The sequence below is a fragment of the Thamnophis elegans genome, chromosome Z, assembly GCF_009769535.1.
Source record: "Thamnophis elegans isolate rThaEle1 chromosome Z, rThaEle1.pri, whole genome shotgun sequence".
Taxonomy (NCBI): Eukaryota; Metazoa; Chordata; class Lepidosauria; order Squamata; family Colubridae; genus Thamnophis; species Thamnophis elegans.
Window position 1 is genome coordinate 128,170,610 of NC_045558.1, and position 72,089 is coordinate 128,242,698.

General features: G+C 38.6%; 3 protein-coding genes across 3 annotated transcripts in view; 1 reads left to right on the forward strand and 2 right to left on the reverse strand.

Moving 5' to 3' along the window:
* Positions 1 to 29,344: 29,344 nt before the first annotated feature.
* On the reverse strand, positions 29,345 to 38,875 carry LOC116521735 (vomeronasal type-2 receptor 26-like). Its single transcript, XM_032236395.1, has 6 exons — positions 38,652 to 38,875; positions 36,957 to 37,248; positions 33,295 to 33,603; positions 32,662 to 32,889; positions 31,635 to 31,767; positions 29,345 to 30,246 (listed from the first exon to the last, which is right to left on the reverse strand). Exons 1-6 carry the CDS (start codon positions 38,873 to 38,875, stop codon positions 29,345 to 29,347), a joined length of 2,088 nt encoding a protein of 695 aa, XP_032092286.1.
* Positions 38,876 to 43,775: 4,900 nt separating this feature from the next.
* Positions 43,776 to 56,685, reverse strand: LOC116521736 (vomeronasal type-2 receptor 26-like). Its single transcript, XM_032236396.1, has 6 exons — positions 56,462 to 56,685; positions 52,269 to 52,560; positions 49,893 to 50,201; positions 47,031 to 47,258; positions 46,146 to 46,272; positions 43,776 to 44,677 (listed from the first exon to the last, which is right to left on the reverse strand). The coding sequence occupies exons 1-6, from the start codon at positions 56,683 to 56,685 to the stop codon at positions 43,776 to 43,778; spliced, it is 2,082 nt and encodes a 693-aa protein (XP_032092287.1).
* A 14,124-nt stretch (positions 56,686 to 70,809) lies between these two features.
* Positions 70,810 to 72,089, forward strand: part of LOC116520679 (vomeronasal type-2 receptor 26-like) — a 6,980-nt gene continuing 5,700 nt past the window's right edge. Inside the window, exon 1 of the mRNA XM_032234974.1 lies at positions 70,810 to 71,604. Within this exon, the coding sequence (XP_032090865.1) occupies positions 70,810 to 71,604 (795 nt within the window). The remainder of the gene's footprint in view (positions 71,605 to 72,089) is intronic.

Consider the following 72,089-nt stretch of genomic DNA (forward strand, 5'->3'; position numbering starts at 1 on the left):
AATGACAACAGAGAATAAGGGAAGAACAGGGAGAAGGTAGTAGGGAGAAGGAAGAACAACAGAGAGAGGAGGAAGTGAGACCAAAAACAAGGAACCAAACAAGAAACTAAAGTTAATAAAAAAACAAAGACAGGTAGAGAATTAGGAGGATGGAAGAAGAAATTGAATTATTGTCAGTAAATATTAACAGTTTAAATTCGCCAACAAAAAGAAAGTGTATCTGGGCAAAATTAACAAAACAAAAGGCAGATATAATATGCTTACAGGAAACACACATTAAAAACAAGATATAAAATACCTGGAATGTCATAAATTAGGAAAATTATATGCAGCATCAGCAGAAGAAAAGAGAAAAGGGATAGTGATATATGTTAAAGATGGGATAAAGACAAATTTAATTTACGCAGACCCAAAGGGAAGAATATTAATGATAGAGATATGGATAAATCAAAAATCAATACTACTGGTAGCAATATACGCCCAAACGAAAATCAGAAGGACTTTTATAAAAAATTACATGAAAAAATTAGAGAAATTGGAATGAGGAATATCTGCATCATAGGAAAGTATAATGCCATAGTAGACAGTAAAAAAGATTACATAAGTGACAAAAAACTAAAAATAAAAAAAGTATCACCAACAACCTGTTTTGAGATGATGGAAGAGCTAAACTTGATAGATATTTGGAGAAAAACAGAACCAGAAAAAAAAAACAATTTACTTTTTATTCCAACCCACACCAATCTTGGTCACGGATTGATATGGCATGGATGAATGGGGAAATTGGGGCAGAAATACATACAATTGAAATATTACCAAATACTTGGGCAGATCACAACCCCATTAAAATAATCTGGAAAGGGGGAAAAAAGACTAGGCGAAGATGGATGTTAAATCTGCAAATATTAAAATAAAAAGAATTTATTCAAAAATATAGAAACGAATTGGAGTTATTCTTTAAGGAAAACACAAAAAAACAGACATCTATACAAAATTTATGGGACACTATGAAAGCTTATTCCCGTGGAATTATTATAGCATATTCAGCAAAAAGAAACAAAGAAAAATGGGCACAACAGAAGATAATAGAGGAGGAAATTAAAAATTTAGAAATAGAATTACAAAATGACAAAATAAAAAGGATTGGATGTTAGCAAAACATAAATTAAATATATTAGGCCAGGAAGAAATGGTAAAGGGCCTAAAACTAACAAAACAAAGCTTCTTTGAACAAGCAAATAAACCAGGGAGGTGGCTGTCATATAGATTGAGAAAAGAAAGAGAAAAAAGATTAATATATCAACTTCAAGCGGAAACTGGTGAACTACAACATACAATAGAAGGGAAGAAAAAGATTGCATACAAGTACTTTGAGAATCTGTATAAAGGGGAACAAGTAGATGGAAAACAAATAAAAGAATATCTAAATGGAGAAGAAACCCCATCAATAACAGAAGATATGAAAGAAATGTTGTCAAAAAAAATAACAAAACTAGAATTGAAACAGGTGATTCAGAAACAGAAAAATAATAAAATGCCAGGCCCAGATGGATTCCCAGCAGAATGATACAAAATAATAGATCAATTGAACGAATTGATAGAACCCTTGATGTTGGAGATGTATAATGAGGCACTGATGAAAGCAAAAATACCAGATTCATGGAGGGAAGCACATATTACATTAATATTTAAAGAAGGTGCAGATAAAAACAGATCAAAACTATAGGCCAATCTCGTTGTTAAATGCCGACTATAAAATATTCACAACAATAATAGCGGAGACATTGAAAAAACTATTAAATGACTATATATATCCTGACCAAAAGGGATTTCTCCTAACAAGACAAATCAGGAATAACACTAGAATAATAGCAAATATTTTAGAGTACTATGAGGCACATCCAGAGAAACAAGTGGCACTTGTCTTTCTGGATGTACAGAAGGCATTTGACAATTTAAATTGGGAATTCATGATACAACAAATTAAGAATATGAAATTAGAGGACCAATTTGAAAGATTAATAGAAATGATATACTCAACCCAAAGGGTAAATATATCATTAAATGGGGAAAGTACAGAGAAAATAACGAAAGGAATAAGGCAGGGTTGCCAACTATCACCTCTGCTCTTTATCCTGATGCTTGAAAGTCTTTTAATAAGAATTAGACAAAATTCGGAGATTAGAGGAACTAAAATTAAAAAAGAGGAATATAAAATTCAGGCCTTCGCAGATGATTTGGTATTCATTGTAGAAGTCCTGCTAGAAACAGGAAATAGCTTAATGCGAGAATTAGGAAAATATGGAGATGTAGCAGGGTTAAAGATTAATAGAGAAAAGACTAAAATGATAACTAAAAATTTGAAGGAAGAACAAAATAAAGAATTAGAAAGAACAATAGGACTGCAAGTGACAAAGAAAGTTAAATATCTTGGAATATGGCTAACTGCAAAGTGCTCAACTATAAAAGAAAATAATTATACCAAATTAGTGCAACAAATAAAAAAAGATCTAGAATTATGGGGGAAACTATAACTATCATTATTAGGGAAAATAGCAGCAATAAAAATGAATGTACTACCCAGACTATTATACTTATTTCAAACAATCCCCATAAAATTAGGATTTTTTTTTTGAATGACATTTAAAAATTTATATGCCAAGGAAAGAAAGCCAGGATAAAGTTGAAAGCTCCACAGGAGGACATAAGCAGAGGTGGTATGGGACTACCTGACTGGGAGCAGCAGCACTAACATGGATCAGGGATTGGATAAATTTTAAAAATAAAAGAATACTAACATTAGAGGGCCACAATTTGCAAACGGGATGGCATTTTTTCCTATGGGAATAGGGTAAAATAAACAAAAATACTTTCACATACACTATATTAGAGATGCACTGATACAGGTCTGGAATAAAATTAGAGAAAAACATTACATGAAAATACCGACATGGCTTTCCACTATGGAAGCCATGACATATCCCAATACACTAGATCTATCAAAAATGGTTAGCTATGGTGAAATTTTAGACAGCCAAGGGAATTTGAAAACAAATCCACAATTAAAGGAGCAAAATATAAATATAGATTGGTGGCCATATCTCCAACTACAATCGAGATATAAAAAAGATGTAAAAGAATATGGAATTTACACAGAATTACAACAAATAGATAAAATTTTAATTGCCCTGGAAAATAAATTCATAATGAAAATTTACAAATATTTATTAGAAGTAACATTAGAAGAAGAAAAAGTTAAAGGTTGCATGATAGCGTGGGCCAAAATCTTTGGTTACAACATAGATCTAGTGGATTGGGAAAGAATTTGGAACACAAATTATAAACTAACACAATCAGCAGCACTTAAAGAAAATATATACAAAATGTTTTATCGTTGGCATTTACCACCAACAAGATTAGCTTAAAATGTACCCAAAAATGAAGCCGACCTGCTGGAAGTGTAAAAAAGTACAAGGGACTTTTTATCACATATGGTGGACCTGCCCGGAAACAGAAAAATATTGGACAAAAATTTGGAAATGGGTGCAAGAAATTACAGGAGAACAGATAAAATACAAACCCAAAATCTTTCTGCTTGGAATAATCAAAGGAAAATATACAAAGAAAATTAAGTACATATTAACACATCTGCTAACTACAGCTAGAATAGCATTTGCCCAATGCTGGAAACAAAATAATACCCCCTCAGATGAATTAGTAATAAAAAAAACTTAGGATTGTGCAGAGATGGACAAATTAACACTGAAATTAAAAGATAAAGAAGAGTCAGAATATTATGAAATTTGGAACAATTGGTACAAATGGCTGCAAAACAAGAATAAAATTAATTAAGCCGAAAAACAATATATATAAATATGTATAGAACTGTGTATAAAGGTGCATAAATATAGAAGTGAAATATTATATACAGGTATGATGACATAACAATGTTGATATAATGACTGTAAGGTGTTGAAGAAGGAAAAAAATATTTTAAAAATATGCTAAAAAAAAAAAGCTACAGGACATGAAATTAATTTTGAAGGAACCAGGTTAATCTCCAAAACTGAACACTTCAACAAGAGAATAATTATGGAAGCTATTGAAACAGAGAAACACCCCCCCCCCACACACACACACAACATGAATAAACGTGATGATGCCTCCCACCTACTAGACATCTGCAAACCAGCCCTAATCAACAAACGAGCCCCACCCACCACCCAGGCCGTTACAACACGAAACAACAATGGACACACAGCCAGCACCAATCAGCACCAATCTACTAATCATGATACAACCACACAACCAACCATTCCACTTACTGAAACAAAGCCAGCACTTCACAGATCTCCACCAAGATTTATAGAAAGATGGCAACTCTGACCACGCTTTAAGCCCAAAACCCAGCCTGAAAATGGCGGGTGGGACCTTGCCAAAACTTTGCCAAGACAATCTCAATCTTACATGGGAAAAGACCCGAATACAGCAAGACCAGCATACCTACACCCATGAAAATCTACGAAAACACACACACACACAGAATAGAGAATAGATAGATGATTGATAATTGATTGATTGATATAGATAAAAGATAGATAGAGAATAGATTGATAGTGAACAGATAGAAAGATAGATAGACAGACAGACAGACAGCGAATAGATAGAGAGTAGATAGGTAGGTGGGTAGGTGGGTAGGTCGGTAAGTAGTCCTGGACTACAATGGGGGACATAATGCTATAGCTCCTTAAATTACTTAGCTGATTTTGTGGAAATAGGAGAGATGACTTCACAGAGGCTTCCTTGTGCTCTACAGGATTGTAAACATGATTTACCATTCACTTGGATGCTGATACTGGGGCTTTGGTTCGACTGAACCTCCCTGCCTGCTTCTTCCAGCCAATAAGCGCAGCTGTAATTTCCGGTGTTGTTTCTTTGTGCCCAAATATCCATCATGCCATCTCGGTAAGCATTCGGGTCCGTTTGATAGATCTGCTGCCCATCTTCTCGGAAGAATCGGTAACCTTGCACCATCACATTTTTCTTTACTGTCAAGTTGTGGAAAGTTGAGCAGCTCAGCCTGATTGTCTCCCCTTCATAATATTGCTGGTACTCAGGCGACACAGAAAGCACGGGCTGAATTAGAGGCACTGCAATCAAACACAAAGCAATTAAACACGTCAAAATGAGATTGGTTCCAGGCGGCAGATGGTTGGGTTAGCAAAAGGTGGAGACAACCTCAAAGTCAGCTTCAAAAGCCAGACTGAGATCCAATCCAACTAAACAATATATATTTTTACATTTATATAGTGTTGATTTTTTATTTATATGGTTGGAGGGGATGAGGGTTTACTATTTGCTTGTTTTATATGGTGTTCCCCATCTCAATGCTTGAATTGGGTGCCCTTATGAATCTTATAAGGGATGTGGTGGCTCAGTGACTAAGATGCTGAGCTTGTCGATCAGAAAGGTTGGCAGTTCAGTGGCTCAAATCCCTAGCGCCACATAACAGAGTGAACTCCTGCTACTTGTTCCAGTTTTTGCCAACCTAGCAGTTTGAACACATGTAAAAATGCAAGTAGAAAAGTAGGAACCACCTTTGGTGGGAAGTTAACATGCATTTCATGTGCCTTTGGCATATTTAGTCATGCTGGCCACAGGACCATGAAGACATCTTTGGACAGCACTGGCTCTTTGGCTTTGAAACAGAGGTGAGCACCACTCTCTAAAGTCGGGAACCACTAGCCCATATGTGTGAGGGGAACTTTTACCTTTATTTTATAAATCTTGTAAATTTGTAAAGCAAATGTGGGAAACTTCATGCATTATTCAGGAAAGTTGCATGGTAACCGATTAACAGAGTTGGAAGGGACCTTGTAGGTCTTCTAATCCACCCCAGCAGGAGACCCTACACCATGGGTGTCAAACTCGTGGTTCGCGGGCAAGATGTGTCATGTGCTGCCACATCCAACCCCATTTTAGTAAAAGGGGGAAAAGTCATGATACATCACATGACAACATTACACCACGAGTTTGACATCCCTGCCCTATACCATTTCTTACAAATGGAAGTCCAGTCTCTTCTTGAAAGCTTTCAATGATGAAGCTCCCACAACTTCTGAAGGCAACTTCTGTTCCATTGGTTGATTGTTCTCACTGTCAGAAAATTTCACCTCATTTCTAGGTTGAATTTTACCTTGATCAGTTTCCATCCATTAATACTTGTCTGGCCTTCAGGTGCCTTGGGAAATTGACCCCTCCTGTCTGTGGCAGCCCTTCAAATATTGGAACATTTGCTATCTCCCCTGGTCCTTCTCTTCACTAGCCATGCCCAGGTCCTGTAACTGTTTTTCATATGCTTTAGTCTCCAATCCCCTAATCATCCTGGTTGTTCTTCTCTGCACTTTTTCTAGAGTCTCAACATCTTTTTTATAGTGTGGTGACCAAAACTGGATGCAGTATTCTGGGTGTGGCCTTACTAAGGCTTCATAGAGTGGTGTTAGTAGTTTAGTGACTGCCTCATTTAGCAACAATTCTTACAGACTTTTGTAGGTCTGCAGAACAAAGGAAAGCTGAATTCAGATCATGAGCAACAGTCATAGTTTCACTTAGTCTCTGCTTCACTTGGCAACCAAGTTACCCGTCTCATTGTAGTCAGAAAATGAGTATAGACAAAACGTCTCCTTCCTGGACAAATGATCAAACTTGCACATCAGTTTAAATTTTTCTTTTAAAAAATCTTGAGGTATCTCAAGAGATAAAACTTAGCAAAAACAACAACAACAACAACAACAACAACAACAACCCAACTACTGGTTGTTAATAAACAAGAGCAAGCACCCAAGCAGGAAAGCTTAGACAATTAAAAAGCAGCCAGATTGGAAAACACTTGAATAAACTTTCGAACTCATCAGCAATCTTTATTTTGAGACGAGTCGGATGACGATCATTGCTAGTGGGGATTTTTTCTTCTCCTTTATTCTGTCAGAAATTCCTACTATTTGTAATTCACAGAAGACTGGGCAGGTCTCAAGAATGAGTCAGAAGAAGAGTTTCATATCTTGGCCGTTTACCGGGCCAATTCCTTTGATACTAATTTAAGCAGGGCCTCTATTTTCACTTTCTATATGAAGCTGGAGTGGGGAGAGATAAGGCTGCCTGAAAAGTTTCATGACTTTCGATAAATCCACTCCTTAAAGCAACTACCATTCTTTTCTAAGCTTTCAGAAGCCTATAAAAACATTAATAGCAGCAAAATGCTTGTGAAAGCCCTAAAGAATCTTGTAATGCCTTCGCAATTATGGATGAATCTTAGGTTTTACACTCCTCCAGGGCAGGTATAAGGGAACACCAATAGCAGAACGGGTATGTATATGTGGTAAAGGAGAAGTGGAAGATTTCTCACATGTTTTATTGTACTGTGAGTTATACAGCGTTTATAGGTCAGCATATATTCTGCCCTTACTAGAGAGATTGCCAAGGAGGGCAAACCATTTTTATGTAGGCTTTCTCCTCCAGGACTCAAACCGGTCTACCATGCATGCAGTAGCAAAATTCTGTGTTGTTGCAATGTCCACAAGAAAAAAAATTGGTTACAGAATTATAGCTGTCAACTTGTACCAATTTTTCATAGATATCTCTAACAATTTTTGGAACATTATATTTACTCACAAATTTATCGGCTTTTCACCCATGTAAACTAGGGAGTGACCATAACAGTTTGAGAACATGTTTTTTCTCTTAACTGGGATGTTATGATCCACTATTAATGTACTATTTTTTAAATATATTGTAAAAAGTGATGTCTATTGCTGGTCTATGACCGTAATAAAGATATATTCTATTCTATTCTATTCTATTCTATTCTATTCTATTCTATTCTAGGTTTTGCACCTATGGCCTAGCACCAGTGAAAGTTCAAAGTGACCAGGGTTCTGCTGATATAGTGGAATTATTGAGTCTTTCATTTGTACTTCTTTAACTGTTTGGTTTGGCACAACAACCCAATAGGGCAGGGACAGGTGGCTCCTTTTGGATAGCTCTTCACCCAAGTGCCAATCAAAGAAGCCTTGACAGCTATCCAAAACAAATATAACCCCCCACCCCCAAACACATCCTTGATCTGACCAACCACTGCCTATCTAACACATACTTTATTTATAATGGACAAAAATACAAACAGATAGAAGGAGCACCCATGGGATCACCCCTCTCACCTCTCATTGCCAACCTCTACATGGAAAACTTTGAAACCCAAGCTCTAAAAAAATCTGATCACAAACCCAAACTCTGGCTCAGATATGTAGATGACACTTTCATAATCTGGCCACATGGGAAACAACAACTGGACAACTTCCTTACGCACCTCAACAGCCTACACCCCAAAATACAGTTCACCATGGAAACAGAAGTAAACAACCAACTTCCCTTCCTGGATGTCTTAGTCTACAGGAAATCTAATGGCTCCCTAGGACACACCATCTACCAGAAGAAAACACACACTAACCACTATCTGCACGCACTCTCACACCAGATCAACTCCGTAGCCAAGACACTCATCTCCAAAACAAAACACTTAGCTGATGAACAACATCTAAAAACCGAACTACACACTCTCACTAACGTACTGACATCCAATGGATTCCAAAGAAATAAGATCACCAACCTAATCCAAAAAGAAACCCCCACTAAAATCCAGGACAGAGAACAAGAAAACGGAAAAGCCCTCCTCCCATACATAAAAGGCACCACAGACAGAATGAGCAAAATCCTCCACAAACACAACATCAAGACAGCATTCTCCACAAACGGAAAAATATCCACCATCCTAAGAAACCCCAAAGACAAAACTGAGTTAGAAAATCAAGGAGTATATGAAATCCCATGCACCACCTGCCCCACCACATACGAATGATGACGAATGAGACTTCGTCGAAATGTCGCCAAGACACTTCCAATTTTATGCGGGGGAAAACCCGAATAACCAAAGACCTACATATATGTATGTATGTATTAACATTTCACATAGATTAGTAAAATACAATAAAATATAAATATTAAAAAGTTCTCTGTTCAAATACCAAAACGTCTAGACCAGGAGTGTCCAATCTTAGCAAGTTTAAGACCTGTAAACTTCAACTCCTAGAATTCTGGGAGTTGAAGTTCACAAGTCTTAAAGTTGTCAAGATTGGACACCTCTGGTCTAGGTCATCTAACTGTTGAAACTCTGCGTTGTTTATATTTTAAAAAATCAGATACTGAACTGGTATATGCCCTCAGCTTACAGCTGTCACAATTCAGATTTGATTGAGTATGGTTGGTAAAAAGACATGGGACCTTTAAGGACTTGCCACCAAGGTCTCCATGAGTCCTTTCTTGCACATTTTGAAACATATGTTTTGCATGAATTTGAAGCTTGATTCCAAACAGACATTTTCAACATTTTTAGCTTGAGCTGAGTCGGCGTGAAGGGGTTGAAATATAAAGGAAATATTGTTAACATAATCAAGAAATGGCCAGATTCAAGTTGCACTTGTTACATACATTAAAATTCTGTTGTTAGCAAAGAGGAAAAAATTCTTTGTCACACATTGATGTATGTATGTATGTATGTATGTATGTATGTATGTATGTATGTATGTATGTATGTATGTTATATTTGTGCTGATAAATAAATAAAGGGAGACTAGTACAAATCTATTTCAAGCTATTTAGCTCTCATCAGCTAGCCATATCCTTACTGGGAATCGAGCCAGCTAGGGTATGGATAGCTGATGAGAGCTAAATAGCTTGAAATAGATCTATACTAGTCTCCCTTTATTTATTTATCAGCACAAATATAACAAATGTAACAAAAAGGCAACAGTAAAAAAAAAATTGGGTTCTGTCTGGATGGTCTCTTGTGACGAGCCGAAGGACAGAGAATGGAAGTAGGGATCTTCCTCCCATACACACACACACACACACACACACACACACACACACAAATCAATGTGTGACAAAGAATATATATAGTATGTGTGTGCATGTGTATGTTTATGTGTATATGTATATGTATATGTGTGTGTATATATATATATGTGTGTGTGTGTGTGTGTGTGTTGTATTTGTGCTGATAAATAAAGGGAGACTAGTATAGATCTATTTCAAACTATTTAGCTCTCATCAGCTAGCCATACCCTTACTGGGATTCGAACCTGGGCAGATGTGTTAACTACTAAGCTACAAGGTTCTCCTCCTTTATCAGCTGAGCCAGGGAAATAGGTATGTATTTAGTGTCACAACCCCTGGTATGCCCAAATATGGGAGGAAACCTACTGCTTCCTTTCTCTGTCTATCGGCTCGTCACAAGAGACCATCCAGACAAAAACCCAATATTTTTACTGTTGCCTCAAATGTAACAAAGGGAACAGTAAAAATATTGGGTTTCTGTCTGGATGGTCTCTTGTGACGAGCTGATAGACAGAGAAAGGAAACAGTAGGCTTCCTCCCATATTTGGGCATACCAGGGGTTGTGACACTAAATACATACATACATACATACATACATACATACATACATACATACATACATAATATGTGTGTGTGTGTGTTTGTATTTATATATCGGGAAGAACTAAATTTTCACCACTTTTAACTACAGCGATTGTGTGCTGCTGACCCTAGAACACGGGATATGATTTTCAGAAGATTATAAGATAACAAGTAGGGATAAAATGAGAGAGAGATCAAGAGCATATCTGCAGAAATTACCGGAATGGAAGATGGAAGGGGTAATAATAATGCAAAGCTGATCAAAAAGTAACTTGGAACTGGTTAAGATCAGGAGCATTGAAAAAAGAAACAGAAGGCTTTATTTTGACAGCCTTAGCCACAAACTGCATGAAGGCAAAAATCCAACATGTTACCACCAATAGCAAATGTCGCCTCTGTAATGAGAAAGATGAGACAGTCGACCACTTGATAAGCGGGTGCAGCAAAATTTCACAAACTGACTACCTACAACGCCATGACCATGTTGCTAAGATCATTCACTGGAAATTGTGCCAAAAGTTTGGATTTGAGTATAGGAAAAACCACTGGGACAATCAGGTTGAGAAGATTTTAGAGAATGAGAAAGTCAAGATCTTGTGGGATTTCAGAATTCAAACTGACAGGCACTTGACCCACAACACACCTGACATAACAATAGTTGGAAAGAAAAAAAGCATGGTTCATTGACATTGCAATACCTGCATTCATTCAATGCACAAATTGAAGATAAAGAGCAAGAAAAAAAATCACAAAATACCGGGACTTGCACATTGAGATTGACCAACTGGAAAAAGAAATCAAGTGTTGTTCCAATTGTAATTGGAGCCCTTGGAGCAATACTTAAAGGGCTACCTCACTATTTGAAAATTCTAAATTTGCCTGACTTGAACATTCTGATTCTACAAAAAGCCACCCTACTTGGAACAACTTATATCCTCCAATGTTACCTTAACAATTTCTAGGTCCTTGGTTAGGACTCGAGCTGTTGAGCTACCAACCAGCCCCAAAGGCTGTGAATCTCACCAAAGATTAACATAACAACAACAAAAAAAACCACAACAACAATATTTTGAACTATGGATACGAACTTGCAAAGAAAGGACTGAAAACTTCACACTTGGTGTACATGGATAATTTGAAGCTGTTTGGTAAAACAAAAGCTGAACTGAATTCAATAATTGAATGCACAAAAGAATTTAGCCAAGACATTGGTATGCACTTTGGAATTGACAAATGTGCAACAATGGCAACCAAAGCAGACAAGATCATAGAAGATGATGGAATAGAACTTGAGAATGAAGAAATGATAAAGGCAGTAAAACCGGAAGAAGGTTACAAGTACTTGGGGATTTTAGAGGCCTCTGACTTATTGTATAATAAAGTCAAGGAATTAACTTAAACCAAGTACATTAGATGAATTCGCAAGATATTGAAGTCCAAATTGAATGGAGGAAACATCATAAAAGCCATAAATACCTGGGCTATACCTGTTATTCGATATTCTGCAGGAATAATTGACTGGACCCAAATAGAGTTGGACAATTTGGACAGAAAAACAAGGAAGCTTATGACAATGAATCATGCTTTGCACCCTAAAAGTGATGTTGACCGATTATATCTACCAAGAGCAGAGGGTAGTCAAGGAATCCTACAAGTAAAATAGACTGCAGAGTAAGAAAAACACAGCTTGAATGATTACATCCAGAAAAGTGAAGAACCAATGATTAAGGAAGTAAATAAAGGAGGCCTTTTAAAGACAACTAAAAGCTGAATATAAGAAAGAAGTAATTGAGAAGTGAGCTGAAAATGGGAAAAACAAAGCTACACATAGCCAATACTTTAAAGGTATTGAAGGCAAAGCTGACCAAAAGCTAACTTGAAACTGGTTAAGATCAGGAGCACTGAAAAAAGAAACAGAAGGCCTTATTTTTGCAGCTCTAGAACAAGCCTTAGCCACAAACTGCAGGTAAAAATTCAACATGTTACCACCAATAGCAAATGTCACCTCTGTAATGAGAAAGATGAGACAGTTGACCACTTGATCAGTGGATGCAGCAAAATTTCACAAACTGACTACCTACAAGCCATGACCACGTTGCTAAGATCATTCACTCGAAATTGTGCCAAAAGTTTGGATTTGAGTACAGCAAAAACCACTCGGAACATCAGGTTCAGAAAGTTTTAAACCACTGGGTTGAGAAGGTTTTAGAAAATGTGAAAGTCAAGATCTTGTGGGACTTCAGAATCCAGACTGACAGGTACTTGGCCCACAACACACCTGACATAACAATAGTTGAAAAGAAAAAAGTATGGTTCATTGACATTGCAATACCTGGTGATGCACTAATTGAGCAAAAAAGAGCAAAAAAGAATAATAATCACAAAGGGAGTTGCAAATTGAAGTTGAGTGACTGTGGAAAAAGAAATCATGTGTTTTCCCGATTGTAATTGGAGCCCTTGGAGCAATACCTAAATAATACCTTGCTATTTGGAAATTTTAAATTTATCACACTTGAACATTCCGATTCTACAAACAACCACCCTACTTGGAACAGCTTATGTCCTTCGATGTTACCTTAACAGTTCCTATGTTCTTGGTTAGGACTCGAGCTGTTGAGCTACCAACCAGTCCCAAAGGCTGTGAATCTCACCAAAGATTAACCACATAAATATTTGTTGCACATGTCAAGATTCTTATCATTAACCCAAGAACATTTTGGTGAACAAATATTTCCTCTCTCTCTCTCTCCCCCTATCTCTAGCAGAAGGGAGCTGTTTGCAAAAAAGCTTTTGCAAGTGTGACTGAGTTAAAACAGAAAAGAAAAAGCCAACATTCCTTACTTCCACTGATGCCAAAAAAAAAAAAAAAAAAAAAAAGATAATCAGGCTTGGTTTCTGTTTCTTTATGCCGCAGAGAAAGATAGAGCAACCAGTGATTAATTTTCACTCTTGAACATCACGAGTTGGATGGTTTGGTTTTACAAACTATTGTGATCCATGAAACACAGACCAGTTGTTGCTGTTACTTGTCCACTCAAACTTTTGTTACATATTGGTAGGATACCTTGATGCCTTGGCAAGGAGGGGCAACAGGTGAGAAAAATCTTGAGGGCGTGCCTCCTTTCTATTTCTGGCCCCTCTCCTTCCTTCCCTTGCTCTGGCGGCACACCAGCAATAACAGCCAAGCAAGGGATGGAGACACATGATAAAGCAGCCCCCACCATCAAGGGTGAAGAGGAGTGCCCCTCCGGGTGTCCTCTTATCTCTGCTTAACCCCCTTGCCATCATTTCTTTGGCCCTTGTGACCTGGCAATGCAGGGGAGGAGCAGGAGGAAAAGCAGCAGGAGGCAGGTGGGTAGAGAGAGAGAGGGAAGAAAAACTCAACCACCCACACAGTCTTCACCCATGCATGGGGTGTGGGCACTGCTATGACATGCATCTTGCTGCGCCACCTTGACGAGCGAAGTAGGCATCGGCCACTAACCGCCTGCCCGTGTTCAAACCAGCCTGTCTGCTTTCTTCCTTCACAGGGTCTCTGGCGGGGCAGGGAAAGTCTTTCCCAAGACCAGCTTCTTTCCTGCCCTCCTGTTCATCAGTCTGTAGGGGAAGGGCACAGACCATTCAGTGGTGATGGGGAAAGTGTGACTTCTTTGCCAGCCTCCCAGTTGGCAAAACAGAAATTTTTGCCGGTTTGGTGGGCATGGGGGGGACATGTGACTGAATGAGTGTGGGTGTGAGTGATGTCAAGTTGGCCACGCCCATTCAGTCACATGCCCCTCCCACATAGCCACATCTATTGAACTGGTAATAAAAAAATTTTGAAACCCACCCATGGGGCATGAAGTATATAATATTTTTGGATCTTAACCGAGCAGAGGAATAGTGAGTTAATTTCTAGCTTTTGTCCAATCCCCTTTAATCGAGAGATGACTACAGAGATTCTCAGTCATCCGGGTCATGCTTGTCCCAAAAGTGCTTTTTCAAGAAGCAACTGAACTTTCTTTGCTTTTCCTTGAGGACATTTTTCTTCTCATCCAAGAAGCTTCTTCACTTCTGATTACTGGATGGTAGGGAATGGTCTGGTCTTTAGTACTCTTTTGGAGAGACATTCAGGATATTTGGAGGTTCATCTGTGTCCACAACATCACCTGAATCATGAAAAGGGGTATGGAACCTTTCTGGAACTGCTGAAAGTTCCAGGACAGTTACAACACAGTCCTTTCAGCAGTTTCAGAAAAGTTTGCATAATCATTTTCATGATTCAGGAGACCCTGAGGGCAAAGATAAATCTCCAAGTGCCCTGAATGACTCCCAAAAGGAATACTAATGACCAGATGACTGCAAGGAATATAAATCCTTCTATTTCCTCCCATTGAGTCAGAACTGAAGAATCTTCTTGGATTCATCCTTCACTTTTGATATATTCGATGGATGAATAGCATGAGGGAAGGAATGAGGGAAGGGAGGGAGGGAGGGAGGAAGAAAGAAAGGAAAACTGAAATGTTACCTGCAGATGAGGATACCTGGAGCACAATATGAAGCAAAGCTGCAAAAGAATAAGAAATATGTAAGAAATATTTTCATTAAAGATTACCAGAATTTCATAGCAATTCTTTATATGTCTACCTAGAAATAGGTTCTTAGTGATGTAATTGTTTATTTTTTTTAAAAAAATAATATTAATGTACTGCAACTTATTAAGAAAACTAGATATACATCCAAGGAATATATAGATTCACTTCAATTATAACAATTGCCACCATATGTTAAAAAGAGACAAGGAGGGAAGAAAACTAGGGGGTTTGTTAATTATCCTATAAATGGAACAACTTCAACAAAAACTTTTGGCTGGATTGCTCAAAAGCCCGTTGGTTAAAAAACAACCCAGCCTTCCCAATGATGATGATGGTGGACAATACATAATTCCAATGACGATAGAAAATGCATATCAACATTGCTGCAAAACCGTAGCTGAATTCAACACATCTTCTTTTCTGTCCAATGTGCCTAGAATTACAGCCTTCCTTTGAAGCTGCATTATATTTATTTAAAGATACACCATATAGAATGCCACATGTTACATATTTCACATTATGCCTGGTATGAAAGAGAAAATAATCTGCTTTCTGCTGTTAGCAAGATTGTAACATCAGGTGCCTTGAAATCCCAAAAGTTGATCAACATTTAATCTAAAGAAAATTCACCTTTGCAAGCTTCAAAGCTAAATCGCAGAGGGCTTTTAAATTTCTTTTGTCCATTAAAGGGCACCCAACAGAGATTGGGTTCAGCCAGTTTGGACCAATTCATCTTAATTGTAGTGGAAATCATGGGTGGGCCTGCCCACCCACCCCAGCCCTAAGCCGTCCTATTTAGCCACATTTTCAAGCCGTGCACATGTGTGCAAGTCACACGCACAATCAAAGTGCATGCATAGAAGGTCCCATTTGCACACACACATGGTCACATTTGCGAACCAGTAGGGAAAGTAAGTGAATACCACTCTGGTACCCAAGATGCATCATTCTCTGCAATTTTAAATGATTGGCAAAACAAAGTTTTCATTTTAATAACAATGGTGTGAGATAAGAAATTAATAATAATAATAATAATAATAATAATAATAATAATGCAAAGAAGAAGAGTTTTGAGGAAAGGCAACTCACTTAGCATAGGAACCGGGCCAAAGGCATCCATGTTGAGTGAGATCAATCTTTTTCCAAATTTTGATTTTGAAATTAAGATCTCTCAGGAATTACTGTTCTTCAAAACCTATACTTTAGTATCTTGACTTCTAAAATGAACCTTCTCCTTTGAAGTAGTTTGTCTAAATGCCTTCTATGGGAAGTACTGAGTGTTATCAAGGGAAGCTCACAGTTGCACAATCATTCTGCATAGAAATGCCAGACAGAAACTTAGTCACATATTCATAGGAAATTGTTTCAAGAAACAGAAAGCTCAAATCGGAGATCTCAGCTGGCATTTTGCATTGCTTATCTCATCAAAAATCCATTTTTATACTTATCATTATTAAATATCCTTATCCGTCCTAAATTAACAGGAAGAAGTTGCAAAAGAATTATATTTCTGTTTGATATAATAGATCAGTGGTTCCCAAAGTGGGCGGTACCTTTCTCTCTTGCCGCACAAGGAAGTGAAGCCAAATTTGTTTATTTAACCTCCTGCTCCAGCCTCCCCCACCCTATTACATTAAGATCCCTGCGCTTCCCATTTCTGCTGTAAGTACTCAGGCAATGTGAGTGAGCAGGTGCGTGAGGCCCCTTGATGATCTGAGGGAGGCCGGGAGGTGCCAAACTGCACCCAGTCAGCCTCACTCCCTCGCGGCTAAGGGTGGGAGCACCTGAGATGCCGCTGGGAGATTGTCCCCTTTGGGTTGCTGAGACAGCAAATTTCAAGGGAAAATGCAGCTGCTGGAATTGGTGCACCTGCAACTTAATGCTCTCCAAGAAGCTTGCATTACCGGGAGCAGCAGAACAGCAGCAGCAGGCGCCACTGCCACCCCCGGTGTCCAGCATCATCCTCAGGAGCCTCGAGTTGCGGCCATTTGCATGTCTCTCCCGAGCTTCTCTTGGGAGATGAAATGGCAGGCTCATCTTTGGGTGAAAGGCGAGTGAACGGTGCAGTGATGGGAGAGGCTGGGCATCCCCGAAGCCAGCTCTCGAGGAAGGAGGCAGAGATGAGGCCCGGGTCTCGCTTCCCTTCATCCTTCCTCCAAGAGCTGCAAGTGGCAGGGAAAATGAGGCTTGTTTGCCACCTTCCCAACTGGCAAAAGAGAATTTTTCACCAACTGGAAAGTATGTGTGTGTGTGAGAGAGAGTGGGGTAGAGAGAGAGTGGGGGGGGGAGAGAGAAAGAGTAAGAGAGAATAAAAGGAAGGAAAAGGGAGAGAGAGAGAGAAAAGAGAGACAAATAGAAAGAGAGAGAATGAAAGAAAGAAAGAAAAAGAAGGAAAGAGAAAGTAAGTGGGGGAGACAGAGACAAGAAAGAAAGAAGGAACAAAGGAAAGGAGGAGAAATGAAGAAAAGAAAGAAAGAATGGACAGAAGGAAGAAAAAGAAAGGAAAGAAATAAAGAAATAAAGAGTGATGAAAGAAAGAAAGAAAGAAAGAAAGAAAGAAAGAAAGAAAGAAAGAAAGAAAGAAAGAAAGAAGGAAGGAAGGAAGAAAAAGAAAGAGAACTTATGATCACAATTGACCAAAATTTTGGTTGCTAAGCAAGAGCATTGTTAAATGAGTTTCATCACATTTTACAAGTTGGCCACTCCCACTTGGTCACATGACCACCAAGCCATGCCCACAAAATAGGCCACATGTACAGAATAGGTTCTTAAATTTTTTTGAAACCCACCACTGGTATATGTGTATATTTGTCTGTGTGAGAGAAAATAATTAAGGTCATTGGTCTAAAGATGAAAAACTTTAGATAAAAGACAAAAGTGTTTACTATCCATTTTGGGTTTCTTACAAGAAGATCTTTTTGTGTAAGTTTGTGATATCTTAATGATATCTGTTGCAGTTTTGTGCTTTGTGATAATACCTTATTGAGATTACTTCTTTCAATATCTACACAGGAATTATCATCTACTAAGAACAGTGAAGTAGTTACTAAATTTTACTGAGTTTACTAAGTTATTAAGGTTCTTGATAAATGACTATCAGACTTTGAGAACCTGGTATCACTGATTTATGTTCAACAATTTTGTTGAATTAACATTAACTAAAAAGGTTTTTAAATTGGATTTTAAATAAATGTGCAATTAATTGTTACAGTTTTGAATTTTACTGTTACTATCTTCCTTCCATTGTGCAAACCGGCCAGTCACATGATTCCCCCAGCCACGCCCGTCAAGCCACGCCCATAGAACCGGTAATAAAAAAATTGAATTCCACCACTGGGTGGGAACCACTGTAATAGATTTTGCTTTAGAGCAGCTCAGAACAACAAATGTTAGACCAAGTTCCACCTGAAAGAGCACTGTGATGGGTAGTCGAGGTGGGCTGAAGAGTCCTGGACATTTACTTATTTACTTATCAAACTTGTACAAGAAAACAAGTATAGGTATGTGTTCTGACCCCCCTCGTCCTACACCAAAGCATGCCAAGACAAAGATACTTCAAGGATTTATTAACACACAGACAAGACCTTGGCAACAATCCAGCACAGTCCAGACGTTGGCAGCAATCCAGCACAGACTAACCTTGGCAGCAATCCAAACTGCCAAGCTAGCCACGAGAGTTCTCCAGCTCTAGTGAATACATTGACTCCTGCAACGGGCATGTGCCCAATCATTCCTTTTATAGTTTTGAGAGGAGCCTAATTACCACCAGTTGAGTGCAATTATCTCCTGTAACTGTGTAACTGTTCCTTACGCCTATTAGCTCTCTGTTGCCAGGCATCCAGGACCAACTCCCTTGTCTCCTCCCCACTGCTCCAATGCATGATGTCACGATCACACTCCCTTGTCTCCTCCCCACTGGTCCAAGACTCAGGCGCCTCCTGGTGGCCAACCAGCCTCTCTGTGCCCTGCTCGGAGTCAAAACCCTGTCCAGGGTCCTCCACATCCTCCAGAGCCAACTCATAGGGCCCCTCGCTGTCAGTCTGGTGGCAGCTCCAATGGCTCCTGCTGGGCCACAACAGGTATGAATATAAACATGAACAAAGGAAGTAAATACAGATAAATGGGGACAGGAAGACAGGGATGGTAGGCATACTGGTGCGCTTATGCACACCCCCTTTAAGAACCTTTTAGGAATGGGATGAGATCCACAGTAGACAGTTTAAGGTTGAAGCTGTGAGGGTTAGAGGCTGAAACATTGGAGTTGGGTAGAGCATTCCAGGCGTTGATCACTCTGTTGCTGAAATCTTATTTTCTGCAGTCGAGTTTGAAGTGGTTTACCTTCAGTTTGTATTGATTGTTTGCCCGTGTATTATTAGCTCCATGAACTACCCTGGAGACCATTTGCTGTAGGAATCATATCCCTTAGGTATTTTCATCAGCTGTTCTCAACAGACCTATCAGGAAAATTCAACAGAACAGTGGCTGTGAGTTTTTCACAAGTCACAAAGAGAAATAGGAAGTGTTGGAAAACTCATGTGCTACCAGCAAACAAGACTGCATGCGTTGACAAGCTTATTTTTTGGGGGGAGGTTAGGGTCTATAAGTGTGTTTGAGCCATTGTTCCTTTGTTCCTGTATATTTGATATTTTTTTTATTTGTATTGTTTTAAAGCAGTCCATTCCTACCACTGATTCTTTGGAAATCAGGTGATTGCAGCATTGGTCAAAAGGGCCCAGCAGAGACTATACTACCTGAGACTTCTCAGGAAACAACAACTGAATGAAAAACTGCTGGTGACCTTCTATCACTGCACCATAAAGAGTATTTTAACTTACTGCACCTGTGTATGGTTTACCAATTGCACAGTGGCAGATAGGAGAGAGCTCCAGAAGGTCAATGTCATTGCCCAGAGGATCATTGGTTGCCCTCTCCCTTCTTTGGAAGAGCTTTATAACTCCCGTTGCCTTAAGAAAGTTCAAAACGTTCTTAAAGATCCATCTCATCCTGGGCACCCTTTTTTTGAACTATTACCATCTGGCAGACGATACAGGATAATAAAAACAAGGACAAATAGGCTGAAAAACAGCTTCTATCACAGGGCAGTAACCATATTGAATTCTATAGTATAGTGCAATATCGAGTTTTCAATTTCAATTACCATATTTTTCAGAGTATAAGACAGACCTTTTTCCCTCAAAAAAGAGGCTGAAAATCTGGGTGCATCTTATAGACTGAATACAGCATTTTTTTTGCCTCATGAAACCCTGCTCCTTCACCAAAATGGTCATGTAGAGCTTGTAGAAGGCTTTCTCAGAGCTCCTGAGGGCTGGGGAGAGGAGAAATAAGCAAAAAATGGACCGTTTTCTGATCAATTTTGCCCCCCCCCCAGCCCTCAGGAGCACTCTATAAGCTTCCTAATGCCTTTTTTTTTTTTTGACAAAAACAGGCTCGTGTTCATGACAAATTGGCCATTTTTGCTGCCCCCACCCAAACACTCTACAAGTCTCCTAAGGGCTAATTATGTCCTTTTTTTGGGGGGAAGGGCCCATTTTCATTAAAAACGGATCATTTTGGGGAGGTTTGAGAGTGCAATTTTTTTTATTTGCTTCTTCAAAACTTTGGTGCATCTTATACTCCAGTGTGTCTTATACTCCGAACAATACAGTATGTAGAATGTAAAGGATGTGTTTTTATTTTAATAGTTACAATGTACACTGAAGAGGGCATTTAATTTCATTGTACCATGTGCAATGACAATGAAGTGAACTAACTAAGGTCAATGGTTCCTTAAATAAATAATTCTGGCGGCTGTAGAAAGTTAGCACCAACCCCTCTCCTAGAAGAATGAAATATTCTAGGAATTTTTTTTAAAAAAAAAGACATGGATGAGAAAAGGAGAAACATGTTTTTAAAGACAAAAAGCAGCTCCCTGCCCTCAGCAGATATTTGGTACTCAATGAGCAGGACTGGGCCAGCCAATCTACAAGGCAATTGGACTTTCAGCTCTAGTGTGATGGGATTAAGACATGGCCCTCTAGGACATTATAGGATTAGCTATCAGCAGAGCTCACTGCATTGCTAAATTACCTGGGGACATTGTATCACCCAGCAAGGTTCAACCAAACTTACCTCAAACAACCTGAGCTATGACTCCTGCATAGCCCCATGGGAGTCTAACAGCAGCCAATAGAATACATATTCATGCACAGGAAGCTCAAGTTCAAAGCCCAAGAGAGGGTATAAAAAACTCTCATTCTCCACTCCATGTGATCAGCTTCCCAGAACCTCAAACCCATGTGGTCCTGTCCATCATTAAGACACAATAGGAATTTCCCAACACGTTTTCAGAACTCAAGCTCCTTCATTGTACCATCCATCCCAGAGCAGTCCAAACTTCACCTGGGAGCTCAGATAAATAATAAGTCAGAGACTGACCAGATTAGCTCACACAAACATTTATGATTTACATTTCTTCTTTTGCCTATAGAGCCAGTTATGACCCCTACATAACCCCTATATGATCCCATACAAATCTGACAACAGCCAATAGAATACATGTTCTTGCATAGGAATAGGAAGCTCAAGTGCAAAGGCCAAACAAAAACCTTCCACACTCAACTCCATTTTGTCAGCTGCCAGGAACCACAAACTCATGTGGTTCTGCTTCATCAATAAACCATCTTTCCAATCAGCCTCCATGTTTCCACTATCTTTCTCCCAGCTTGGAACTGAACAAGATGGATATTTCTTCCAACAGGGCTAGCAAGGAGAGAAGACAAAAAGAAAATACGATAAAATATTTCTCCACAAGATGAGAAAAAACAAATGTGAAATAATTATGATGCGGTAACCAAGACACTGCATATCTCACGCACATATCTAACTCTAACTCGTATAATGCTGCTAAGATTAGATGCAATCTGTTAAAGCAATTTTCCATAGAATTGTTTAAAGCAGAAGTAAATTTGCAGATCAGAATATGTTCTCTGGGAATGCAACAATCTTGAGCTTCCAAAATAGATACAAAGAAGTGTTATACAAGTCTGGGCAGAGAACAAGAAACTGTAGCAGGTTAACATAAATATTAATATCTCAGAGATTTTAATTCTTTAACTTAAAGAATGAGAGACATTAAAATACATCATACAGTCTTGATTGAGAGTTATACCTGAACTTCTTGACCTATATTTATTGAATTCCCGGAGTTAGAAATATTGATTCAGCAATACCTTGACTTGCTTTCAGTTATTTTTAGAACTTCCAAGGTTATACTTTGATATTTAGGAGACATGATAAAGACGAGCTATTTTCAACTTCTGCTTCAGCACCTTTTTTGTGGCTCTTTCCTCCAAGTTCTCTTCTTTTTTTCTTCCAAACCATTTTTTTTAAAGTGGCCCGCTTTTTCCTGTAGAGTGGGAAGATTGAGATGATTCCATTTGATCTAATCTGAAAAAGTTTGGATTTATTACCTAAGGTAAAGGTAAAGGTTCCCCTCGCGCATATGTGCTAGTTGTTCCTGACTCTACAGGGCAGTGCTCATCTCTGTTTCAAAGCCGAAGAGCCAGCGCTGTCCGAAGACGTCTCTATGGTCATGTGGCTGGCATGACTAAATGCCAAAGGTGCATGGAACTCTGTTACCTTCCCACCAAAGGTGGTTCCCTTTTTTCTACTAGCAGTTTTACATGCTTTCAAACTGCTAGGTTGGAAGAAGCTGGGACAAGTAACAGGAGCTCACTCCATTACAGGAATCGAACCACCGAACTGCCGAACTTTCTGATCAACAAGCTCAGTGTCTTAGCCACTGAGCCATCGCATCCCTGCATTTATTTCCTAGCCTTCCCTTAAGTTCTTGCAATAACATGTTTCTTTAAACAAAGATAGTAGAATCATTAGAATTGGAAAATGCCTTGGAAGTCTGCGAGTCCCTCATACCATCTTAGATAAATGGTTGTCCAATGTTTGCTTTAAAAGTTCTAGTGATGGAATATCTTTGAGTTTTGGAGTGAAGCTGTTTCTTTACTTCATAGTTGCCAGAGTGAACTATGAACCCACATTATAAAAAAATATGTTGAGATTTTGAAAAGAATGGAAAGAAGAGCAACTAAGATGATTACGGGCCCGGAGACTAAAACATATGAAGAAGGGTTGCAGGAATTATGTATGGGTAATTTACGGAAAAGAAGGACGAGGGATGACACACTAGTATTGTTCCAATATTTAAGGGGCTGCCACAAAGAAGAGAGGGGTCTACTTATTTTCCAAAGCAAGACAAGAGAAAGGCAAGGCAAGAAACAATGGGTGGAAACTAATCAAGGAGAGAAGCAATGTAAAATTAAGGAGAAACTTCCTAACAGTGAGAACAATTAACCAGTGGAACAGCTGGCCTTCAGAAGTTGTGAGTGCTTCATCACTGGAATCTTTTCAGAAGAGACTGGAGAACTACTTGTCTGAAATGGTACAGGGTCTCCTACTTGAGGAGCGGGTTGGACTAGAAGACCTCCAAGGTCCCTTCCAGCTCTATTCTGTATTGAAGTATTGAGGCAATTCCTCCTTAGTTCAAGTTTCGATCTGTCACTGCAAAGTTTCCACTTATTGATGCTTGTCTTATTCCTGTATCGGAAGACTGCTATCATGTCTCCTCTTTGTCTTTTCTTTTTTAAGCTAAACCTACCAAGTTCTTTTAACTAACATTCATAGAATTTAGAGGCCAAATTCTTGGCTTTTTGCATTCTTTCCAATTCTTCAACATCCTTCACCTATTGTGAAGACTAGAAATGGATATGGTGTCTTAGGTATAATTTGACCCTACAGGAGAACTATTTCTTGGGATGTTGATTCCATGTTAGCAATCTTGACATGGCTGAATGAGGAGTTAGTGAATGGGTGGAGGAATGATTGACCATGCACTACAGAAATAGTGCATTTCTGTGTTATGATAAGTAATAATTGGACGTGTACATTGAATGGTACTCATGAAAGGAAGATTAGAAATCCTTCTGGATTATATACAGAGGCTAATAAAAAAGAATTAAATTAGATACAGTTAAGTTTTGATTATTAGGGGGAAAATGTTATGATACAGGATGTAGTTAAATAAAGGAAGAATAATGAAGACAACCTATATGTATGGGTACAATATAAAAAAAACTGGATGAAAACTGCAAACAGTGTTCCGGAAAGGAGGATTAGAAAAGTTTGTTATCAAATATTATGGATGTTTAGCTAGAATAGGACATAAGGATTTAGTGCTATTGGAAGATTTTAGAAATATCAAATGAAATGCCAGTATGTGGTTATGTATTAAATTTTGGTATAGTTTATGATGAAGGACGTTTAAATAATTATAGTCAAACATAAATGGAGGTATAAAAGTAACATGTGTAAATATTTGAGTTAAAATACTTGAGTTAATATGAATTACGTTTGATAACTGTGAAAGAGATGCACAAAAACCTTTTGTAACCCTGATACACTTTCTACAGTATGTATGGATGAGAATTTTTTTTTATGTTTCTTATGTTTAAAAATAAAAAAATGCAAAAAAAGAGAAAAGAAATAGTGTATCTCTGTGTACATTTCTAGTCCAATATTGACACTGTGTGGTATTACTAGCAAAGTTAGTGAATGGGCTGAGGAATGTTTTGACTATTCATTACTGAAATAGTGTATCTCTGTCTACATTTCTAGTCCAACCCTGACACCTTGTGGTACTAACTAGTATTTCATCACAACCTCTTGCAGAACTTCTAGCATTTCTAATCTACCTCCTAAGCCTATTTTACTAATTTACTAGTTTTGCTTCGATCTTTTTACTGATTCACATGATATCAAATGAAGCATGAAAATTTAGCCAGGATTGATGAATGCCACTCAGGTGTTATAATTAAAGTATTGCAAAGCTAGGCACTGCAGAATAAATGTGGACCTCAAAAAGTAGATCACAGACTTGCCTTAAAAAAAAAAAGAGCCTAGAACTAAGGATACATTTTCTGACAGTGAGAACAATTAATCAGTAAAATGACTTTCCTCCAGAAGTTGTGGGTGCTCAAACATTGGAGTTTTAAAGAACAGATTGGGCAACTATTTTCCTGAATTGTTATAGGGTTTCTGTTATGGCCCAGCAGGAGCCGTTGGAGCTGCAAACAGACTCCAATAGCGAGGGGCCCTATGAGTCAGCTCTGGAAGATGTGGAGGACCCTGGACAGGGTTCCGACTCTGAGCAGGGCTCAGAGAGGCTGGTTGACCACCAGGAGGCGCCTGAGGCATGGAGCAGCAGTGAAAGCCAAAGGGAGTGTGCTCCTGACGTCAGGCCTTGGAGCAGTGGGGAGGAGACAAGGGAGTTGGTCCTGTATGCCCAGCAATGGTGGGCAGATTGATATAGAGAACAACTATGCAGATACAGAAGAAAATTGGACCCAGGTGGTTGTAATTAGGTTCCTCTCAAGACAGTATATAAAGAGGGACTTTGTGAGGAGGCTGGTTGCAGGATACAACTTAATTATCAATGCTGGAGAAGCTGTTATCTGTATCTGTCAGAGTCTGGGATGTTGCCAAGGTTCTTTATCTGTTCGTTTGTGTTTGGGCTTTCACCCACCAAGATTTATGTTTCCTGTTAATAAAGTGTTGTGGCATTCCAGCTAAGCTTGTCTCGGCATTTGTTACTGGATGGAGGAGGGGGTCAGAACAGTTTCCTGCTTCAGCAGGGGTTGGACTAGACAACTGCTTTTCACAGATTGTACCACTTTTAGGATATGGGAATATTCAAGTACCACCAGTCACCTAGCAAGGTGTCCAAAACTTGATGACAAAAAAAAAGGAACAAAGTGATAAAATACAGATAGTCCTCAACTTACAACAGTTAATGACTGTTCAAGGTTATGATGACACTGGAAAAAAAAGGGACAGGATCATTTTTCACCCTTATGACAGTTTCAGCATCCCCAGCAGTGGTGGGATTTAAATAATTTAACAACCGGTTCTCCGCCCTAATGATTTCTTCCAACAACTAGTTCACCAAACTGCTCAGGAAGTTAACAATCAGTTCTCTCGAAGTGGTGCGAACTGGCTGAATTCCTACCACTGGTCCCCAGGGTCATGTGATTTACATTCAGAGGCTTGGCAACCGATTCACATTCATGACTGTCGTAAAAGAGAGAGAGCCAAGGTGGCGCAGTAGTTAGGGTGCAGTACTGCAGGCCACTTCAGCTGACTGTTATCTGCAGTTCAGCGGTTCTAATCTGACCGGCTCAAGGTTGACTCAGCCTTCCATCATTCCGAGGTGGGTAAAATGAGGACCCGGATTGTTGTTGGGGGCGATATGCTGACTCTGCAAACCGCTTAGAGAGAGCTGAAAGCCCTATGAAGTGGTATATAAGTCTAACTGCTATTGCTGTTGCGATTGCTAAAATTAGATTTCACCACTGGTGCAGCCTTGGAGAGAGGAGTCAGTGGAGCTGTGCCGAAGGGTAAAGGAGGAGAAGGGATGGGGGAAGAAAGGAGAGGATATAAAAGGAGGAGGTTTTTTGGGGGAAAGGGAAAGAAAAAAAAGGGGGAATGGGGAAAGAGAAGGGGACAGAGAAAGGACAGCTTTCTTTGAGACAAGCAGAGGGGGAGAAGGGGATAGAAAGTGGAAAGATTGTGGGCCTGTGGAGAGGTGAGGTGAGATAAACAGTAAGTAACTTTTAGTCAACTACAATAATAACAAAGAAATATTAATGGATAATATATAATGATACATACAGGTGTGTTATGTGGGGGGAAATGTTTAGATATCTTACTTAACTGAAGTTGTTTTAGAATATGTCATAAAGGTGTAATGTTATTTGGAGATCTATTGAAACTGCAAATGAATGCCAGTAGGTGGTTGTGTCTTTAAATATAAATGATTCTAGATAAAAACATGTTCAAATAATGGTAATTAAATGAGAATTATGGTACAGGGATAGTAAAATACACACACTTTCTTTCTTGACTTAAAATGTACAACTCGATTTGAATGAAGTATATGTAAGGATGGTGGAAGAAACGCACAGAATATATTTGCAACCAATCAATACGCTTTCTACAAGATGTAATGAAAGATTATTCTTTTTTGTGTGCTTTTGTTTAATTAAAACAATAAAAAAAATTCTCAAAAAAAAAAAGAAAGTGGAAAGATTAATGTCAGAAAAACAGGCACAAGTTTCCCATTAAAGGTGTGGTAAGTGGGTGTCTTCAACCTACAGCCACAATTTAGCTCAAAATTTATACTGCTAAGTAAGAAACTTGTTAATTTGAGTTTGTCCCATTTTTACGACTTTTCTTGGTATAGTTTTTAAGTGAATTCTTGCAGTTGTTAAATTAGTAATGCGGCTGTTAAGTGAATCTGGCTTCCCCATTGACTTTGCAGGTCAGAAGGTTGCAAAAGGGAACCACATGGCCACAGGACACTGCAACCGTCATAAATAGAATAGAATAGAATTCTTTATTGGCCAAGTGGGATTGGATACACAAGGAATCATAAGATACAACACTTAGCGATAGTCATAGGTTACTAATAGGTTACTAAATACAGAGGTGGTATTCAGCAGGTTCTGACCAGTTCTGGAGAACCGATAGCGAAAATTTTGATTAATTTGGAGAACCGGTAAATACCATCTCTGGCTGGCCCTGCCCACATCTATTTTCTGCTTCCTGAGTCCCAGCTGATCGGGAGGAAATGGGGATTTTGCAGTAACCTTCCCCTGCCACACCCACCAAGCCACACCACAACCACCAAGCCATGCCACCCCCCATTTAGCCATGCCCACCCAGCCACACCATGCCAACCTAGCCACGCCCAACAGGTAGTAAAAATGTTTGAATCCCGCCACTGACTAAATATGAATAAAAATTCAGCCAATTGCTTGAATTTTGATCCCTTGATTATGGAGACACTGCATTGGTCATAAGTGTGAAAAATGATCATAAAACACTTTTTTCAGTGCTGTCGTAACTTTGAATGGTCACTAAACAAACTGTCATAAATTGAAAACCATCTGTAATCACTGACTATGAGGTGGGCATTTCAGTAACACAGAAATTGGAGGTTCCTTCGGGATTGCAATTTTAAGCTCCATGATTTTTCAAAGGGGCAACTGGACTTTCTGGTTTTTCTTTGAAAACTTTTCACTTTCTCATCCAAGAAGGTTCTTCAGCTCTCAGTAATGACCTGGACGACTGAGAATCTCTACATGTTTATTGGGGAAAGTAAGAGTGGCATAAGGTGCAGAAAAGGTTAGGGTGAAGGAGACACCTCACCTACAATCTCTTAATTGATTTTGTCCTTTTTTCTTTACTCTCAGCCTTTCAACTTCCTACCCATAACTTTGTGTTTCAAAGGTGGAAGAGAAAATTGGTCAGTATTTTAACAAGACTAAATAGATTTATTCTTTACAAATGGACTCAGAAATAAATAGTGACAAGGAGGATATTAAAAGGCATATCTAAATGATATAGAAAGTGAAATATAACTAATAAATACAAGTAAGTAAGAAGAATTGCTATTGCTTTTGCATACAACATTCCCTGGTGCACACTTTTGTACTGAATGTAGGGTGACCCAAAATTACAATTCGATACAAATTTCATAACATTCCTTTAACTTACTGCAATCATATCCAAATATGATCCTTTGCATTCAGATTCTGGGTTACATATCTCTAGTAACAAATTTCCCAGGGTTTAGATTTTGGAAAACGAACATGAGGGAGAAACGACAGAAAAAGGTTATTTTGTGGGTCCACCCCAAGATGTTCAGTATCCCCTAAAGCAGGAGTGTCAAACCCAATTTCATTGAGGGCCACATCAGGGATGTCTTTGACCTGGGGAGGGCATGTGGGAGCATGGTCAGCTCAATGTCGATTGTGTCGTACGCCTGTGGTGGCCTATGCAATCTGCCAGTGAAAACAGGCTCCTGAGCTCTGTTTTTGGTTGCGACGGCCTCTTGCAACCCTTTGCCAGTGAAAAGCTTAGGAGTGTCACCCTCTGCCCTTGTATGCTCCATTTTTGCCTGCAATGGCCTCCTGCAACCTTCTGCCAGCAAAGATGGAGCTCAGGAGGGCTGCAAGCAGAGGAACTGTGGGCCAGTCCTTCACTGTTTCCAGGGCAGCCACGCAGGCCTGTTCTAAGCACTCTACATTTTATATCCGGCCTCGTGGCCTTGAGTTTGACACCTCTGAGCTAAAGGAAGAAATTCTAATTCTCTTATACCACACCATTTATTTCTTTTTCTTTATTAGTTGCTCCCTGCGATTTAGGTCAGGTCTTAGTAAAATGACATAGCATTTGGGGAAAAAGATACAACTTAGCAAGCCAGTGCTGGAGGCCAAGATAGAGAAGACCTCCACAATTACCATGTATTTTCCTTTGGTGCTCATGTAGGTTGGAACAAAGGACAGCCAGACACTGAAGAAGACCAACATGCTGAAGGTGATGAACTTCGCTTCATTAAAGCTATCGGGTAAATTTCTGGCCAAAAAGGCCACAAAGAAAGATACAATGGAAAGGAAGCCCATATATCCTAGAACACAATAAAACATTTCAGTTGAGCCTTCATTACATTCCAGAACTATCTCTTCCTCTAATGTGTGCATGTCAACATTTGGGAATGGTGGTGATGTTCCCAGCCAGGTGGCCAAAATGCCTGCTTGGACAAGAGAACAGAAGAGGACAATAAAAACTGGCAGTTTTCTCCCCACCCATTTATTCATCTTGGAATGCGGCTGGATGGCCAAAAAAGCCAGGATCACCATGATGGTTTTTGCTAGTATGCATGAAATTGCCACAGAAAAGATGATGCCAAAGGATGTTTGTCGAAGAAGACAAGTCATTTGTATGGGACGGTCAAAGAAGAAGAATGCACAAAGGAAGGAAAGGATGAGGGATACAAGCAGACTGTAGCTGAGACCCTGGTTGTTGGCTTTGACGATGGGCGTGTGCTGGTGCTTAATAAAAACTCCTAGCACAAAAGACGCAGTCAACGAGAGGGAGATAGTATATGAAGTCAAGGTGATCCCCAAAGGTTCTTTATAGGAGAGAAAATGTATAACTTTAGGAACGCACACATTTTCACCATTTTTTGCATAGTGATCTTCTGGGCAACTGATACAGTGGTCCATATCTGAAATAGAAAGAGGTGAAGAGTCTTAGTAGAGAATCTTTGTGGTCAAGAGCCTTGGTAGGTGGTTCTATCAGACCCTGGGAAAGAAGATGCTTTCTGCCTTAAAGAAAGAGTCAAAAGGGTGTGATGTAAAGAAGGTCTCTTCTGTCTGTCACATGATCAATGTCAAGACCAAGGAAATCAGGAAATTCAGGCAGTTCAAATGAATATAGCAATAGCACTTAGACTTATACAACACTTCACAGTGCTTTAAAGCCCTCTCTAAACTGTTTACAAAGTAGGCATATTGCCCCCAATAATCTGGGTCCTCTTCTTACTGACCTCGGAAGGATGGAAAGTTGTGTCAGACTTGAGCCTGGTGAGATTCAAACTGCAAATTGCAGGAATCTTGTAGTCAGTAGATGTAGCTTGCAATATGCCTTCTAACTACTATATATATAAAAGCCAAATACCACACTCTCATTGCAAAATCTCCAGAACTGTAAAGCCCACAAACTTGAAATTTGGCACATATGATCCTCTTGGCTTCCAGGTGCTCACTAAGAAAGGATTTTTCAAAATTGCCACCAGATCATTGGTAATCCTTACACGGTAATTAACACATTATGATGCTAAGGAGTTCTACTCCCCATCCCCACCTGAAAAGAACTCTGTTCCAACTGCCAGATGCCTCACATTCCGTTACCTCAGTTCACAGTGGCAGATGTTCCAATGCTTCACTTAGGAGTGGTCTGGGGCTGCTTACAGTACTAAATGTCTATGCCTTCCACCTATGGAACTGCTTCCAGATTCAAAGCGGTGGGACCAATGTTCCCTTATCTGTTTCAATCACCGACCACTACTGAGCCAAGCCAACAGATTTAACCGGAGTGACCCGGATGTCTCCTGCATTGCCCAATAACATATTTTTGTCACGAAGCATGGGTATCTAGATGAGTCTGTCAATCTGTCGGTCTGTCTGTCTGTCTCTCTGTGTGTGTGTGTTTATTGTTTATTATTACGATCTCTACAAGTATCTGAACTACTAACAGGCAAAGGAAATAGGTAGGCTATAAGAATCAATGGAATTCACTAATGATGGATTAGTCTCAGTTACCTTGTGTACATCACATCAAGCCTGGTCATCTTCTACAATCCAAGTTTTATATCCTTCCCCCTCAAGGCATCCCTTAAAGACTACTTATTTAATCATCTGTTTCTCCAATATTTTTATCTTTAATTCATTATCATGCTTCTTCTTTTCTTGATGATTCTAAATTGATTAATAAAAATTTGAAGGTGAGTGATTTTTCTGTTTCTTCATGAATGGAATGAGTAAGAGGAAGTCAAACAATGACTGAAGTAAAACTTTATTAGCTCTCATTTCTGGTATGCTTAAATTGGGGCAGACGTACCCATCAGATAGGAAATCTTCTCTTCCTCACATTGAAGACAATCATAGCAGCAGAAGGCCTCAGACTCCTTCTTGACCTTGTGAAAGCCAGGCTGGCACGGATCATTGCAAAGAGAAGTAGGGGGTACCTGTCCAAAAATATTAGGATGGAGATAATGCATTTTTAGGATGACATTTTTAGGATCATGATTTATCACTTGTTTCTTATATGTACACAAAGAGCGAATACACCAGACACAAATCTCTTGTGTGTCCAACCACACATGGCCACTAAAGAATTCTATTCTACTCTACTCTACTCTACTTTACTCTATTCCACTACACTACACTGTACTCTACTCTCTATTTCAGTTTTCATCGGTCAACTCCTCAGATTAATGGAAGGTTTTTCACATAAATTTAGAGGCTCATGGCTCTAAGAATTTGCAAGGTTTTGTACAAATTCTTAGTTCATTATTTATTTGCCTCCCAAAAATATACTCCCTACTAATAATTTTATGCTTAAAATATGCCAGTGGCCATCTGCTTCGAATTTCTTATGAGAGTTTTGAAAAAAAAATGTTTTTGTGTGTTTGTTAATATGAAATCTGCTACCACCTTCAGAATATAAATTAAATAGACAAGTACAATAAATAAATAAATAAATAAATAAATAAATAAATAAATAAGTAAGTAAGTAAGTAAGTAAGTAAGTAAGTAAGTAGATAGATAGATAGATAGATAGATAGATAGATAGATAGATAGATAGATAGATAGATAGATAGATAGATAGATAGATAGATAAATAAATAAATAAATAAATAAATAAATAAATAAATAAATAAATAAATAATCTGGAAGCTAACAAGCAAGTGAACAAGCCACCCATTCTGTTCAGATGGATAGTGAGTTGGGCAGAATATAAATTAAATGAACAAATATAATAAAATAACCAACCAATTAACTAACTAACTAACAAACAAGCTGCTAGATAGCAAGGAAGCCACCAAGCCCTTTTTTCAGCACAATTATCTTTTTGCTACCTGTTTGAAATCTCCATGCCACTGGATTCTTTCGTCAGCCACCACAAATTCTTTCTCTAAAGGGGTTTTAGGATTCAGTTTTCCCACTTTCACCTTGGCGTAGGAGCCATTTGGAAAAGTGACCAAGTTGATGAGATCAAATCCATCTGTAACTTCTCCCTGTTCATTCAAGGTCACTTCATCTCCAACACTGTTGTTGAAAGAGATTTTTTGAAGAAACGAATGGAGCTTTTGGGGAAAAAAATAAACTATTTGAAAAAGTACACAGGAAACATTTTCACATTTCTGTAATAAATCCTGTGCTCGTTTGCATCTCATTAGGGCTGAAAATAAAGCTTCCAAAAACTTTGTTTGGAGTAGAAGACACACCCAAATTTTCAGCCTCTTTTTTTGGGGAGGAATGTTACACACTGAAAAATATGGTATTTAAATTAAGATCTTTCATTATTTCCATATTCAACTTATCCTTCATTTTTAAATTATTCAATATTTCAATATGTTATTTTTATATCAATCTTTATCTTCCACGTATCATATGTTTTAATGCAAAAAAAGTATTGTTAATCGTATTTTTTTACATTTCTGTAATAAACCCTGTGCTTCACAGCAGTAAGGTTAGGAAGGAATTGTTACCTGCCAGGGCTTAATGTCTTGAGATATTGATATTGCCTTAGATCTGCGGTTGGATGAATACATCATATCTAAGGCATGTGCCATGGCATAAACTGCATTGTAGATGCTGTAGCTGTGACCAGTCATGCTCATTTCAAAGAAAGGTGTGGGAAGATTCTGCAGCATCTCTTCTCCAGTACAAGCATCTATTGCGGTTGAGTTTGAAATTGAACAACTGAAAGCACTTTCCCAAAAATTATTGATGAAACTGTTCCCATTTTCCAAAGAAGGCTTTACTTTCTGAAGAAATTCTTCAAAGGCTAAAACTTTCTGTGAATGGATTGAAAAGGAAAGGGTACCATGGAAGATCTGTATATCGAAATCTGTTTGAAACTTGTGGGATACAAAATCAATCTGGGCTGTTGAAATCCACACCTTTCCCGAAGAAACGTTGAACTTATGTTCTGAAGTTAGCATGCTCATCCCAATGTCATACCACCATAAAATGTTTGCTAGCCAGAACAAGGTTACAGTTTCTCCATAAACAACAACTGCATTGGCTCTGCTATTTCGGAAAACTGAGATGTGATTAGTAATTTTTTCAAGAATTTCTTCTTTACTGCACATTGGGTGGGTTTTTGGAATTCTTTTTATGAAGTCTGTACATATTCCCTGCTGAGAAAGTATGGGTTGCAAAACCTCCAAGAAATGTTCTCCACTTTGGTCATCAATAAGGACAAGGCCAACCCATTTCCACCTGAAATGCAGAAGTAACTGGACTATCCCACGAAGTTGAAGGGTTTCATTTGGAACCATGCGGTAAAAGGAAGAGAAGTGAGAGTCATAATTTACTGTTGGTTGAAATGAACCATAAGAAAGCTAGGGGGAAAAAGAACCATATGTTTCAAAGAGGAATGAAATGGAAAGATGACAAAATCCTGCATAATATCTCTGTTTGTCTGTCTGTCTGTTTTATCTCTCTCTACTACAAATCTATTATCTATCTATCTATAAGAGCCAAGGTGGCGCAGTGGTTAAATGCAGCACTGCAGGCTACTGCTAGATCAGCAGGTCAGCGGTTCAAATCTCACCGGCTCAGGGTTGACTCAGCCTTCCATCCTTCCGAGGTGGGTAAAATGAGGACCCAGATTGTTGGGGGCAATATGCTGACTCTCTGTAAACCGCTTAGAGAGGCCTGATAGGCCTATGAAGCGGTATATAAGTCTACTGCTATTGCTATTGCTATTGCTATTGCTATTGCTATTGCTATTGCTATCTATCTATCTATCTATCTATCTATCTATCTATCTATCTATCTATCTATCTATCATCCATCTATCTGTCTGCCTATCTACAGTATATCACCTATTCATATTATCTATCTATAATCCCAGAAGCGGGCACTCCACAAAGCCAGAGCTGCAGAAGCTGCAACAATGGTGCCCACACATGTCTACCTGACATGTGACAGAATGTTTTGTGCCCATTTAGGCCTTACCAGCCACCTGCGGACACATCGTGGACAGCCCACAATCTCTTAGATGACTAGGTCCTCTTTGAACACGATGGATGAACATCACCTATCATCTATCTATGATCTCTGTCTGTCTACTGAATCTATCTATCTATCTATCTATCTATCTATCTATCTATCTATCATCTCTATCTATTATCTATCTACAGTACATCTATCATCTATCTATCATCTAGGTAGTTAGGGTGCAGTACTGCAGGCCACTTCAGCTGACTGCTATCTGCAGTTCAGCAGTTCTAATCTCACTGGCTCAAGGTTGACTCAGCCTTCCATCCTTCCAAGGTGGGTGAAATGAGGACCCAGACTGTGGGGGCGATATGCTGACTCTGTAAACTGCTTAGAGATGGCTGAAAGCCCTATGAAGCGGTATATAAGTCTAACTGCTATTGCTATTGCTATCTATCGATCCATCTTCTATTTGCATCCCTCACTCCCTCTCAGTCCATTTCAATAGATGCCAATAATATAGTCAATTATAATCAGGTGTTATGTATAAACACAAATATCCAAGACCAAGTGTTTTTTTTATCAATATGTTGCTCTACAATTTCATAATTAAGCAGTTTAATGGAATATTTAAAAATAAGTCCAAAGGCAAATGTTATATTACATACATTAATGAATTATTTGATCGAAATTTTTCTCTGTTTTGGGCCAATGTTTTATGTTTTATCATCTCTAACAGTATCATTTTTCTTATTGTTCTTCATCATCACCCTCTTTCCACTGCTTTTGGACTAAGAAAAGTAGCAAAAACAACAACTTGATTACTGATTTGTGCTCCATGCGTTTGGAGAATTGAAATGTAATCCTTAAAAGATAGTCATGACACAGAATTTGGAGATGTATACTTTAAAAAAACTTTCCATATTTGTGTGTTTGTATATTCATGTGTGTGTGTGTGTGAATACACATACTAGCTGGAGTAATCTCCTGTTCCTATAAAATACAGTTTTTAACGTACACATTTTTTCATATATTAAAGTTTTTCTTGTCATTCAAAGATTCAAGAAATGGATGGCATACTGAAAGTTTTCTAAACTAAAAAGTTATTTAGGTCGCTATAGTGTAATTTATAAAATGTTATCCTGTACTAATACTTATTAAATATACTATAAAGCAAGGAATCAGCGAACACGTAGAAGCAAACAAAGTAATAGCCAAAACCCAACATGGGTTTGTCAAAAACAGATCATGCCAGACTAATCCTATTGCATTCTTTGACAAAGTGATAAAATTAGTGGACCAGAGGAATGCCGTTGATATAATTTACTTGGACTTCAGTAAGGCATTTGATAAAGTAGACAATAACCTACTAGTAGATAAAGTAGAAAAATGTGGGTTAGACAGCATCACCACCAAATGGATTCGCAACTGGCTGACCAACTGCACTCAACGTGGAGTCCTCAATGGAACTGATTCTACATGGAGGGAAATATGCTGTGGAGTACCCCAAGGCTCTGTTTTAGGCCCAGTACTCTTCAACATCTTCATCGATGATTTGGATGAGGGGATAAATGGGGAATTCATCAATTTGCAGAAGATACCAAGCTGGCAGGAATAGCCAACATTCCAGAAGATAGACTAAAGATACAGAAGGATCTTGAGAAACTTGAACATTGGGCACTATTTAACAAAATGAAATTCAATGATGAAAAAAGTAAGGTTCTACATATAGGCAAGAAAAACAAAATGCAGTCTTCCTCCTCCTCCTCCTCCTCCTCCTCCTCCTCCTCCTCCTCCTCCTCCTCCTCCTCCTTCTCCTGCCTTCTACATATAGGCATGAAAAACAAAATGCACTCCTCCTCCTCCTCCTCCTCCTCCTCCTCCTCCTCCTCCTCCTCCTCCTCCTCAATTCCAACATAAATTATACCATAATTTTATATTTTAAAAAGAAATTTCTTAACTGGTTGTAATTAAGAGAGAATGTCTCAATAATAATTGTTTTGCAAAAGGAGTGAACCCATACAAAAAGACACATATTCAGGTGCCATGATGTACTTATTTATGTCCTTATACTTTCAATCCTTTTTCTTAAATCGTGTTTCTGTTATATTTTTGGATGGTCAATTTTTTACCAGGAGAAAATGAGAAGGAACTAAGGATCAGATTATTTATCAATTTCATGGTGTACATCCATAATTCCTACCTGGGGAACTTTGTAAATGCCTAGGATTTCTTCCATACACAAGGAAGTATCATCACTTAGTCCACCAATGACACCTGCTAATTTTCCATTGCTTCCACACTTGTAGTTAGGAAGAAACTGATGTGATTTAGAGAGCAGGTCCAAAGTGGCACGAAAGGTTGTCCTTGAATCAGTGTAGCTGTCATGGATGTGGAACCCAAGAGTAACATTGGGTAAGAGCTCATGATTCTCATTGATCTCATCAATGGTGAAGACCAAGGCTAGGATATGTTGGATGAACTTGGTGATCAATCTACAAAGAAAGAGATTGGATGATTTTAGGCAGAAATTAAAATCAATTATTTTAATTATTTATTGTTTTTTGTTGGAAATAACAATAAACCCCCTTTTAACAGATTCCACACAAGATATACACTATTTTGATTTATGGAAAAGCTTTTGGACCATTGGAGATTTTAGGAGAGATGTTTGCTATTAGAGAGGAAAAAATAAAATGCATATCCCATTGAAAGGAATTAATATTTAGAAGGATTGTTGATTTCCCATTTCATTTTTTTAAAAATCCCAGTATGTTGCATCAGGAAAATGGCTTTTTGTGGATTCTTTCAGGAAAGAAGAAGAAATGATTGAGATAAATCTGGATGACTTAAGAATGAATAGGAACATCAGAACTGTGGTGCATGAATCATAGTTGGAACTAGATGGTTCTAAATACATAAATCACTTCTTGCCATGTGATTATCCAGCAGAAAGAAGAGGGAATAGAGAAAAAGTCAGAATAGCTGGCCCGTGGCAAATTGGAATGGAATGGAGCAGATCAGTGCAGAAGAGAAGAGAAAAGAAGAGAAGAGAACAGAATAGAATTCTTTATTGGTCAAGTGCCGAGGTGGCACAGTGGTTAGGGTGCCGAGGGGGTGCCGAGGTGGTGCAGTGGTTAGGGTGCAGTATGCAGGCCACTTCAGCTGACTGTTATCTGCAGTTCAGTGGTTCTAATCTCACCGGTTCAAGGTTGACTCAGCCTTCCATCCTTCCGAGGTGGGTGAAATGAGGACCCAGACTGTGGGGGCGATATGCTGACTGTAAACTGCTTAGAGAGGGCTGAAAGCCCCATGAAGCGGTATATAAGTCTAACTGCTATTGCTATTGCTAAGTGTGATTGGACACACAAGGAATTTGTCTCTGGTGCATATGCTCTCAGTATACAGTACATGAAAGCAACAAATAATAAATCATGATCATAATCATAATAAAAATATGTTCATTATAAACCATGAGATAGAATTATAGAATAACAGAGTTGGAAGAGAGCTGGGTCTTCTAGTCCAGCCCCCTGCTCAGGCAGGAAACCCTTCACCATTTCAGACAAATAGTTATCCAATTTCTTCTTAAAAGCTTCCAGTTTTAGAGCATTTACAACTTCTGGAGGCAAGAATACAATTCTTTGTTATAATCATAGAATATTAAATAACAATCAACATAAATCATACTAAAGTATTAAATAAAACAACTAATATAAATTGTAACAAGCAAGAATAAGTCATTTCCTCTGATACTTTGGGATTTCAAAGAAATCCTAAGAAATGCCTCCCTAAGTTGTACAAAAAATATGTACACATCAATAATAAACAAACAAAAGGAAGAGCCTCTAATCATCCTCGAAAGCTTTGGGAGAAAGGGGGGAAATGATGTTCTTACATTGGAAAGTATATCCAGTCTTGAGAAGGAACCTTTGTAAACGTTATCTCAGACAAAAGAGGAACGATGTGAGAGGTAACCCCACCAATGAAGATGTCACCTGGTTTGTGCCACTCCTGTAAGATGCGATGAGGTTCACTTTGGATGCATTTAACAGAACCTGCTTTGCCCACTGTGTTAGGAAGTAGCAATAGCAGGATTGCCAACACTACACATCTCCCCATTCCCAAAGCTAAACCTATACCTAAAGGGAAGTTTTCCCCATGTCTGTTTACTAGATCAGCCCGGTTTATGAAACAAGCTTCCCTGGTCTGCTAAGAGATATATTAAAGTGGGATTATGAAAGCATGCTCAGGGAGAAGGGCGGCCTATAAATCGTAATAAATGTCTGAAATGTCTGAAAGGTATTTAAGAGAGAGCTGTCTTAAGCATAACTCTAACATCAGCTGGACAAATTGCCATGAGTTAGTGGCAAATCTCTGCTATACTAAGTCCCTAATTGCAGTTCTCTGTGGTTGATTTATATTGTTGGTTTATATTGCTATTTCTTCTTTTTCTCTCCAAGTCTTTTAGTCTTCTGCAAAGTCACCAGACGTCTGGCTAGACAAGTAGGCAACATCAGCAATTTCCATAATTGTAATAATTATTCTAGAAAAGTGCAAAAACACGGAAGCAAACAAATTCACCTCAACTGAACTACGCATATGTTGTTACATGGAATGGAGCTCCTTAATCCCAATGACCGAATAATAAAGTACGTCTGAAAGTATTTTATCTCCCTTTGGAATTGGATGATACCTGCTTCTTTTTTTCCCCGAGCATACACATAGGGTCACTTTTGTACTTGTTATGGTTGCTGGGAAGCTCAGCTCTAATCACTTTAATAAATGTATGATGTATACATACAATTTATTGTCAGTGTATAAGAAATTATGCCCCTTCATGGATTATTACTGCCTTGTTGTGGTGAAGGGGCTTGCATAGTTCAATGAAGCTATGGGCTATGTCATGCAAGGCCACCCAAGATGGACATGTCATACTCTGACAAAATGTGATCCACTGGAGAAGGAAATCACAACCCATTCCAGTATCTTTGTCATGAAAAACCCATGGACAGTACCAAGGCAAAAAGATATGATGCTGGAAGATGGCCTGAAGGTGTCCAATATGCTATTGGGGAAGAGCACGGGGCTACTACTAGCAGCACCAGAAAGAGTGAAGCGTCTGGGCCAAAGTCAAAAGGATGCTCAGCTGAGGATGTATCTGGTGGTGAAAGGAAAATCCGATGCTGTAAAGAGCTATACTTCTTAGGAACCTGGAATGTAAGATCCATGAATCAAGGCAAGCTGGACATGGTCAAACAAGAGATGACAAGACTGAATATCGACATCTTAGGAATCAGCAAACTAAAATGGTCAAGAATGGATGAATTTAATTCAGATGACCACCAGGTATATTACTGCAGACAAGAATCCCTCAGAGGAAATGGAGTAGTCTTCATAGTCAAGAAAAGAGTAGGAAAAGCAATACTGGGATACAATGCCTCAAATGACAGAATGATCTCAGTTCGAATCCAAGGCAAACCATTCGACATCATAGTAGTCCAAGTCTATGCTTCAACCACTGGTGCTGAAGAGGATGAAGTTGACTAGTTCTATGAAGCCCTAAAGCACCTTATAGAAGTAACACCAAAAAACGATGTCCTTATCATCATGGGGGATTGGAATGCTAAAGTAGGAAACCAAAAGATAACTGGAATAACAGACAAGTTTGGCCTCGGAGTACAAAATGAAGCTGGGCACAGGCTGATAGAATTTTGTCAAGAGAAGATGAGGGTCATAGGAAACACTCTTTTCCAACAACACAAGTGATGACCTTACACATGGACATCACCAGACGGTCAACACAGAAATCAGATTGACTATGTCCTCTGCAAACCAAAGATGGAGAGGATCTAATCAGTTAGTAAAAACAAAACCATCAGCTGACTGTGGCTCAGATCATGAGTTTCTTTTGCAAAATTTAAATTGAAGAAAGTAGGAAAAAGCACTAGGGCACTCAGGTATGAACTAAATCATATCCCTGATGAATATACAGTAGAGGTGACCAATAGATTTAATGAATTAGATCTGATAGACAGAGTTCCTGAATAATTATGGACAGAGGTTCACAACATTGTACCAGAGGTAGCAGAATTCCAGAGAATCGCTAGAAGAGATAAGAATGCCTTCTTAAATGAACAGTGCAAAGAAATAGAAGAAAACAATAGAATAGGGAGGACTAGAAATCTCTTCAAGAAAATTGGAGATATGAAGGGAATGTTTCATGCAAAGATGGGAATGATAAAGGACCTAACAGAGGCAGAAGAGATTAAGAAGATGTGGCAAAATTACACAGAAGAACTATGCAAGAATGAGCTTAACATCCCTGATAACCATGATGGGGTGGTTACTGACCTCGAGCCAGACATCCTAGAAAGTGAAGTCCAATGGAACTTAGGAAATCTGAGCAACAACAAAGCTAGTGGAGGCTAGTGGAGGGGACAGTATTCCAGCTGAGCTATTCAAAATCTTAAAAGATGATGTAGTAAAAGTGCTGCATTCAATTTGCCAGCAAATTTGGAAAACTCAACAGTGGCCACAGGTTTGGAAAAGGTCAGTTTACATTCCAATTCCAAAGAAAGGCAATGCCAAAGAATGTTCAAACTATCGCACCATCGCTTTCATTTCACATGCTAGTAAAGTTATGTTCAAAATCCTACAAGCTAGGATCCAGCAGTCTATGGATCGAGAGCTACCAGAAGTACATGCAGGGTTCAGAAGAGAAAGAGGAACTAGAGGTCAAATTGCCAACATTCGCTGGATCAGGGTGAAAGCTAGGGCGTTCCAGAAAAGCATCTATTTCTGCTTCATTGACTATGCTAAAGCCTTTGATTGTGTGGATGATAACAAATTGTGGCAAGTTCTTTCTGGCTGGCGCAAAGGACTTCCCTGGACTTGCTTTTCTGAGCACAGGGCGATGGGCCCGCACCTCTACCACCAGCAATCTGAAAAAGGTCTTCACTCCCTCCCTCTTGCAGCACACCCCGATGCAAAAAATTCTGAGATTGGCGTGCTTGAGGCTGCTGCTGTGATGTTCAGGGAGGCTAAACCAAGCCACGCACCTCTCCCTGCCGCTTTTGCGGCTTCCCAGAGTGGCAAGAACCTTCGGGCTCTCCTCCGTGCTCTCCTCAGCTCCTTGCAACTGCAATAGACATCCAGAAGTGGCGCGGGCTGTCAGTCTGGAAACCCAAGCTCCATTAGCCCCAAAAGCCGCTGCACCAGCAAAGAGCTTACTTACCTCTTCGGCAGGCAGCAATAGAGAGCCAAGGGCTCTTAGAGGCGTGGTGCGGATGGGCAGGCAGAGCGAGTGGACCAGCAGCGACCGGATGGGTGGGGTCCATGGGTGAGCGTGCGAGGGGGCCTTCCACCGCTGGAACCGGTTCTAAACGGCATGCTAGATTTGTAGAACCTCTTCTAGCAAACCAGTTAGAACCGGCAGGAGTCCACCCCTGATCATGTTTTATATTGTTGTACATAAACAATTTTCTTCTATAAATGAATCCTGCTGAATTATTTACTTGGGTGCTGGTTAGATTGCTGCAAAATCTGACATTTATACATAATCTATGTTCCTCTCTATATCATACTATCCCTCTAAGAAAGAGTGTACATGCAGGGATCCTGCACCAATTGGAAGTAAGACCAAGGATGGCGATTACATTTCCAATGTGTCCTATAATGTAATTTCTCCTAAAAAGTTGACCTCTTCCAATATGAAAACACTAGGCATTTTGTTAAAATGAAATTGTTCTCTAAGGGCCAAGTCACTACTTGTCATTCTTGACTTTAGATGGGAAACAAGGTCAGATCCTGGATTATCCTCACTCCAAGAATTTAGCAAATGAAGGAACTTCCATTCAGGTCATCCCAATGTCCTTCTCAGTAGTTTCATATCATGCTTTATTTTGCTTCTTTTGCCAAAAGCTTCTTCGGCTCTCAACCATGACCTCGATGATTGAGAATCACCATAGACATTTAAGCTCCATGGTTTACATGTTTATTGGAGAAATAAGCATGGGGCAAGGTGCAGAATTTGTTAGGGTGAAGGAGACGCCTCACTTACAGCCTCTTAGCTGATTTTGTCTTTATTTCTTTGCTCTCAGCCTTTCAACTTCCTACCCATAACTTTGTGTTTCAAAGGTGGAAGAGAAAATTGGTCAGTATTTTAACAAGACTAAATATATTTATTCTTTACAAATGGACTCAGAAATGAATAGTGACAAGGAGGATATTAAAAGGCATATCTAAATGATATAGAAAGTGAAATATAGCTAATAAATACAAGTAAGTAAGAAGAATTGCTATTGCTTTTGCATACAATGTTCGCTGGTGCACACTTTTGCATTGAATGTAGGGTGATCCAAAAATAAAATTCGATACAAATTTCATAACATTCCTTTAACTTACTGTAATTGTATCCAAATATGATCCTTTGCATTCAGATTCTGCATTACATATCTCTAGTAACAAATTTCCCAGGGTTTACATTTTGGAAAATGAACATGAGGGAGAAACGTCAGAAAAAGGTTGTTTTGTGGGTCCACCCCAAGATGTTCAGTCTTCACCTAAAGCAGGAGTGTAGAACCCAATTTCATTGAGGGCCACATCAGGGATTTCTTTGACCTGGGGAGGGCATGTGGGAGCATGGTCAGCTCAACGTCGATTGTGTCGTACGCCTGTGGTGGCCTATGCAATCTGCCAGTGAAAACAGGCTCCTGAGCTCTGGTTTTGGTTGCGACGGCCTCTTGCAACCCTCTGCCAGTGAAAACGGAGCTTGGGAGTGTCACCCGAAACCCTTGTGTGCTCCATTTTTGCCTGCAATGGCCTCCTGCAACCTTCTGCCAGCAAAGATGAAGCTCAGGAGGGCTGCAAGCAGAGGAATTGTGGGCCAGTCCTTCACTGTTTCCAGGTCAGCCACGCAGGCCTGTTCTAAGCACTCTACATTTTATATCCAGCCTCCGGGCCTTGAGTTTGACACCTCTGAGCTAAAGGAAGAAATTCTAATTCTCTTATACCACACCATTTATTTCTTTTTCTTTATTAGTTGCTCCCTGCGATTTAGGTCAGGTCTTAGTAAAATGACATAGCATTTGGGAAAAAAGATACAACTTAGCAAGCCAGTGCTGGAGGCCAAGATAGAGAAGACCTCCACAATTACCATGTATTTTCCTTTGGTGCTCATGTAGGTTGGAACAAAGGACAGCCAGACACTGAAGAAGACCAACATGCTGAAGATGATGAACTTGGCTTCATTAAAGCTATCGGGTAAATTTTTGGCTAAAAAGGCCACAAAGAAAGATACAATGGAAAGGAAGCCCATATATCCTAGAACACAATAGAACATCTCAGTTGAGCCTTCATTACATTCCAACACTATCTCTTCCTCTAATGTGTGCATGTCAACATCTGGGAATGGTGGTGAGGTTCCCAGCCATGTGGCCAAAATGCCTGCTTGGACAAGAGAACAGGAGAGGACAATAAAAACTGGCAGTTTTCTCCCCACCCACTTACTCATCTTGGAATGTGGCTGGATGGCCAAAAAAGCCAGGATCACCATGATGGTTTTTGCTAGTATGCATGAAATTGCCACTGAGAAGATGATGCCCAAGGATGTTTGTCGAAGAAGACAAGTCATTTGTATGGGACGGTCAAAGAAGAAAAATGCACAAAGGAAGGAGAGGATGAGGGATACAAGCAGACTGTAGCTGAGACCCTGGTTGTTGGCTTTGACGATGGGCGTGTGCTGGTGCTTAATAAAAACTCCTAGCACAAAAGACGCAGTCAATGAGAGGGAGATAGTAAATGAAGTCAAGGTGATCCCCAAAGGTTCTTTATAGGAGAGAAAATGTATAACTTTAGGAATGCACACATTTTCACCATCTTTTGCATAGTGATCTTTTGGGCAACTGATACAGTCATCCATATCTGAAATAGAAAGAGGTGAAGAGTCTTAGTAGAGAATCTTTGTGGTCAAGAGCCTTGGTAGGTGGTTCTATCAGACCCTGGGAAAGAAGATGCTTTCTGCCTTAAAGAAAGAGTCAAAAGGGTGTGATGTAAAGAAGGTCTCTTCTGTCTGTCACATGATCAATTTCAAGGCCAAGGAAATCAGGAAATTCAGGCAGTTCAAATGAATATAGCAATAGCACTTAGACTTATACAACACTTCACAGTGCTTTAAAGCCCTCTCTAAGCGGTTTACAAAGTAATAATAATCTGGGTGCTCTTCTTACTGACCGCGGAAGGATGAAAAGTTGTGTCAGACTTGAGCCTGGTGAAATTCAAACTGCAAATTGCAGGGACCTTATAGTCAGTAGATGCAATACTGCAATACTGCCTTTTCACTACTATGCCACCATGGCTCATATAATTGCCTATCTATATATATAAAAGCCAAATACCAGTCACTCATCGCAAATTCTCCAGAACTGTAAAGCCCACAAACTTGAAATTTGGCACATATGTTCCTCTTGGCTTCCAGGTGCTCACTAAGAAAGGATTTTTCAAAACGGCCACCAGATCATTGGTAATCCTTACACGGTAATTCACACATTATGATGCTAAGGAGTTCTATTCCCCCTCCCCACCTGAAAATAACTCTGTTCCAACTGCCAGATGCCTCACATTCCGTTACCTCAGTTCACAGTGGCAGATATTCCAATGCTTCACTTAGGAGTGGTCTGGGGCTGCTTACAGTACTAAATGTTGGTACCTCACCAAAATGTCTATGCCTTCCACCTATGGAACTGCTTCCAGATTCAAAGCGGTGGGAGCAATATTCCCTTATGTGTTTCAATCACCGACCACTACTGAGCCAAGCCAACAGATTTAACCGGAGTGACCCGGATGTCTCCTGCATTGCCTGATAACATATTTTCGTCACGAAGCTTGGGTATCTAAATGAGTCTGTCAATCTGTCTGTCTGTCTGTCTCTCTCTCTCTCTCTCTTTCTCTCTCTCTGTTTATTGTTTATTATTACGATCTCTACAAGTATCTGAACTACTAACTGGCAAAGGAAATAAGTAGGCTATAAGAATCAATGGAATTCAAGGTGGGCACAAGGTACCTGACATTAATGATGGATTAGTCTCAGGTACCTTGTGTACATCACATCAAGCCTGGTCATCTTCTACAATCAAAGTTTTATATCCCTCCCCCTCAAGGCAGCCTTTAAAGACTACTTATTTAATCATCTGTTTCTCCAATATTTTTATCTTTAATTCATTATCATGCTTCTTCTTTTGCTGATGATTCTAAATTGATTAATAAAAATTTGAAAGTGAGTGATATTTCTTTTTCTTCATGAATGGAATGAGGAAGAGGAAGTCCAGCAATGACTGAAGTAAAACTTTATTAGCTCTCATTTCTGGTATGCTTAAAAATGGGGCAGACGTACCCATCAGATAGGAAATCTTCTCTTCCTCACATTGAAGACAATCATAGCAGCAGAAGACCCCAGACTCCTTCTTGACCTTGTGAAAGCCAGGCTGGCACGGATCATTGCAAAGAGAAGTAGGGGGTACCTGTCCAAAAATATTAGGATGGAGATAATGCATTTTTAGGATGACTATGATCATGATTTATCACTTGTTTCTTATATGTACACAAAGAGCGTATACACCAGACACAAATCTCTTGTGTGTCCAACCACACATGGCCACTAAAGAATTCTATTCTACTCTACTCTACTCTACTTTACTCTATTCCACTACAGTACACTGTACTCTACTCTCTATTTCAGTTTTCATCGGTCAACTGCTCAGATTAATGGAAGGTTTTTCACATAAATTTAGAGGCTCATGGCTCTAAGAATTTGCAAGGTTTTATACACAAATTCTTAGTTCATTATTTATTTGCCTCCCAAAAATATACTCCCTACTAATAATTTTATCTTTAAAATATGCCAGTGGCCATCTGCTTCAAAATTCTTATGAGAGTTTTGAAAAAAATGTTTTTTGTGTGTTTGTTAATATGAAATCTGCTACCACCTTCAGATGAGTAGCGAGATGGGCAGAATATAAATTAAATAGACAAGTACAATAAATAAACAAATAAATACATAAATACATAAATAATTAAAGAAACGAATAAGCTGGAAGCTAACAAGCAAGTGAACAAGCCACCCATTCTGTTCAGATGGATAGTGAGTTGGGCAGAATATAAATTAAATGAACAAATATAATAAAATAGCCAACCAATTAATTAACAAACAAACAAACAAGCTGCTAAATAGCAAGCAAGCCACCAAGCCCGTTTTTCATCACAATTATCTTTTTGCTACCTGTTTGAAATCTCCATGCCACTGGATTCTTTCGTCAGCCACCACAAATTCTTTCTCTAAAGGGGTTTTAGGATTCAGTCTTCCCACTTTCTCCTTGGCGTAGGAGCCATTTGGAAAAGTGACCAAGTTGATGAGATCAAATCCATCTGTAACTTCTCCCTGTTCATTCAAGGTCACTTCATCTCCAACACTGTTGTTGAAAGAGATTTTTTGAAGAAACGAATGGAGCTTGTGGGGGAAAAAATAAACTATTTGAAAAAGTACACAGGAAACATTTTCACATTTCTGTAATAAACCCTGTGCTCGTTTGCATCTCATTAGGGCTGAAAAAAAGCTTCCAAAAATCTAAGTTTAAGACACACCCAAATTGAAGAGTGGGAAGTAGAGGAGAGAAGAAAGATAGGAAGAGAGTAGAGGTGAAGGGGGAAGATGAGGTGTATAAGGAGGAGTGGTAAGGGGAGAGAGGAGAAGGAGAAAGGAAGGGGATGTAGAGTAGAAAATGATGGAAGGACAGAATGTAGAAAGGGGGAGGAGAGAAGGGGAAGAAAGTGTCGGATAAGGTATAAATATGGTGTATGGAGAGCAGAAGAGCCAATAACTGGGTTTTTCTCTTTTTTTTCTTTTTTTCCCCTTCCTTGGCAGTTGATGGTAAGATGAATTGATGTAAGTACTTAATAATACAACTTGATATTGACTATGTAATAGTATACATGTGATTATATGCTATGAAAATGGAAAATAAAACTTTTTATGACAGAAAAAACAATAACTGAGGAGGGCTTCAGTGCCGGAATGTATCACTGAGACATTTTTATAACAAAAGCTCAGGAAATCCACACATGTAGGGTTTTTTGTGCCTAGCTTTTTATACCGTATTTATCGGCGTATAACACGCACCGGCGTATAACACACACCCCCCATTTTAACACAAAAATTTGAGTAAAAATTTTTTTCATTAAAAATAAATGACTTGGAAGCTCGGAACTTAATGTTGGATTAAAATTTATAACATTAGAACATGAATTATAACATTAACTCCTCTTAAAAGGCAAATATGAAATGAAAAAACACCTCTTTGAGCAAAAAAACTTAATCAGAATCACTGCTTTTTGGAAAACCAAAAACCTCTTCCTCATCTTCACTCTCTCCCTCTTTTTTCCCTTCCTTCCCCCTTCCTCTTGCCTATCAACTTCATCCTCTTTGTCTTTCTGCTCTTTCCCTCTCTTCCCCTTTTCTTCCTACCTCCTTCCTTCTCCCTCCCTTCTTCTTTTTCTTCCTTTCTTCTTCCATCTTCCTCCTTCTCCTTCCATTCTTTCTCCTTCCATCCATCTTTTCTCCTTCCATCTTCTCCCCCCCTCCCTTCTTCTTTTCCTCCCCCCTCCCTCCTTCCTTCCTCTCCTTCCCTTTCTCACACACAGGAAGGGGAGGGGGCTATCTAGTCGCTTTCACAGCATAATTTCTTTATCTAACTTTTAAAAAACTGTGTGCAAATCAAACGAGATTTTCGTAACCTGCGAAGCACCAAGTTATATTATGTTGTTACAAATTCGCAGCTACTCCATTCTTTCTGATAGGGAACTACATTTCCCAAGATGCCTCAGGTCCTCAAAGCGCTGAACGCAGCTTTGCAATTGACTTCAGCGAGGCCTGGCAGCCGCCGGCTGGGGTGGTTGTCAGGGCGATGCGGAGCGGACGCGCCGTTTGTTACTGCTTCCAGCAATCAAGACGGACAAGGGAAGCGACTGAAACGGACGCTGGCCGCAGGAGAGCGAGGCTGCTGCCAGCCGTTTCACCTTGCGCAGCGAATTTGACTGGGTCCCGGGGCTTCTGCCGAGTGGCAGAAGTAGGGAAGAAAACTTCCTTTCGCTTCCCGAATTTGACTGGGTCCCGGGGCTTCTGCCGGGCGGCAGAAGCCCGGGAAGCGAAAGGAAGTTTTCTTCCCTATTGAAACAGAAGCCGCAGCAGGAGAGCAGGGCTGCTGCCGGCCGTTTCACCTTGCGCAGCGAATTTGACTGGGTCCCGGGCTTCTGCCACCCGGAGTATCGGCGTATAACACGCAGGCAGGGTTTAAGCTTGCAATTTTAGTTTTAAAACTGCGTGTTATACGCCGATAAATACGGTAATTAACATACACGAATTTAGTTCTATGTTTTTTGTAATGTTTTCTAGCATGGATGTGCTTTTTTTTTTTTTTAAAGAACTATGTTTGGCTGAGCGGCTGGAGCCCCATTCTGAACTGCTTTTAATTAGTGCCTGCTGCACATCAGCAATTAAAACCCATTGCAGAATCAGCTTCTCATCAACTTGTGAAAGAAAAATTCAATTTAAAAAAAATGAAGACAAGACACACCCAAATTTTCAGCCTCTTTTTTTGGGGGGAATGTTATACTCTGAAAAATATGGTATTTAAATTAAGATCTTTTATTATTTCCATATTCAAATTATTATCCTTCATTTTTTAATTATTCATTTATTCAATATTTCAATATGTTATTTTTATATCCGTCTTCATCTTCTGCATATCATATGTTTTAATACAAATAAAGTATTGTTATAAGAGCCAAGGTGGCGCAGTGGTTAAATGCAGCACTGCAGGCTACTGCTAGATCAGCAGTTCAGCGGTTCAAATCTCACCGGCTCAGGGTTGACTCAGCCTTCCATCCTTCCGAGGTGGGTAAAATGAGGACCCAGATTGTTGGGGGCAATATGCTGACTCTCTGTAAACCGCTTAGAGAGGGCTGAAAGCCCTATGAAGCGGTATATAAGTCTACTGCTATTACTGCTATATTGTTAATCATATTTTTTACATTTCTGTAATAAACCCTGTGCTTCACAGCAGTAAGGTTAGGAAGGAATTGTTACCTGCCAGGGCTTAATGTCTTGAGATATTGATATTGCCTTAGATCTGTGGTTTGATGAATACATCATATCTAAGGCATGTGCCATGGCATAAACTGCATTGTAGATGCTGTAGCTGTGACCAGTCATGCTCATTTCAAAGAAAGGTGTGGGAAGATTCTGCAGCATCTCTTCTCCAGTACAAGCATCTATTTCAGTTGAGTTTGAAATTGAACAACTGAAAGCATTTTCCCAAAAATTATTGATGAAACTGTTCCCATTTTCCAAAGAAGGCTTTACTTTCTGAAGAAATTCTTCAAAGGCTAAAACTTTCTGTGAATGGATTGAAAAGGAAAGGGTACCATGGAAGATCTGTATATCGAAATCTGTTTGAAACTTGTTGGATACAAAATCAATCTGGGCTGTTGAAATCCACACCTTTCCCGAAGAAACATTGAACTTATGTTCTGAAGTTAGCATGCTCATCCCAATGTCATTCCACCATAAAAGATCTGCCAGCCAGAACAAGGTTACCGTTTCTCCATAAACAACAACTGCATTGGCTCTGCTATTTTGGAAAACTGAGATCTGATTAGGAATTTTTTCAAGAATTTCTTCTATACTGCACATTGGGTGGGTTTTTGGAATTCTTTTTATGAAGTCTGTACATATTCCCTGATGAAAAAATATGGGTTGCAAAACCTCCAAGAAATGTTCTCCACTTTGGTCATCAATAAGGACAAGGCCAACCCATTTCCACCTGAAATGCAAAAGTAACTGGACTATCCCCCGAAGTTGAAGGGCTTCATTTGGAACCATGCGGTAAAAGGAAGAGAAGTGGGAGTCATAATTTAGTGTTGGTTGAAATGAACCATATGAAAGCTAGAGGGGAAAAGAACCATATGTTTCAAAGAAGAATGAAATGGAAAGATGACAAAATCCTGCATGGTATCTCTGTCTGTCTGTCTGTCAAAAAGGTTAAAAAGACCTTGACTATGTGTCAGAATAGTCAAAATTCAAATCTCAACTAACAAAAGCTCTGTCTTACACATTGGCAGAAAATATCAGAACAGAAAAAGAAACTGAGTGGATATGATCTTATAGATGAACCCCACATTGTCAAGGACCTTGAAATACTCATCTCAAATGATCAAAAGTCCAGAGCTCACACTAACAACATTGCCAAAAAGACATTAAGAGTTGTTAACCTAATCTTGCATAGCTTCTTCTCCGGTAATATTGAACTGCAAACTAGGGCATGCAAAACTTTTGCTAGACCAATTCTTGAATACAGCTCATCTGTCTGGAACCCACGCTGCATATCAGACATTAACACAATCGAACGAGTCCAGAGATATTTCACGAGAAGAGTCCTCCACTCCTCTGCTCGCAACAGAATACCTTATGCCACTAGATTTGAAATTTTGGGCTTAAACAACATAGAACTTCGCCATCTTCAATCTGATCTAAGCGTTAGTACATCAAATTATCTGCTACAATGTCCTATCTGTCAATGAATACTTCACCAGAACAACACACAAACTCACAATAGATACAAACTTATGATAAACCACTCCAAACTTGATTGCAGAAAATATGACTTCAGTAACAGAGTTCTCAATGCCTGGAATGCACTCCCTCATACTGTGGTTTCTTCCCCAAACCCCCAAAACTTTAACCTTAGTCTACTGTCGACCTCACCCCATTCCAAAGAGGTCTTTAAGGCGCGTGCATAAGCCACCAGCATTTCTACTGTCCCTGTCCTAATATTCCCTTGTATTTGTATTCATTTCATTTATTCATAATCATGTCTATACTTATATCTGTTATCTAATTCATACTTGATGAAATAAATAAATAATATCTAAATATCTAAATATCTAAATATCTAAATATCTAAATATCTAAATATCTAAATATCTAAATATCTAAATATCTAAATATCTAAATATCTAAATATCTAAATATCTAAATATCTGAATATCTGAATATCTGAATATCTAAATAACTAAATAACTAAATCACTAAATAAATATCTAAATATTTTCTTCTCCTCCTCCTCAATTCCAACATAAATTTGAAGTGACTGTACAATTTAGATAATTCCTGTGGTAACATGTACCAATTGTACATAATTTTATATTTTAAAAAGAAATGTCTTAACTGGTTGTAATTAAGAGAAAATTTCTCAATACTTTTTGCAAAAGGAGTGAACCCATACAAAAAGACACACATTTAGGTGCCATGATGTACTTATTTATGTCCTTATGCTTCCAATCCTTTTTCTTAAATCATGCTTTCCACATATTTTTTATGGTCAACTTTCTACCAGGAGAAAATGAGAAGGAACTAAGGATCAGATTATTTATCGATATCATGGTGCACATCCATAATTCTTACCTGAGGAACTTTGTAAAGGCCTAAGATTTCCTCCATACACAAGGAAGTATCAGCACTTAGCCCACCAATGACACCTGCTAATTTTCCATTGCTTCCACATTTGTAGTTGGGAAGAAACTGATGTGATTTAGAGAGCAGGTCCAAAGTGGCACGAAAGGTTGTCCTTGAATCAGTGTAGCTGTCATGGATGTGGAACCCAAGAGTAACATTGGGTAAGAGCTCATGATTCTCATTGATCTCATCAATGGCGAAGACCAAGGCTAGGATATGTTGGATGAACTTGGTGATCAATCTACAAAGAAAGAGATTGGATGTATGTAGGCAGAAGTTAAAATTAATTAACTTTAATTATTTATTGTTTCCCTTTGGAATCCAAGTGACTACATCCATGAAGTATGCTTATTAAATAAAAAAAGTGCTAGTCAGCAGCCAGGTCAGAAATTATGTTGAATTAACTCCATCAAACACAAGGTCCTTTTATGGAATTATATTCAATGCAAGAACAATCTAAACAATACATTTTATTCATTTTTTATCCCTCTGAATTGAATCCAGGCTTAATTGTCCTCAAAATAAATAAATAAATGGGATTGACATTCATTTTACTATAATTCCAATGGGTACAGTACAGGCATAACTAAATCTGGATCCATTTGTATGACTTTAGCATTTCTGATTAAACTTTTACTGATCCCGATGGTGAAGTTGTTTAATAGAACATAGGAATTTCTTAATAAAACTGGAAGAATTGGATATGTAACGTTCATTAATTTCTGCTCACCCCTCAAATGTAATGTAATTTCATCTTGCCTACTGTTTTAAGTTCACTCATTTTCTTGTTTTCCATAAATGTGGCCTTTGAGAAGTATATTTTTATGGTACAGACTTAGCAAAGATCTATGTCAGATTTAATCATCCATCCTCAGTTCTGTTCATGGTTTCTTCAAAATTATCACCATGTGCTAGACAGCTGATAGAAGGGACATAAGAATATCTCCCCAAGGCAGTTCTGATTCAGCCCTGCATCTGAATCTTCTTCAACATACCAACTAGAATGAAATTACGTTAATTTGGGATACTGGATAGTTCCAGATGTGATGTTACTATTAGTTTTGTTGTTATATATGTATATCTTACCTATGTAGATTAGAATAGAATAACAGAGTTGGAAGGGACGTTGGAGATCTTCTAGTTTAACCTGCTACTAAGGCAGGAAACTCTACACCACTTCAGACAAATGGTTATCCAACATCTTCTTAAAAACTTCCAGTGTTGGGGCATTCACAACTTCTGGATCCACTGATTGTTCTAACTGTCAGGAAATTTCTTCTTAGTTCTAGGTTGCTTCTTTCCTTGATTAGTTTCCACCCATTGCTTCTTGTTCTACCCTCAGGTGCTTTGGAGAATAGCTTGACTCCTTCTTTGTGGCAGCCCCTGAGATATTGGAACACTGCTATCATGTTTCCCCTTTTCCTTCTTTTCATCAGACTAGATGTCTGACCAGTTCCAGCAACCATTCTCTATGTTTTAGCTTCAGGCTTCCTAATCTTCTTTGTTGCTCTTCTTTGCACTCTTTCTAGAGTCTCAACATCTTTTTTTACATCATGGCACACAAAACTGAATGCCATATTCCAAGTGTGGCCTTACCAAGGCATTATAAGGTAGCATTAACAGTTCACATGATCTTGAGTCTATCCCTCTGCTTATGCAGCCTACAACTGTGTTGGGTTTTTTTTGCAGCTGCTTCACACTGCTGGCTCATATTTAAATGGTTGTCCACTAGGAATCCAAGATCTCTTTCACAGTTACTACTACTGAGCAAGGTACCACATATACTCTACCTGTGCAATTTGGGTTTTTTGCCTAAATGTAGAACCTTACTCTTTTCAACATTGAATTTCATTTTGTTAGATAGTGTCCAATGTTCAAGTCTGTATATACAAGTAGGTATATAATGTATATTTTGGCTAGGATTAATAAATGAAGTTTTCACACATTTTCCTACTAGTTGCTCTGGAGGATCCTCAATTGGCTTCTTTATTACTAAAAATACAGGTGGGAAGTTAAAGTAACTTTTTTATCCAGGAATTTAAATAGCTGCATTGTTCTGAGTATAACTCAGCAGGTATAATCAGCCTTGTCTAATAAATTCTACCAACGAAGGTCTAAAATTGAAAGAGTTGGATTAAATTGAAAAATGTTTAGATGAAAGTGAACTGTTATATACTGAAAAAGTATAAGGAATATGAGAATCTCTCTCCAAGCCACTTTTGATTCAGTCCTGAGTTTGAAAGTTCTTGAAGATACCAACTAAAAAGAAATTAGGATGACAGAACTTCCATCTCAGTAGAAATTAGGCACTGGACAAATCCAGATGTGGCTGTGTTACCATTACTTTGGGTGCCCCTTTCTATTCTTTCCCAGCTTTATAGCATCTATTTAAGACCAGAAATCATCCCAAATAGAATGCAATTTTCCAGGTGAGCTTTCAAGTACCATTTCTACAAAATTATTGTAAAATATTATTTCAGATGCCTGATAGAGAAACAACAATAACAACAACCCCCTTTTCAAATATTCCACACAAGAAATATATATATATTTCCATTGATATTATCCAAAATTGATTCCCTAACTTAATATCCACTTCAATATTTCAGGGTTGGATATCCTTATAAGCTATTTTGATTTTTGGAAAAGCTTTTGGACCAATGGACATTTTAGGAGATATGTTTGCTATTAGTGGAGAAAAAAATGAAATGCATGTCCAGTTGAAAGGAATTAATATGTAGAGGGATTGCTGATTTCCCATTTCATTTTTTTTTAAAATCCCACTATGCTGCAGCAGGAAAACTGCTCTCTGTGGATTATTTCACGAAAGAACAAGAAGTGATTGAGATAAATCTGGATGGTTTAGGAATGAATGGTCACACTAGAAGTATGGAACATGAATCTAGATGTCTACTAGATGGAGCTAAATGCATAAAACATTTCTTGCCATTTGGTGATCCAGCAGAAAGATGAGAGGGGAAAAGTCAGAAGAGCTGGCCCATGGCAAATTGGAATGGAATAAAATAGCAGAATGGAACAGAACAGAACAGAATAGAATTCTTTATTGGCCAACAATGATTGGACACACAAGGAATGATGGAAAGCTCTCAGTGTCCATATAAGCAACAAGTGATAAATCATGATCATAATCATAATAAAAACACATTTGTCATAAATAATAGAATGATAGAATAACAGAGTTGGAAGAGACCTAGTCCACCCCTAACCCTAACCATACACTATTTCAGACAAATGGTTATTCAATCTCTTCTTAAAACTTCCAGTGTGAGAGCATTTTCAACTTCTGGAGGCAAGGATACAATTTTTAGTGACAGTCATAGTGCACTAAATAATCAGTCAAAATAAATTATACTAGGATACTAAATAAAACAACTAATATAAATTGTAAGATACATGCAACTAAGTTAAAGTAATAATAAGATAAAGGGATAGTTAATAAGAAAGATGAGAAGAAAGAATAATAGTAATAGAGCCATGCTAGCAGGGGTGGGTTTCAACTGGTTCGCGGTGGTCCCTGAGAACCGGTTGGTCGCTGAACCCGGAAGTAAGTAACTTCCAGGAACGGCGAAGGGCGTGCCTGCCCACCCGCGGTCCTTACCCGGTTTTGACGAGTTCTGCGCTTCCACGCATGCGCAGGACGCATACAGCGCCTGAGCGATCGTCCAGGAGCAGCTGGAGCATTGCGCAGATGCTAGTATGCATGCGTGCACCGCGCGCGTGCACGAGGACGCCGCCGGCCCCGTTCCAACCGAACCGGTTGGAACGGGGCGAGAAACCAACCCCTGCATGCTAGGGTGGTGTGACAATGTTGTGGAAGTTAATTGTTTAGCAGACTGAAGGCATGGGAGAAAAAAAACTGTCCTTGGGTCTAGTTGTTCTGGGGTGCAATGCCCTACAGTGTTTTAGCTCTACAACATCATATAATTTTAATTCATTTATTTTACAAATGTCTGGCAATAGCAAGTCATTTCCTCTGATACTTTGGGATTTCAAAGAAATCCTAAGAAATGCCACCCTAAGTTGTACAAAAATATGGACACATCAATAATAAACAAAGAAAAGGAGGAGCCTCTAATCATCCTCGAAAGCTTTGGGAGAAAGGGGGAAAATGATGTTCTTACATTGGAAAGTATATCCAGTCTTGAGAAGGAACCTTTGTAAACGTTATCTCAGACAAAAGAAGAATGATGTGAGAGGTAACCCCACCAATGAAGATGTCACCTGGTTTGTGCCACTCCTGTAAGATGCGATGAGGTTCACTTTGGATGCATTTAACAGAACCTGCTTTGCCCACTGTGTTAGGAAGCAGCAATAGCAGGATTGCCAACAGTACAAACCTCCCCATTCCCAATACTAAACCTATATCTAAGGGGAAGTTTTCCCCATGTCTGTTTACTAGATCAGCTAAGATATATGTTAAAGGGGGGAATAAAGATTATGAAAACATGCACTGAAAGGTATTTAAGAGAGAGCTGTCTTAAGCATAACTCTAACATCAGCTGGACAAATTGCAAACAAACTCTCATGAGTTAATGGCAAAACCCTGCTATACTAAGTCCCTAATTGCAGTTCTCCATGATCCTGGTTGATTTATGTGGATATTTCTGCTCTTTCTCTCCAAATCCTTTAGTCGTTTGTAAAGTCATCAGAACTCTGCAAAACCAGCAATTTCCGTAATTATAATAATTATTTTTGGAAAGTGCAAAAACATGGAAGCAAACAAGTTCAGCTCAACTCAACTATGCACCAGTTGTTACATTAAATGAAACTCCTGAATCCCAATGACTGAATGATAAAGTACATCTCTATTTTATCTCCCTTTGGAACTGGATGCTATGTGCTTCTTCTTTTTTTCCTGAGCATATACATAGATTCACTTTTTCTGGGAAGCTCAGCTCTAATCACTTTAATAAATGTATAATTTATACATATAATGTATACACCATCCACATTCCTCTTTATTTCGTACTATCCCTCTAAGAAAGAGTGTACATGAAGGGATCTTGCATCAATTAGAAGTAAGACCATGGATGGAGATCCAATTTTCATTGTGTCCTACACTGTAATTTTTTTTCTAAAAAGTTGACCCCTTCCAATATGAAAAGACTAGGCATTTTGGTAAAATGGAATTGTTTTATAAAGACCAAGTCACTACGTTGGTTAGGAACCACCACAAGATTCAATTTAAGAGAGTAATTCCTGAGTTTAGATGAGAAACAAGGGCAAATCCTGGATTAATCTCAGTCCAAGAAATTAGCAAACTAAGGAGCTTCCATACAGGTCATCCCTAATGTCCTCAGTAGTTTCACACCATGATTTGTGTATCTTCTTTTAGAGCTAGACAGCCAGTTCTGTTCTCAGCTATGAAATGGGACAGTGCCATAACAACACCTATTCCCCCACTAGTTATTATAGCAACAGCAATAGCACTTAGTGTCAGGCCTGCAATTATATTCCTTTTAGAATTTTGGCCTGTCACACTTTCTCTTATTCATTATGCTGTTTCTTTAGTATAGTTGATGGGAGGGGAAATAGACAGGAGTGAGATTGTGGAATGTATTGTTTTCATTATTTACTAGAAGCCAAGGTCATCCTTTGTCTCCGCAACAGTACACCTGGCCGGAAGCAACTGGGTGTGGATGCCAGCGTGGAAGAAGAAGATTGGACCATGTGATGGATTGTGGGTGTGGGGACAAGATAATGAACTTTTAACTGGGTGGAATTTTGATGTAATTTCCAGTATTAGGATTAACACAGATGTGCCTAAAATGTCTGCTTTATTAAATTGGAACTTTAAGGATAGTTTTGCCTTGGTCTCTGATATAATTCTACATGATACTTGGAACGCTGACAGACTTATATATCATTTTACAGTGCTTCACAGCACTCTTTAAGCAGTTTACAGAGTCAACATATTGCCCCCAACAATCTGGGTCCTCATTTTATCCACCTTGGAAGGATGGAAGGCTGAGTCAACCTTCAGCCTGGTGAGATTCCATCTGGTAAACTGCTGGCAGCCAGTGATTGGCAGAAGTAGCCTGCAGTAATGCACTCTAGCCATTGCACCACCATGGCTCAGTTATTATTCTCTCTCACTGCATTGACATTTTGCAACATTGCCCAAATGGTCACATAGGGTAATAGTTGAATGGAGGAAGGGTGATGGCAAGTTAGCAAGGCACCTTGGTTGCAGACAAGAGAGATATTCCATGAATAGAGACTAATAATTCTCACCAATGGGAAAATACCTTCCCTATTAGCATTTCCTATGGGCCAGGACCAATAGCTAGCTGGATAAATTTCCCAATCCCTAAGTCTCATTCATGTGGGGACAGTCACCATAGGAAATATACTGTAAAAACAAAACAGTAAAACAGTAAAAAGAGTTAAAAATAAAGACCATCAGGAACAACAGGAGAATTGTGGAATGAACGTAAGTAAATACTTAAAGTTGGGAGTGTCAAACTCATGACCCATGGGCCAGATGCATCATGCACTGGCCATGCCCACCCCATTTAGGACATGTTCAGTGATAGAGAAGTCAAAAGTAAAACAACATTAAGACAAGATATAATGGAATATGGTTTGAATGATAGGTTTAGGTGCCCTAAATTCTGTACATAATCAAATCAGATCCTAGCTGTTTGCATTAAAAAGTCTGATTTATTCATCCAAGTTCCACACTGATGTAATAGCCAACTGTACGGTGGTCCCAAAGAATTAATGTCCTCTATTATCATGGGTCAATCTATTTTTTCCCATCAATTTCTCGGTGTGCTACAATCAGTATCAGAAATCATTTGATGAAGGGTAGAGGTGTAAATCTTTAAAATAAATGTCAACCTAATATTTAACTCTCACTGCTATTATATGTCTAATCATCTCCCTCAATGTTGAACCAAGAATGCACCAAGTGATCTTTTCAAATGAAGCCATTATGTCATGCCAGTTCAAGCCATTGATCAATTTCTAAATTACACAGTCTACAGATTTTAAAGTGCTTCTTTATCCATGTTGAAACATTCTCTTTTCATTTATGAATTGGCACAAACTATTTTAGAGTGAGTTTATTGGGATTTATATGCCGCCCTTTTCCCTGAGGGGACTCAGGGCGGCTTACAACCACAAGGGAGGGGGGTGCAGTGTCAAAAACAGAACAGTATGTGAACAAAGAAAAAATAGTAAAAACACAACTTTCATTCAGCAATCAAACACTCGGGCGGGTAAATTGGGAACCTATCCCCAGGCCTGCTGGGAGAGCCAGATCTTGAGGGCTGCGCGGAAGGTCTGGATAGTGGTGAGGGTACGGATCTCAACGGGGAGGTCGTTCCACAGGGTCGGAGCTGCAACAGAAAAGGCTCTCCTCCGTGTGGTTGCCAGTCGTATGTGTAACAACCATTGCTGGAGAGGATACAGCAAAATGAAGAAAGAAGGGCAGCCATTTTGCTGCTATGATTGTCTCCCATGTCCAGAATGGAACATTTCGAACCAGGAAGGTGAGATATGCCAAAGTATACAAATATATATTTTTTGTAAACTAGATGTTCAGTTTCTTTCATGTTTACAAGCTGTTATATCGCACATAATTTGACTTTGGAGGGATTAACATTTTTGTGCATTCATCATTTGCAAACAACATTGTAGTACATGGAAAATGGACAGCTGAACAGTAGGAATAGATTTTCTGCTTCCTTTTTCTGCATCATTCTTGTAGCATCTCTTTCAACATGTATAGATTAATGTACAACCCCAATTATACAATGGATTAAAGCCTTGACGTTAGGAACCCATTTCCTTCTATTATAATACTTACAAATTTGGATATAGAGGATAAATGCAAATATTATGCACCAGAACACAGCAAACCTTGCAAATTAATTTATTAAAACATGGTGAAAAAACAGATAATGCATACTGGGTGATATCAAAACAGCTTTGTGTTCCCTTTAATAAATGAAAATAGCTTTCTTTTTTATTAGAACTGAGCATGGCTTCATAAAAACATAACTGGGTAAGAAAGGTAGAAAGCTACCTTTCATGTTTCACTTGTGGTTTTCAGAGCTAACACTTTGCCATGTTCTTTTTTCAGACCAAGATGACTGTTATCATTGTCCAGAAGACCATTATCCAAATCAGAAAAAAGATCAACGCATTCCAAAAATCATCACTTTCTTAACATATGGGGAACCTTTGAGAATCAGCTTGAGGATTTCTGCTCTTTTTTTTCCCTTTATCACAGCTCTGGTGCTTGGGATCTTCATTGAATATAGAAATACTCCCATTGTCAAAGCCAACAACCAGAACCTTACAAATATCCTTCTCATCACTCTCCTGCACTGCTTCATTTGTGTTCTGCTTCTCATTGGGGAACCTAATAAGATCAAATTTCTCTTTCAACAGCCAGCTTTTGGTATGATCTTTTCAGTGGCAGTTTCTTGTGCATTAGTCAAAACTGTTGTTGCCGTGGTAGCATTCAGGGCTACTAGGCCTGCCTCCACTATGAGGAAATGGGTGAGAAAAAGATTGGTCAATTCCATTGTTCTTTCCTGGCCTCTTATTCATACAATAATCTGTATAGCATGGTTTGCAACATTTCCACCATACCCAGAACTTAACGTACACACAATGTTCAAAGTAATTGTACTGGAATGTAATGAAGGGTCAGGCATCATGTTCGGCTGTGTATTTATATATATATATCAATTGATATATATATATATATATATATATATATATATATATATATATATATATATATATATATATATATATGTGTGTGTGTGTGTGTGTGTGTATGTGTGTGTGTGTGTGTGTGTGTGTGTGTGTGTGTGTGTGTGTGCGCAAAGAAGCTGGCAATTGCCATATATATATATATATATATATATATATATATATATATATATATATATATATATATATATATATAGGGTATGGCTAGCTGATGAGAGCTAAATAGCTTGAAATAGATCTATACTAGTCTCCCTTTATTTATTTATCAGCATAAATATAACAAATGTAACACAAAAGGCAACAGTAAAAAATATTGGGTTTCTGTCTGGATGGACTCTTGTGACGAGCCTAATGACAGAGTGGAAGTGTGACCTTCCTCCCATACTTGGGCATACCAGGGGTTGTGACTTTAAGTATATATATATATACACACACACACACACACACACACACACACACACACACACACATATATATATATATATATATATATATATATATATACACATATACATATACATATACATATACATATACATATACATATACATATACATATACATATACATATACATATACATATACATATACATATACATATACATATACATATACATATACATATACATATACATATATATATATATATATATATATATATATATATATATATATATAAGTTTTCTGAGGTTTTTGTGGGTGTTGGTATGTAGGTCTCTAGTTGTTCGGGTTTTCTCCCGCGTAGAATTGGAGATGTCTTGGCGACATTTCGACGAAGTCTCATTCGTCATCTTCAGGCTGCTTCAGGCTACTTCAGGCTTGGTATTTCCAGGAGTAGTGACTACTCACTACTAAGAGCTAAATAGCTTGAAATAGATCTATACTAGTCTCCCTTTATTTATTTATCAGCATAAATATAACAAATGTAACAAAAAAGGCAACAGTAAAAAAATATTGGGTTTCTGTCTGGATAGTCTCTTGTGACGAGCCGAAGACAGAGAGTGGAAGTGTGACCTTCCTCCCATATTTGGGCATACCAGGGGTTGTGACTTTAAATATATACCTCTCACCCTGGCTGGCTGATAAGGAGTCGAGCTCTGTAGCTCATGGTTAACACATCTGCCTAAGAGGCAATAGAGCACAGGTTCAATTCCCAACAAGGGTGTGGCTAGCTGATGAGAGCTAAATAGCTTGAAATAGATCTATTCTGTCTGTGATGCCTTTTATGTATGGGAGGAGGGCTTTTCCATTTTCTTGTTCTCTGTCCTGGACTTTAGTGGGGGTTTCTTTTTGGATTAGGTTGGTGATCTTATTTCTTTGGAATCCATTGGATGTCAGTACGTTACTGAGAGTGTGTAGTTCGGTTTTTAGGTGTTGTTCATCAGCTAGGCGTTTTGTTCTGGAGATGACAGAATCAACAAAATCCTCCGCAAACACAACATCAAGACAGCATTCTGCACAGACCGGAAAATATCCACCATCCTAAGAAACCCCAAAGACAAAATTGAATTAGAAAATCAAGGAGTATATGAAATCCCATGCACCACTTGCCCCACCACATACATCGGACAAACCAACAGAAGAATAAGTGCACGCATTGAAGAACACAAAAATGCAATCAAAAAAGAGGAACCAACCTCTTCCCTGGTCCAACACCTCAAAGCCACAGGACATAAAATTGATTTCAATAAGACAAGAACTATCGCCAAGGCCGAACACTTCAACAACCGTATAATCAGAGAAGCAATTGAAATAGAAAAACGCCCACACAGCATGAACAGGCGGGATGATACCTCCCGCCTGCCAGCCCTTTGGAAGCCAGTCCTTATTAACAAATGAATCCCAAACATGATGAATGAGACCAGGCCCACACCCACAATAGCCACACAGAATATCACAAAAAAACATCCACAAAGAAAACAGACAAAAACACAAACTGATGAGGAGGCACGACCCAGAACCAGAAGCCAGACTGCAAAAGCACAATCAGCCTCTTTAAAACCCCTCCTACCCTCACATGAAACACAACCCCCCAAACAATCAGAACAGAACACACCTCCACCAAATAAGGACACACCTCCACCTAATCAAGACACAGCCAAGCCCCCACCCAATCAGTTTAATCCCCTACTGGCAGTTAAAATTTAATCCCCTACTGGCAGTTAAAATTTAATCCCCTACTGGCAGTTAAAAGGAACAAACAGCCGAGATCTCACACTACTCCTGGAAACACCAAACCTGAAGTAGTCTGAAGCAGCCTGAAGATGACGAATGAGACTTCGTCGAAACGTCGCCAAGACATCTCCAATTCTACGCGGGAAAAAACCCGAACAACTAGAGACCTACATACTAACACCTGCGAAAACCTCAGAAAACATATATATATATATATATATATATATATATATATATATATATATATATATATATATATATATATATATATATATATACACACATACATATATATATATATATATACACACATACATATATATATATATACATATATATATATATACATATATATATATATATATACATATATACATATATACATATATACATATATACATATATACATATATACATATATACATATATACATATATACATATATACATATATACATATATACATATATACATATATACATATATACATATATATATATATATATATATATATATATATATATATATATATATACTTAAAGTCACAACCCCTGGTATGCCCAAGTATGGGAGGAAGGTCACACTTCCACTCTCTGTCATTAGGCTCGTCACAAGAGTCCATCCAGACAGAAACCCAATATTTTTTACTGTTGCCTTTTTGTTACATTTGTTATATTTATGCTGATAAATAAATAAAGGGAGACTAGTATAGATCTATTTCAAGCTATTTAGCTCTCATCAGCTAGCCATACCCAAGTTTTTTGGGAATCGAACCTGTGCTCTATTGCCTCCCAGGCAGGGAGTTAACCATTTGAGCTACAGAGAACGACTCCTTTATCAGCCAGCCAGGGTGGGAGGTATATACTTAAAGTCACAACCCCTGGTATGCCCAAGTATGGGAGGAAGGTCACACTTCCACTCTCTGTCATTAGGCTCGTCACAAGAGTCCATCCAGACAGAAACCCAATATTTTTTACTGTTGCCTTTTTTGTTACATTTGTTATATTTATGCTGATAAATAAATAAAGGGAGACTAGTATAGATCTATTTCAAGCTATTTAGCTCTCATCAGCTAGCCATACCCAAGTTTTTGACTTTAAGTATATACCTCCCACCCTGGCTGGCTGATAAAGGAGTCGTTCTCTGTAGCTCAAATGGTTAACTCCCTGCCTGGGAGGCAATAGAGCACAGGTTCGATTCCCAAAAAACTTGGGTATGGCTAGCTGATGAGAGCTAAATAGCTTGAAATAGATCTATACTAGTCTCCCTTTATTTATTTATCAGCATAAATATAACAAATGTAACAAAAAAGGCAACAGTAAAAAATATTGGGTTTCTGTCTGGATGGACTCTTGTGACAAGCCTAATGACAGAGAGTGGAAGTGTGACCTTCCTCCCATACTTGGGCATACCAGGGGTTGTGACTTTAAGTATATACCTCCCACCCTGGCTGGCTGATAAAGGAGTCGTTCTCTGTAGCTCAAATGGTTAACTCCCTGCCTGGGAGGCAATAGAGCACAGGTTCGATTCCCAAAAAACTTGGGTATGGCTAGCTGATGAGAGCTAAATAGCTTGAAATAGATCTATACTAGTCTCCCTTTATTTATTTATCAGCATAAATATAACAAATGTAACAAAAAAGGCAACAGTAAAAAATATTGGGTCTTCTGTAGTGTTTGGGTGTTTTTTGTTCCAGCTTATCTGAGTTCCAAAGGAAAATTCATGGTGGCTGTGGAGATCTTCTCCATCTTTTCCTCTAGTGCCACCTTATTGTTTTTTATCTTTTTTCCCAAATGCTTTATCATTATACTGAGACATGAGCTGAACAACAGGCAGCAAATAATGATTAAAAAGAAATAAATCAGCTGAAGGCAGCCCATTTCCTTTCTGTAGTATGTGATTTGGCACCTAGATTTCTAAAACAAGATCATTTGTCAATTTCCTTCATAAAAGAGAAAGTTAGAAAGATAGATCCCAATTCTTCACAAGAACAATTTACTGTGAATTTCATAAAATCAGGCAAATAAAATTGAATTTTAATGTACATTAAGATTTTGAAACTTAGAATTCCTATATACTGAGAATGACTATCAAAGAATGTTAATTTTGACAATAAGTTTTTTTTTTTACAGTATCATGAAACAGGAATTTCAATTGCACCAGAACAAAACCATGGTAATTAGAAATTGGTATAGACCAAATAAATCTACACTATGGTCACTACTGCTAATCCATTGTCATCTGAGACAAATTATATGTATTTTAAATTAACAATTGTAATGTGTTAAAAACCTATTGTATTACTGAGAACTTGGTTGCTATTCTTTTCAGACTAAAAGATGAATATAAGACACACCATGATTTTGAAGAGGTAAATTTTTAAAAAAGTTTTTGCACTCTTCATGCCTCTCAAACCCTCTGCACACCTCAGTTTTTGCAACAAAAAAAGGGGGGATATGTAGAGCTTTGGGAAGCTTGTAGAGTACTCCTGGGGTTGGGGGAGGAGCCAAAAATGAGCAAAAGTGGTCCATTTTTTGTAAAAATGTGCCATTTTTTTTAAGAAAGGGCATGCAGAGCTTTGAAAGGCCTGTAGAGTGCTCCTGGGGACTGGGGGGACAAAAATGGCCCCTTTTTTGCTCATTTTGCCCTCCCCAGCCCCAGGACCACTTTGGGAGCTTCCCAAACCCTCTGCATGTCTATTTTTGCAAAGAGGGCAGTAGGCCAAAATGCTGTATTCAGTGTATAAGATGCACCCAGATGTTCACCCTCTTTTTTTGGGGGGGAAGGGTGCGTCTTATACTCTGAAAAATACGGTAGCCTAAAACCTTTTAATACATGTGACTTCAGCAATCCTTTGGTGAAGTCCCTTTTTTTTTTTTTTTTTTCTAAAATGACTATTTTGAGTTATGGAATGAAGTGTCCTGGAAAACTGAACTATTCTGATATTATTTTTTTCTTGTTTGGAGTCCTAATGTTAAACGTTCATCCATGAATTTCCTTTCACAAAGTTTGAAAGAGCCGAGGTGGCGCAGTGGTCAGAGTACAGTACTGCAGACAACTTCAACTGATTGCTAGCTGAAGTCGGGCAGTTCAAATCTCTCCAACTCCAGGTTGACTCAACCTTCCATCCTTCCGAAGTGGGTAAACTGAGGACCCAAATTGTTGGGGCTCCGTAAACTGGCTGTGTAAACTGCTTAGAGAGGGCTGTAAAAACACTATGAAGCAGTATATAAGTCTAAGTGCTGTTGCTATTGATCTGTTTATCCTATGTAGAAAGCAGAGGCTGATAGTGGAATATATCACTTTAGAGGACAAGCATCAAGTCACCTCTAATGCTATGTGCGAATTTTTGAGGCCTGCAATGGGGCTCTTGGTGCAAATATGGGGGCAAAGAATTTATACTTTGGTTTGTTGCAGGCTCTGGTTCCCATGTCAGCAACATTGCTATGTTGTTTCTTTTTGCTTGTGAGAATTGGTTTCAGACTGGATTGTGGTCTCTATGCAATTATGGTTCTGGTGCCTAATGCCTGAGAAAAAACAGTGTCATTGTATTTATATTATATTGGAAATAGGTTACTAATGATGTGTTAGTGAGATGTTAGTAACAACCAGTGATAGTCATTTCTCCCCCCCCCTGTCTCTCTGTCTCTCTCTGTCTCTGTCTCTGTCTCTCTCTCTCTCTCTCTCTGTGTGTCTCTCTGTGTGTATGTGTTTGTGTGTGTGTGATCTTTTAATAGACCCAGTACTGTAGATTTTGTCTTTCCCTGATCCACATCACATAAAACATCTATACTGTTTCTTCTTTAAGGTGAGATGGAATGAATAACTATGAGTATGTGATTATCTAGTCTACCTTATAATTATCCAATTAGACATGATTATCTCCACTTCTTTTCCAAAACCTTGAAAGGATCAGTGTGGAAAACAGAAAGATGAAGAATGCTATTAATTCTTTCAAAACAATCTGAGTTTGTCCCTTTGATCACTGACATATTGTATTGTCCAGTTTGATCTCGAGAACAATTGAGAGAATCATGGCAGGATCTATGATTTGGAAATATGCACTTGCCAAAGTGAAAACAGCTCCATGTGTATACAGAAGGAAAGCTTTCAGGCAATATGGTGGCATTTATTGTTTCCTTATTAGCATCAATGCCTGGGTTGTCTGTAAAGTCCATAATCGTAACTGCAATGTTAGTAAACCTCTCCCAATTCTTCATAAATATGTTCAGTCTGGAGAGTTCAGAATTGCTGGCATTATTTCTCAAGTCTATGTCTTTTCCAGTCCTGTTGCTTTCATTCAACATCCTTCTCGGGAAATTCTTGATGACTTTGCGTAAGTCTTGCATTTTTATCCCAGTGTTAAATGAAATTAAATGCCTCAAGGAAATCTCTACTATAGCTACCAAACCCCAGTAATCTGTTTAATCAGTTTTTAAAAATAAGTATTTATTTATATTTCACACTTGGAAATTGCCCATCTTTCTTACAGAACAACTCTTTTACATTAGCATAGAGATGTGGAAACTTTCTGTCAATGTTGGCATTCTCTGATTGAATGTATGACTGATATCAAACTAGAAAGAGTGCAGAGAAGAGCAACAAAGATGTTTAGGGGACTGGAGGCAAAAACATATGAAGAATGGTTGCAGGAACTGGGTATGTCTAATTTAATGAAAAGAAGGACTAGGGGAGACATGATAGCAGTGTGCTAGTATCTCAGGGGTTGCCACAAAGAAGAGGGAGTTAGGCTATTCTCCAAAGCACCAGGGTAGAACAAGAAGCAATGGGTAGAAATTAATCAAGGAGAGAAGCAACTTAGAACTAAGGAGAAATTTCATGACAGTTAGAATAATTAATCAGTGGAGCAATCTGTATCCAGAAGTTGTGAATGCTCCAACACTGGAAGTTTTTAAGAAGAGATTTGATAACCATTTGTCTGAAGTGATGTAGGGTTTTCTGCCTAGGCAGTGGGTTGGATTAGGAGACCTCTAAGGTCCCTTCCAACTCCTATTCTATTCTATTCTATTCTATTCTATTCTAAATCAAACCACTTTGATTACAAAGTCTATAGCATAACCTCTAAGGAGAAACAATCAATGGAAAACACAAGAGCCTATATTGTGTTTGACTCAAATTATTCTAACATTAACTAACATTCGCTACAACTTCTTTTTTGCATTAATGCTGCCAAAAGTAACATTCTAAACCCTTAGTTTACACCAACTGTTATGAAGGTGGTTTGTGATACTGTGAATTCTGCAAACACACAAAATTAATGATGCAACTTATATGTACTTAAAACCAATGCTTAATTGTTCTGAAATATCCAAACAAGACGGGGGGGGGTATTTAATCAAACCATGATTTTTTTAATACAATTGATGAAATGCTGAGCATTAAAGTGATTTCAGCATAAATATGCTCAATACTTTTGGAACCATTTACTTTTAAAACAGCATGCAGTTTTCATTGCAGGGTACTATTTCAGAGTTACCAACACATTCTGGCTTTAGTTTTTGCTATAAAAGAAATCAATGAAAATCACCAGATCTTGCCCAATGTCACCATGGGATTCAGCATCTATAACAGCTACTTCAGTCCAAGCTGGACCTATCTTGCCTCAATGGAGCTTCTCTTTGCTCAAAATAGATTCAGCCCTAATTTTAAGTGTGGCATTCAAAACAATCCAGCTGCAGTCATTGGGGCACCTGATATCTGCTTCCACATGGCAACCGTACTGGACATCTATAAAGTTTCCCAGGTAAAGTGTGTTGATGACACAGTATGAACCAAGCAAGCTGTTTATTGTTCTTGTGGTGGTTTGGATGAAGTTTCATTAAAATATGCAACTTACATTATGATGGGAAAGAAAATTCTTGAATTAAATTATACACACAGTTTCCAATGTGTGAAATACACCTGCAACTTGCTTTCATTTATAGGTATGACCATTGCCTGGTCTTTGTTTTAAGTTTCATCCATGTAATAGCTTCATTCCAGAATCTGTTTCTGGATCACAAAGCAAGATATCATTTTAGTCTCAACTCAATCTGTGAAGACTCACTCATTGATTCAAGCATCTGCTTGAAGTAATGAAAGAGTCTTCAGAAATGTAGACATGTTCTTTAAAGCTAAGAGACCACCATTTTTTTAAGGAAAATACTTCAATTCAGGTTTTGATTTTTTATTGATTTCATAATCAGTGTGCGCACTTGGCAAGGAGAAGAAATTTTGTGAAGCCACACAGCAGGTTGCTATGCATCAACATTCCTATCTATTAAGTGTTAGCATTTTGCATACCATCACCAAACGTTTTGGGGGTTCAAAATTTTGGAACCATGCAACCTGGATCTAGGTTCTATTGTATAGAATCTTAAGCCTTTGAACTCCCACCACATTCTTAAGCATCTTGTGTTCTTTGGAGAAAAGTTTCAATAAGATCTTCTTAACAATGTAAACAATGCAAACACTCTCTAGTTTAATGAAAAGGAGGATTAGAGGAGACATGATAGCAGTGCTCCAATATCTCAGTGGCTGCTATAAAAAAGAGGGAGTCAAACTATTCTCCAAAGCATCTGAGGGTAGGACAAGAAGCAATGGGTGGAAACTAATCAAGGAGAGAAGCAACTTAGAACTGAGGAGAAATTTCCTGACAATTACAACAATTAATCAGTGGAACAACTTGCCTCCAGAAGTTGTGAATATTTCAACACTGGAAGTTTTTAAGAAAATGTTGGACAACTATTTGTCTGAAGTGGTGTAGGGTTTCCTGCCTAGGCAGGGTTTTTTACTAGAAGACCCCCAACGCCCCTTCCAACTCTGTTATTCTATTTAGGGATTCTATATAGGGATATACTTTCATGTACGTGCAATATCAAGACTGTGCATTGAAACATCCATTAAAATTTGCTATTTTTATTTTTCAAAAGAAATTGCAGGGGTTTCATGCTTTTGTGTGTGTTCTTTCAGATTCAGCCTAGAGCAGGAGGGTTTATGCTTAAGTTGATTTCCTCCTAAGGGTGGATGTTTCCTACAGCAATGCATTCATTATGCTCTCATGTCCACATGGGAAAAAATGGAAATAGCCCAGTTTGTTCAAAATCATCATAGACATCATAGACACACATGAGTATATCCATGATATATCCCAACTGCTGTTTGGAAAACAGAATGATAATTTAGAAAGGATAACACCATTTAAAAAGCCAGTTTGATGTAGTGATTAAGGCACGGGGCTTGAAACTGGGAAATGCAAGTTTTAGTCCCATCTTAAGCATGAAGCCAATTGAGTGATCTTGGATCAGTCACTCTTGCCCTGCTCTAGGAAGTAGAAAATAGGAAACCACTTGGGATATCTTGCTAAAAAAAAAACTGAAGGAATTTTCCAGGCAGTCACCAGTATGGACACTATTTGAAAGGTGGGAGGAAGGGAGCAATTACTATTATTCAAGAAGAAAATCAGTCTTACACATTCTTCATTCTTCCCTATCATTTTTTCTTAGCTGACCTATGGCTCTGCTCCAATCATGGATAAAGAGACTCAAGCAGTTTTCTTCCAACAAATGTTTCCAAATGAATCGCATCAACATGAGGGTCTCCTCCAGCTATTGCTATACTTTAGATGGATCTGGGTCGGAGTTCTTGCTGTGAATGATGACCAAGGGGAGAAATTTGTACAGGAGGTGCTCCCCATGTTTTCCCAGCAAGGCATCTGCTTCGATTTCATAGGAGAGTTCCCAAATGTTGCTTTTTACAGTGACTTTACAAATGTGATGGATGAAACATACAGAACCTACTCTGCCATTGCGAAAAGCACAGCCAAGGTGATTGTCTTATACGGCACAATGCAATCCATGACCTTTTTGAAAATGTCAGTGCAGTATGCAGAACTGGAGGATACATCAGTCAATAAAAAGGTCTGGATCATGAATGCTGAAATGGATTTCACATCCATATCTCTTCAAAGAGATTGGGATGTAAGTTTCCTCCAGAATGCTTTATCTTTTGCAGTTCACTCAAAAGAGCTGCCAGGCTTCCGGGAATTTCTTCTAACCAGAAATCCCACAACAGCAGAACACGATGGGTTCCTAAGGAATTTCTGGGAGCATGCATTCAGGTGCTTGTTTCATAGTTCTGACCTAGATAAAAAATATGGCACAATCTGTACAAGGGAGGAGAAAATGGGAACTCTTCCAACATCCGTGTTTGAATTTAGCACAACTGGCCACAGTTATAATATATACAATGCTGTCTATGCTGTAGCTTATGCTTTGGAGGCAATGCATTCATCAAAACTCAAGCACAACCACCTTGTGGGCAGAAGAGGACCAAAGCTTCCAAACCAACAATTGTGGCAGGTAATGTTTAGAGCAGAGATAAGCTGGGGATCTGCAAGTTCAGCCTATGGGCCAATTAGAAGGCTCACTCTAAAGGAAATTGGAACACAAAAAGTCCATGTCTACCACCAAGCCCATTTTTACACTGTCTTAGGACGATAGAGGACATAGGAAGCAATTGTGTATTAACACCACAATATCCTTATATTGATTAGACCACTGGTTTGGTCTAAGTTCAAGACAAACAATGGAAGGCATCCTTTGCATTTATAACATATTCAGTGCCCTCCAAACAAGGAATATCTTGCTGTTATGGCTCAGACACTGAAGGAGACAATGAACCCATAATAATAGAAGCACATTGTTACATAAAAACCTTGGAAATTGATTCTGCTTTGAATCATTTCCAGTTGTAGAACTGTTGGGTTGGTCCTGTTGGAGATGGTGTCTTACAGGCTTTCATATCCTTATAACCTATTTTGTTTGTTTATTTTTTGCTCTTATCA

Bases quoted from the DNA above. Each gene is read 5' to 3' on its own strand.
- LOC116521736 (XM_032236396.1), bottom strand. From the start codon at position 56,685: ATGGGGAGGTTTGTACTGTTGGCAATCCTGCTATTGCTGCTTCCTAAC. The intron at 50,202-52,268 runs GTAAGAATTATG...ATCCATTCACAG, and splicing joins GCCTTTACAAAGTTCCTCAG to AAAGTTTTAGCCTTTGAAGA. The intron at 47,259-49,892 runs GTAACAATTCCT...TTCCCCCACAAG, and splicing joins AAGACATTAAGCCCTGGCAG to CTCCATTCGTTTCTTCAAAA.
- LOC116521735 (XM_032236395.1), bottom strand. From the start codon at position 38,875: ATGGGGAGATGTGTAGTGTTGGCAATCCTGCTATTGCTACTTCCTAAC. The intron at 37,249-38,651 runs GTAAGAACATCA...CTTTCTTTGTAG, and splicing joins GACTGGATATACTTTCCAAT to ATTGATCACCAAGTTCATCC. The intron at 33,604-36,956 runs GTAGGAATTATG...ATCCATTCACAG, and splicing joins GCATTTACAAAGTTCCCCAG to AAAGTTTTAGCCTTTGAAGA.